Source organism: Vigna umbellata, chromosome 11 (genome assembly GCF_029865625.1).
Source record: "Vigna umbellata cultivar VRB3 chromosome 11, Vumbellata_1.0, whole genome shotgun sequence".
Taxonomy (NCBI): Eukaryota; Viridiplantae; Streptophyta; class Magnoliopsida; order Fabales; family Fabaceae; genus Vigna; species Vigna umbellata.
The window spans coordinates 4,321,789-4,393,877 of record NC_142175.1 but is presented as its reverse complement, the minus strand read 5'-3'; the positions used below and the strand labels follow the sequence as shown (position 1 = coordinate 4,393,877).

The window sequence follows — 72,089 nt, the reverse complement described above, 5'->3', positions numbered from 1 at the left end:
TTGGAATGAATTGTTGTCCATCAATATTCAGAAACTTCATTGCGGCTAAGGAGTGACAACATGGGATTCCCGTGATGCTCCATCTCCTGCAGGAGCATGACAAGTCGTCTATGTTCACAACATATTTGTCTCCAATGTGGGAGACGTGTCTAACTTCAAACAATTTATTTCCTGACCAGCTGTGAACAAATTTTAACAATAATGAACAATGTTTACATACAACTTAAAAAAGTACAATACAATTCAGAAATAGAGAAGATAGTTTACCTAGGACCCATGTGCATAATCATATATCCTCTTATATTGTTCTTTAAAGGACCCATCAATGTGCTCAAAAGCAATAGCTTTGGCTCTATAAGCCATACCCCTAGATATACCTATGTTCCACTTCCTTTGAACTTTTTCCCGAATATCTCCACCCTTCATTTTTGGATTTTCCCTTATTGTTTTCTCCAACTTTGAGCTCAACCACTTCACATCAAGCAACTTGAGATTGAACTCCCTGCTACATGTGTGAATGTCATTTATAGTTCTCAGTTGCCATGATTTCTCAGCCTCCATATAAGCACAATATATGGTCCAGGGACATTCTCCTTTTGCACCAAAGCACTTCATCCTCAACCTATTTTTGTCATTTTTGACAAACTTTATATTCCTACCATTTTCCAACGCATACCCTTTTAAAGCATCTACAATATCTTGCTTTTTTGTAAAAAAAGTCCCTACTTCCCATGTAAAGTCCACCATACTTTTTGGCATACAAAAAGTACTAAACCTCCCATAACCTTCAATGTCATTAACCTCATCATCACTATCTGTTGCAGTAAGTAATTCCTCAGATTTCCACTCTTCATCCGACAAACCTCTCTCATCATGGTCATCACTTTCAACACTCACATCATCATTGTCTTCAAGACTTTCTACTTCTACTTCCACTTCCACATTACCATCTATATCACCATCTACATCACATTGAACACTGACATCCACAAGTCCCTCTAAGCACTCATTATTTTCACGTTCATCACGTTCATCACGTTCATTAGTAGATATACTCCAACTAGAAACCTGACCTTGGTCCTCCACAACTCCTTCAACACAATTAACATCTTCTTCAACCTCATGGAAATGTTCTACGTCACCATGACCTTCAACTTGTACTTCAACAGCATCACCATGTTCTTCACCCTGTTCCACCTCTTCAAAGTCACTCTCAACTTCACCATCAACTTCACCATCACCATGTTCTTCACCCTGTTCCACCTCTTGTAAGTCACCCTCAACTTCACCCTCAACTTCACCCTCAACTTCACCGTCTTCTTGTACTTCACCATCATCATGAACTTGTCCTTCATCATTAGTAACATATTCAACTATATTTATCACTTCAGGCTCCGAAACAACATGTATAACGTATAAATGAACCTCGCCATTAAGCCTACCTAAGTTAGCCATATGCATGGCACTAGTGTCATCCCTCAATTCTTCCAACCTATTTTCCAAAACTGAACCCCCTCCTACACAGTACCATAATTCTTTAAAGTTATCATATCCAAAACTTTTCACTACACTAACAACCACAAAATAACTCCACACATCAGGGTCAAAGGACAAAGTTGTTGTCTCTCCTTCATACTTCAAGGTACCATCGGTAATGAACTTCCCCCCATGGTGGAAAACACAGTAAAAAACGTCGCCCATTATACGCACAACACAGTATCAATATATCTACACGCACAACACAGTATGACGAAAAAAAATAATATATTAAAACGCACTCACAAAGACTCATATAACTTTAAACATACATGGGGGACCCCCAAAACGCAATGAAGAACGCAGACCAAACCATAGGGGACCACAATCGAATATTATACTTTCCCAACTATAAAAAGCAAGACAATAAACCACAAAAACTTACCTTGCTTCAGATTAACCTCCACTCCAGTCAACACCTGCTTCAGCGTCGCGCTTCCAAGGACACAAGGACCCACACTTCACCTCATGCTTCAACCTTTTCCACACGCACATGCACCGGTAATTCACCCACCAACACTCGCGCATCCACTCGAACAATAACGTCTTTCTGATTCCTATCCCACTCGCGCATCCACTCGAACATCATCCACTCTTTCCCAACTCTGACACAACACGAGCCCTAGAATAGAAAAATCTCCAAGTTCATTTTGATTTTTCCAAATTTGCCCTCTGTTTAATTAATTTCAGCATGGATTATACTATATTTACTTCATTCAAAATATCTGAGTATTAAAAAATTGCATTCACACACGCCACGTCACGCACTCCTTAACGCCGTTTTCTGAAATTGACGGAAAAGATTTATTTGCATCTAATTAACAAAAATAAGGATCTAATTAAAACTTCAAATATAACAAGGACCTATTTCAAATTTGGAACAAAAATAGGGACCTTGAGACATTAAACCTTAACCATTATAAACAAAATTAAGAGATTTAAAATTATTGTATTAATGTAGATTTGTTCTTATTATCTTAAAAGTAAAATATATACTAAATAATCGAATATTTATTCAATAAAAGATTTTAACAGTTGTGACTTTTGAAATATTTTTCTAACTCCAACACTAAAATAATTTTCTCACTGAAAATATTTTGAAGAATTATTTTTACAATTTCACTTTTTGGATTTTTTTTTCCTCGGCGAAAATAATTATAGAATATTTTAATCTCTTATTTCTTCCATTTATTATTTCCAATATATTTAGATTTTAATTTTGAAAAAAAATGAATAATCCATGTACTCATTGACAAAAATGTGAAAAGGTGACCTAGAAAATACGGTGAACACAGAAGACAAGACACTTTCCTTGTTTATTATCGTTCATTCTTACCGTTCTCTCCCACTCTTTCTCTCTCATATTCGAAGACATAATAGGGTAATATGGATGAGACTCCAATGGACCCTATAAAAACTGGAGAGAGAGAAGAGCAGCATCGAAATTTCTATGCAGAAGAATAAATGTTTATTTATTTTCTTATCCTTGTGCTATCTCATTAGCGACTAGTGTTTTTGTGTCGTGAAAATGTCGTATTGTATCTGTTCTGTGGAGATAACGCTGTAGCAGGTCTTATTCGTTGTGTTTGGAGGTACCTAAGCTCCAAGATTCGACTCCTTTTCATGTCATATATCTCCTTTCACAACACTCACCACCGATTCCCCAATACAAACTCATTTTTTCTTTTTCCTTTCTGCAATGCCAGAAAATTAAAAGCCTGTGTTGTTTTGTTGTAGTGAGTAAATTGTGTGGGTAAGCTTCTATTGTTCTTTTCGGTCAAATGGGGTTTTGTTTCTCCCATGAAAGTTTAATTTTGCTGTAATAAACTGTGCTTGTCTCTTGCATTTGAAGTAACCCTTTTCATTTCCTCTGTTTCTGGTAGATTAGGTTCTTATTTGTTTATTAGTTTTGTGAGTTCGCGTATTGTTGGTGACTGGGGAGTAGTTTCTTATTGTTTTGACTTTAGGGTAGTGAATGTTTCGGGTTGGGTTTGGTTTAGGAGGAAGAATATTTGTGTGGTGAGTTAAGGTTTAGAAAGAAGTGGATTTTTGGGTTTTTTTTGTTTGTTATTGGTAGAAGAGTTGAAGGTTATATCTCTAATTCATGGAAGGTTCTTCCCTATGCTGTCTGGTGCTAATTATTGAAAGAAAAGTGGTGACTTGTGCTGTGGAGTTTGGGTAGTGGCAGGAAGGATAGAATGGATTTATGGGTTGTTGCAGCTGCTGCTGGAGCTGGCTATTTGGCTAAATATTGGAACAGGGTTGCAAAACATGGTGATAGATCCGTGTCTTCCGAGGATTCATATTTTGAGAACCCTGTCACCTCAAGCGGCCCCTCTCCCTTTGCTAAACAAGCCCGAAGAGATGATTTGGCCGAGGATGTCTGTTCTGATGGAAGGATTTCAGATCTGTACACTCAGGATGGTATTGTGACAAGAGAAGTGGCTTCTGACAGAGGGTTTAACAGTGAAAAAATGCATCAGTTTTGGAATTATAGCAAGCATGATGTTCTGTCTTTAGCAAACTTAGCAATGCCCTTATCACCATATGATGATAACTTCAAGGCTGTTGATGATTCAAATGGCCAAAGCTCTGGCATTGGCGGTGATCATGGATTCCTTATTCCAGATTCTTCTGCTGAAGTGGTTCCTGTCAACAACTCTTCTGGACACAAAACCCTTCTCAGGATGAAGCTTTTGTCTGGGCGTGAGACTAGACCTTTAAGTTCCCTAGAAAGTTGCTTTATGGCTCAGCTATACAAGGAGCATGCTGAAACCGAAGAATATGTTTTTGGTTCTCTTGCATCGCAGTCCACAGCCACGAGATCATTTCTTGTTAGCAATGGAAGCCAAATAATCAACAGAGAAAAGAATAGTACTTCCTTTGAAAGCAAGGAATATAAGCTACAAAAAGCAGGTGGTAGAATAAAGGATGAAAACGTCTTTGGGGTTCCTCCTTCCTTACCAAAAGTCAGATCTGTAAATGAGGCTAAGGAGAAATTTTATGCAGTCATTGGGAGAAGTCGAAGATTGAGCTCTTCTGACAGTGTGTGCAGTGAAAGTCTTGTCCATACTCAGCAATATGGTATGATATTTCTTGTTTTAAACAATACCTCCTTACCCTGTGCTGTGTTACAAATGCTTGATTTATCTTTTTGTTGTTCATGGTTATGCTTAGAACTTTTTTCTTTTGTTGTAGGAATCACACTTGTTAGTTACTCTTCTTGAGGATGATAATATGTATATTTTTTTAAATTCTTGGTGTTATGCTTAGTAACAGTCTCCTACTGTGTTATGAGGATAAAAGTTGTAAAGGAATCTCATTGATATTGAAACACAATAGAAAATATCATTGTTATTTTGCAAATGGATATTTTTTGAGGGCTAAAGGTTGGGTGAAATTGCTTCATATCCTAAAGCAACTTTCCCAGCATTAATTATCAAAGGGTTTTATTATCTGATCTTAATTGTTTTGATCAAGCCTAGCCTTGTAAATTATAACCAAAAATATCATCTGCATAAGGTGCTGCAAATATAGATCTTTGAAATTAATTAGGTTGCTATTTATTCATGAGTGGACAACGTGTATTAGGTACTTGATTTGGATAATGTAAAATGTAAAATGTTATACTTTGATTACTAAATTCGTTAACATGTCTACATGCATCAGATAAAACACTTCTCTTCAGTCTTGGGATTTCTTTTGGGATGATGACTTCCATTATGGCAAATAAAAGAGAAATAGGCAAGTTAAGAGAGTTGTTGAAGCAGACTGAAAACCTGGTTCAAGATCTACAAGAGGAACTTGAAATGAAAGATTCAATGACTGTGAAGGAGTTACAGAATGAAAATTATGGTTCGCAGGATACTTGTGATCATTCCTCTTATGATAAGGAGCTAAATGAATTTTCCCCTGAAAAGCATGTAGATAACTCACCTAGAAATGACTCCAAAGAATCATGTCATCAAAAGGTAGAACAAAGTTCAGAAACCATGAGCAAAATTGAAGCTGAGCTTGAAGCTGAACTTGAGAGATTGGGGTTGGACATGAATGCATCAAGCCTAGAAAGAAAATTATCTGAGCTTGTTGAGGTAAGAATGCATTTTTATCTTCACATTTCCTAGTAATTACATGATCCTCTAGCACAAAACCTCGTCTTGAAATGCATTTAGTAGTTCTTCCATTTATTCACCTCCTAATTGAGCCTGTGGTATTATTGTTGGTCTTAAGCCCATGTAAAGGAGAAGGGTTGTATTATGCCTTTGGCAGCTAGTGTAGAACGTGTTGAAATACCAAATATCTATCATTCATGCTAGATTTTGTGTGCCGACTGCCATGTATTCACCTCCTAGTTTAGTGGCTCTCATCCTTGGCTATGGTGAAAGTAACAAAAAAATGGAATGGAAATGAACCCTTCTTATTTTTCACCTTCATGGAGAGTACAAAGTATAACCTTGGTCTGTAGCATACTTCCTCTTGTTTTGATCATTATTAGGGTTCTAATTCACATGACTAATTTATCATAATCTATGATACACCCAAAACTTTAGTTTGGGTCATGTTATTAGGGTTCTAATTCACATGACTAATTTATCACAATCTATGATACACACCCAAAACTTTAGTTTGGGTCATGTGTCTGACATGTATCCGTATCTGATACTCTAGGATACTTTACTGATACTTATCAATGTCTAATCTATAAAGCAATAGTATTTTTATGATGGCAGTAATTTATAATTTTTTATTTTGACAACTTTTAATAAATATGATTTTAATTTAGATTCATACCATAACAATCTTATATTTATAGTGTTTTTAAGAATTTTTATATATGTAAGGTATCGTATCTTATTATTTTCAAAATAAATGTATTGGTGTATAAGGTATGTATCTTATCCGTGTATCATAGATCATAATAGTAGAAATCAGAATACTGCAAAATAAATAGCTCAGCTCCCCGACACATCCAACCTTTCATCAGCATGCTAATCAACTGAACAAGAAATCTTCGCACTGCTATATATATTGGTTTTAGCCCCCTGTGCCAATTTTATGCGCCTTATTTTTCTTGGAAGTTCCAATGCTTTGTTTTGCAAAATACACAATTTGCTTTCTGAAGTGAAAGCTTACATACTATACTTTCTTCCATTGCTTGTGGTTCTTATGGGTTAATGGTAAACAATTTCTTGCAGATTGATTCAGAGTTTGTAGCAGATTTTTCCCAGGGTGAGCTACGAGCTGACATGGTCAGTGGTAAAGATTCTGTCCCTCCAAAATCGACCGAGGATGCCGGAGATCCAACACCTCTCCCTGCTAACTATGCAGTCTTGCCTCATGAACTGAGTTTGCGTTTGCATGAAGTTCTACAATCTCAGCTTGAGCAACGAGTGCAGGAGCTTGAGATTGCCCTTGAAAATAGTGAGAGGAAAGTGCAGCATTTGGAATCAAAGCAAGAGGGTTATTTTCAAAAGGCATCTTCCTTTAGTAGAGAAAATGATGACTGTGACCTTATATCCCAGCCCTTAATCCTTAACTTATCAGGTGAAGCTCTAGATGCATACACTGAGGCTTATGAAGAACTGATAAAGATAAATGACTCCGAACAAAATTCACCACATGATTGTGCTGACCACAAGGAAGGTTTGCATTTACATGACTTGCATGTATTAGGGGTTCAACATGGTGGAGAAAATGGTTCTAGAATTTATGAATTAGCTGGTACTGAAGTTGAAAGTAACGGTTTTGATGATGACGAGGTGGAACAGCAATTGATAAGGCAAATTGTTGAAAGGACCAAGAAAGGTTCTCCTGTTTTTAAAAATGCACAAAAGATATTGTGTTGTGTGGATGAAGATGAACAATGATATCAAACAGTTTTAGACATCTAGGAATAGAAAAGAGTTAATATTTACTAATACCCAAAAAGCTTCCCTTATTTTCACCTTTTTTTCTCCATCATATTCCCTTATATTTGTGCAGCACCTTTACTTTTAAATTCTTTTAAATGAAAAAGCAAAAGGTCTAAGGCTTTTTAGATAAGATTCATTGGCCTATTTAATTCATTGAAATATCAGAATTAACATACTGCAGCTAATTGGATTAGATTGTGTGCATGTTATACTGATAAATCATATTTGCAGTATTAGTATATTTTGTGTATGAAACATTGTCTGGGGTGTCAGGTGAATTTATCTGGGAGATGGGCTATTGTGTTGGCATTTACTACAGTACACAAACAATGAAATGAAATGGATGCAACAAATAAAATCATGACTTATGTAGAATAAAGTGTACGACTTTGAGAAATAAAAAAGAGATAAAGAGCATGGTGAAAACTAATGAGATGTAATTAAAGAGGTGATAACAGGAAACAATTGTGTAAATTATTGCATGAATTATTGTCCTAATAACATTTCCTTACATATTTGATTGTTAGTATTAGAATAGTTTTAATGATAGAATAACATTAAAGAACAAGAGCAAGATATCATGAATAACATAAATAAACAAGATCAAGAATACATTAATATTAGAAGAATCACAAAAATCATCATAACATAAGATGTTCTTGCTCAACATAGAATGTTTTTATTTTCGGTGAAATATATTTTTAGGTCCTAAAGTTGGATGTGAAATTAGAATTCTTTTTTTTCCATTTTGATACATCTTGATACCTAAATTTTAAAAATGAATATCTCTTGCGAAGCCACCGGCATTCCCAAAACTTGGTCCATTTCCAGCGTTACCACTAGCAGCGCCATAATTATTGCCAGAGCTTCTTCTCCCAAAACTACTACCTGATCTTCCACCATGTCCATTACTGCCATAACTGATAGGATATAATGTTACTAAAGAGTTCTATCAATAACCCACAGTTTTTGCTGGTGTTGCTGTCCCTGGGACTGCGGACTGATCCACCACCGTATCCACTGCTGCCCTAACCTCCAGCAGCATTGCTACTATCACCACCATCTCTACCACTGCCAGAACCTCCACTAGCATTGCCACCATAGGCACCTGCATTACCATAGTTCTTGCAAGAGCTGCTGCCCCCAAAACTGCCACCTAATTCTCCACCGTACCCATCACTTCCATAACTTCCCGCAGCATTGCTACCATAGGGACCAGTGTCACCACCTGATCCTCGACTGCTGTAACCTCCAGCAGCATTGCCACCATAGGCACCAGTATCAGCATAGTTATTGCCAACCTTGCTGCCCCCAAAATTGCCACCTGTTCTGTAGCCACCTCCACCATATTCACCACTTCCATAACCTTCAGTAGCATTGCCACCAACAGCATTAGCATACACACCACCACCACCATAGTTATTGCCAGAGCTGCTTCTCCCCAAATTACCACCCGATCCTTCACCATAACCGCTCCCGTAACCTCCAGCAGCATTGTCATAGTTCTTGCCAGAGTTGCTGTCCCAACGACTGCTGACTGATCCAGCACCATATCCACTACTGCCATAACCACCCCCAGCATTGCTACTGCCACCATATCCACCACTGCCATAACCTTCATTAGCATTGCCACCATCGGCACTAATATAGCCTTTTTAGTCGCATAAGACTCTAGTCAAAACCAATTTTCCCCTAAAATGCAATCTGGATCAACCTTGGGAAGTAATCTGTGGAAATGACAATATGAAGATGTAAATGCTTGTAAACTACTTTGTTAGGGAAATTAAACTATCTAAACATAAACTCCGAAAACTACTAAAACATAAACTACTATGACCATGACTCGAAACTTAAAATATACAAAATGTAGCTTAAAATGCTTATACAATGAATGGAATGATGGAATTGATGCTTAAAATGTACTAGTGGACACTAATCTACAAAAGCTAACACTTACTATCAGCTATCAAACACTGGAAACAGAGATACGCAAACTGTTTGATGAAATGCTCATTAAACCCTAGCTTTCACAAGTGTTCTATGAAATGCATGAATGAAAATAAGATGCTCTATTTACAATGCAAGTGTATGGAACATAACCTAAACACTTATAACAACTAAAACATAGATTTAGAATTGAATAGAAACCAAAGAAATCGAAAACCACAATTAAACCAGAAAAATAAAGCAATTATGCAGTAAAAGTGAACATATACATATGAGAGTGCAGGGCATGATTCGAATTCTGATATGAAATGGATGAATTAGTGATGTAAAACAGTGTGTAGTTACATCAACTGAATATAGAAACTGAAACGAAGTTAAATGATCAGGTAAAAATGAAATTGAAAATCTGAAACCTAGCTTTTAACCAAAAAAAAGGGAAATAACATAACTACCAAAGTGTGATTTTGTCTTTTCTGTGTTTAATTCGAGAATGAAGAGGGTAAACAAGCTTATAAACCTAATCAAAGCAATTAAAATTCACAGAAATCAGAAATCGAATCTAAATTGCCAAATCACAGTGTAAATGAAATTTCTCAGTTCAAGAGCACTTAAGCTTGTTCGTCTCTTGATTTTGCTTCTAATGGCCAAGTTTAACTCAGAAACTTTGGTGTATATCGGTCTTTGAACACACTAAGTCATTGACATTGAATCCATAACCAAAAGTTACTAAGATATGGAAGCAAAACCAATCAATTCACAAGTTTAAGAAGAACTTGAACCAAAAGTAAAGAACACAACATCAACTCAACCTGAGCATGGGGAAAAAACGAAAATCAGTGAGATAAATCGAAATTAAACGGTGGAAATTGAAAGAAACAAGAATTGAAACTGAATACTGAATGTAGATTACAAATTCTTGAAGTTCTTGAGCCTATTTCACTTAGGTCCTTGAGCTCCAAGCCAAAAGTGAGAGAATGGGAAAAAGTGTCGTTTCCTCTCTATTCTAAGCTTTATATACATTGCTTTCTCTCCCTAAGCTCCACTAACTAGCTGTAGTTAACTAGTCTAACTTCTAAAAACCGAAAAACTCAAAATTCGAACTAAAACTAGACTAGACTATCTCTTAGACTAAGCTTAGTTAACTCTATTTTTGCCTTCAACACGTCACATGATATGTCTCTTAAAGTCTCCAACAGCCTGGACATGGATTTGACCTTCAATTGTGAAAATCAAATCTAAAGTCAAAATTCAACATATGAATAGGCTCCAATTCAATTTCAGATTCTGCAGTTGCTGTAGTTTGTGGTTGATCGTCCTTTAATCAGCACTAAACCACTGGATTAAATAACCTGTACCGAAGTCACAAAACTCAAATTAGCATATTAGTTCTCTAGGAAAATACCAAACTAGACTAAGCTAGCTAGACTAATTAACTAAACAAGTGTAAAATGAAATGTTTGATTGAGTCAGCTTCTAGCTTTCTTTCCAAGGTTCTCCAACTCCCAGCAAGTGTATGTTGATGCCCATTTGAGTCCCCCATAGCTGGTACAAGCTTAAGGATTGAATAGCAAAATGTCAACTTGTGGTCAATGTAACAGCTTTTTGGCCAATTTAGTGCAGAGTTGCTTGTTGCTGCTGGTTTTGCTCTCCTTGGCTCTTGATCAAGCTTCCAGCACGTGCAAACAAGTGATGTTTAGGGTCTCCAACATCCAGAACTTGATTTGGAGCTTTTACTTGAAAAGTCAATCCTTGGGTCAACTATGCCTCCTTAAATCCTTTTCAACACTGGGTCAGATCTGCACCGTTGCATGTTTTTCTTCTTAATCAGCCTCCAATCACCTTTAATTCAATGAATAAGAACTGCTTCCCCCAAAACTGCCACCTTCACCATATCCACCACTACGATAACCTTCAGTCGCATTACCAAACCCATCACAACTTGCAGCAATACCAAGTGGAGAGATGCCATAACTACCTCTATATCCAGTTCCAGCACCATAAAGACTGCCATAAGATCCATGAAAGCCACCACCACCAAATCCACCACGGGGTCTTTCATCAGCAAAACTTACCTTAACTAGGCGACCTTGCAGATCCTGACAAAAGCCTTACACTCAAAATAAGCAAAAAAAAGAATGGTAAGGTAGTATGAAACAAAGACCCCAAAGTGGGCTTTATAATTCTAAATTGTCTTTTTAGCACAAATAAGCGTTCCTCATCGTTAATATGTTTGCTAGTGATAATGATGAATGCATGAAAGATGCACTTGCTACTGCTTATATCTAAGAATTCTTAATTGGTTGGTTTAAATAGTTCTGGACTGTCAAACAAATGATTATCCCGAACGTTCACCGGAGTATTGACGGCGATTATCAAATATCACATAACAAAATGGAATATGATGAGATAGAATACAATAGAAACAAAGACAAAAGAAAAAAGTTATCTACTCTTGGAGAGTAGTTGAAACTCATGCCTAATCAATGTAATGTTTGTTGCTTGATCTTGTGTTGCTTAGTTCCATTGCACATTTAAATCTGAATTTTGTTTTTGCCTATATTTTTTAGCTTGTTCCTTCACTTTTGATGTATCTGCTGATTTGATTTTAGGTTCATTGTAGTTTAGAATGTGGTTTCTTTGTTTCCATCTCTTTTACGTGATATACCATTCCTAGCATTGACATTTAAAATTTCCAGAACATTAGAAATACGATTCTTAGATTCATTTGCATTTATATCCGGGTTTAATGTTGGTTTTTGTTGCATAGTTAGATCATGGCATTTGTAGATTTAGGTTGTAGTTGTTGTTATTGATTCGTGTGAATAGTATAATGTCATTAGTCTAGGTTTTTCAATTGCATTATTTCATCATTCTAGTCTAGGTTTCATATTGAAATTCCATTTTTTTAGCTTAAAACATATTAATTTTTTTACATTCTTTACCTTCTTTTATAGTTTACATGCATTCATTTAGAATTAGTTGAAGTGATAATCATATATTTGCATTAACGTTTAATTTTTTTTCCTCTTTAATTTTGTTTTTCATATTTTTTTTTGTTTAGTTAGTAAAAATTAGAATTTACTTAACATTCGAAACTTAATAAGAATTGAGTCCTTAGATTGATCTAAGTTGTTTCTTATACTACATTAGTGGAGAAAATCTAATTTTGTTGGTATTTAGTGCGACATAAACATAATTCATTTCAACAAAGATTGAAGAAGAGAAGTAGTGGATAGACATTATGAAGGAAGAACGTAAAAATAGACTCTCTTTTTTCAATAACTTTAAGATGATTTCCTTTAGTCATGCTTCTTGTTATCCTTTTATTCTCTTCATCCTTTGTCCTATCTATGAACACATCATCAAGAAATTAATCATTGTAGAACTATTTTTTATCGTAGCTTTAACTCTTTTAAATACCTTTTCCTTCCTCAGAAAAAATTGATAGTAATGGATGTATCTAGTTCATTCCTTGTAGTAATAAATGTTTCTTTCTTCTTTGTGTAACATCCCAATTATTTGATGTCCTTATCTCCTTCTTGGGCAATGAGCATTTCCATGATTCATCTTAAATTGCAATCCGTATGAAGTAGATAATTCTTTCAGAAATAACAAGAAAAACAATTTTAGCAAAGAGATCTTTCTAGTGTTACTAGTTGTTTCAGATATAAGGTTGACGTCCTATACTCAAAACACTCAAGGTTGTATTGATGGCCGGACGGACCTTGAAGATCGGGTGAACCTTGCAGACCGGACGAATGAAGCATTACTGAAGATTGAACAGGCGGGGCTCAGGGCGGACGGACGCTGCTCCATGCACTAGGTTGATGACCGATCGGACGTTTCTCCATGCAGCCCAAGTGGTCGTCCTTCTCCTTCTCCAAGTCGGGCGGGCGGGCACCTGTCAAAGGCACTCCGACGCTCAAGTCAGTAAAATGACCGAACGATTATAATAAGAGATGCAAGTAATGCATAATATGTAGCGTGTGCAATGTGGTCTGAAGTCATACCTGAGACCTCTATTTATACTAGTTGTGATGGACTTATGAGCTTTTACCTTTCACTGGTCTAATGACGGCCCAATGACACCTTAACCTGCATTAGGGTCTTAACAAGTTATCACTATTTATAATCTAACCGTGCGGTCGGCCTGGTGGTCGACCGGCCGGTATGGTAGGTCGGCCTAGATAGAGCCGTTTGGCTGGTATGGGTGGTCGGCCGAGATAGAGTCGTTCAGTTCACGGGGTCGGGAGGACCATACAGTATAGGCCCCCCCAAGCCCGAGCATGATTTAGTTATGTGAAGGGGTTTTATGCACGACCTTCCTGATACGTATGAGATCTCTTGTTTTGCTTTTGTCTTTAAGTCCTCTCTGCTTGTTGAGTGGATGGAAGACAAAATCGAGTTGTGCCTTCGTCGGCCGAGCTGGATAATCTATTGATCCTTACTTTAGGTAACAGGTCGCGAAGATCCACGGTCGCCCACTGTCGGAGAGACCGGCCGGGATATCTTTGTTCAAGATCCACAATCGTGAGGCCGAATGACCGAATGATTGATGTCAAATTTGGCAAAGTACTTAAGGCCACGGATTACCAAGCCATAGGGGCTGAAAAGCTGAGGTCAAGTTATGACCGGACAACTGAGGACAGGTGACCGTGATCGAATGGTCAGGCCAGAACGTTGATTGCCAAATTTGGCTAAATAAATGTGAGGCCATGGACGACCGAGAGGAGGAGGAGTTGAGGCCTTTAGAGGCCAAGTTGAGGCCAAGAAATGGCTGAACGGTTGAGGCCTTTGGAGGCTGAGTTGAGGTCGAGTAGTGACCGAGAAGGTGAGGCCTTTGGAGGCCGAACGATTGAAGCCGAGGAGACCGAACAGTTGAGGCCAAGAAATGACCCAACGGTTGAGGCCTTTGGAGACAAAGTTGAGGCCGAGGAGGCTAAACGGTTGAGGCTTGGGTGGCCAAGTTGAGGCCAAGAAATGGCCGAACGGTTGAGGCCGAAGAGGCCGAACGATTGAGGTCGAGGAGGCCGAACGATTGAGGCCTTTGAAGGCTGAACGGTTGAGGCCTTTGGAGGCCGAGAAGTTGAGGCCGAGGAGCTCGAACGGTTGCAACCTTTGGAGGCCGAGAGGTTCAGGCTGAGTAGGCCAAACGATTGAGGGCGATGAGGCCGAACGGTTGCGGCCTTTGGAGGCCGAGAGGTTGAGGCCGAGGAGGCCGAACGGTTGTGGCCTTTGGAGGCCGAGAGGTTGAGGCCGAGTAGGCTGAACGAGTGAGACCGAGGAGGCAGAACGGTTGAGGCCTTTAAAGGTCGAGGAGGCCGAACCATTGAGGCCGAGGAGGACGAATGGTTGCGGCCTTTGGAGGCCGAGGAGGCCGAACGGTTGCGGCCTTTGGAGGCCAAGAGGTTGAGGCTGAGGAGGCCGAACAGTTGAGGTCGAGGAGGCTGAACGGTTGAGGCCTTTGGAGGCCGAGAAGTTGAGGCCTTTGGAGGCCGAGAAGTTGAGGCCAAGGAGGCCGAACGGTTGAAGCCTTTGGAGGCCGAGAGGTTGAGGCCTAGGAGGCCGAACGGTTGCAGCCTTTGGAGGTCAAGAGATTGAGGCCAAGTAGGTCGAACGATTGAGACCGAGGAGGCCGAACGGTTGCGGCCTTTGGAGGCCGAGAGGTTGAGGTCGAGGAGGCCGAACGGTTGCGGCCTTTGGAGGCCAAGAGGTTGAGGCCGAGTAGGCCGAATGACTTAGGTCGAGGAGGCCGAACGGTTGAGGCCTTTGGAGGCCGAGAAGTTGAGGCCGAGGAGGCCGAACCATTGAGGCCTTTGGAGGCCGAACGGTTGCGGCCTTTAGAGGCCGAGGAGGCCGAACGGTTGCGGCCTTTGGAGGCTGAGAGGTTGAGGCCGAGTAGGGCGAACGAGTGAGGCCGAGTACGGCGAACGAGTGAGGCCGAGTACGGCGAACGAGTGAGGCCGAGTAGGCCGAACAAGTGAGGTTGAGGAGGCCAAACGATTGAGGCCTTTGGAGGGTGAGAAGTTGAGGCTGAGGAGGCTGAACCATTGAGGCCGAGGATGACGAACGGTTGCGGCCTTTGAAGGCCGAACGAGTGAGGCCGAGGATGCCGAACAATTGAGGCCTTTAGAGGCCGAAGGTTGAGGCCTTTGGAGGCCGGGAAGTTGAGGCCTTTGGAGGCCGAGAAGTTGAGGCCGAGGAGGCCGAACAATTGAGGCCTGTGCAAGCCCGAACGGTTGGGACCTTGGAGGCCAAGGGGTTAGGCCTTGGAGGCCGAGTAATTGACCTTTGAAACGTCTCGGGCGGCAGGGTATCTCGTTCACCGCTTAGCCAAGTTGACAGGGTGTCCCGTTCATCAACGTTGACTTTGAAACGTCTCGAGCGATTGGGTGTCCCGTTCACCGTTCGACCAATTTGACAGGGTGTCCTAGTCATTAACTTGGATTTTGAAAACAACTCGGGCGGCAGGGTGTCCCGTTCACCGCTCGGCCAAGTTGTCAGGGTGTCCTGTTCATCAACTTAGTTGTGGCCTTTGGAGGCCGAGTTTGGGCCAAATGGTTGAATGAGTATTTGTGAGGCCATGGACGGCCGAGCAGTTAAGGCCGAAGGGCCTAGTATTTGATGCCAAATTTTGGTTAAGTACTTATGAGGCCGTGGACGGCCGAGCAGTTGAGGCCGAAGGGCCGAGTATTTGAGGCCTAATGGCCGAGAGCTTGAGGCCCAATGGCCGAGAGCTTGAGGCCCAATGGCCGAGAGCTTGAGGCCCAATGGCCGAGAGCTTGAGGCCAAATGGCAGAGAGGTTGAGGCCAAATGGCAGAGAGGTTGAGGCCTAATTGCCGAGATCTTGAGACCAAATGGCCGAGAACTGGAGGCCTAATGGCCGAGAGGTTGAGGCCTAATGGCCGAGAGGTTGAGGCCAAATGGTCGAGATCTTGAGGCCTAATGTCCGAGAGCTTGAGGCATAATGGCCGAGAGGTTGAGGCCAAATGGCCGAGAGCTTGAGGCCAAATGGCCGAGAGCTTGAGGCCTAATGGCCGAGAGCTTGAGGCCTAATGGCCGAGAGCTTGAGGCCTAATGGCCGAGAGCTTGAGGCCTAATGGTCGAGAGCTTGAGGCCTAATGGCCGAGAGCTTGAGGCCTAATGACCGAGAGGTTGTCGCCGGATACTAGGTGCCGATTTTGGATAAGGGGTTGAGGTCGGACGACCAAGGTTGAGCAAACGAGGACGAAAAGCCTAGTTGAGGAGGCCGAGCGGACGAATATGAAAGGTTGAGTAAACGTCCTTTTGAGGCATCGCTCACTGGTTCCTTGTGACTACAATGGGATACTCGCTCGGCCCCACGGTGGGCGCCAAATGTTTTGGATATAGGGTTGACGTCCTATACTCAAAACACTCAAGGTTGTTTTGATGGCCGGACGGACCTTGAAGACTGGGTGAACCTTTTAGACTAGACAAATCAAGCATTATTGAAGATTGAACAGGCGGGGCTCAGGGCGGACGGACGCTGCTCCAGGCACTAAGTTGATGGCCGATCGGACGTTTCTCCATGCAGCCCAGGTGGTCGTCCTTCTCCTTCTCCAAGCCGGGGGGAGGGCACCTGTCAAAGGCACTTCGACGCTTAAGTCAGTAAAATGACCGAACGGTTATAATAAGAGATGCAAGTAATGCATAATATGCAGCGTGTGCAATCTGGTCTGAAATCATACCTGAGACCTTTCTTTATACTAATTGTGATGGGCTTATGGACTTTTACCTTTCATTGGTCCAATGATACCTTAACCTGCATTAGAGTATTAATGAGTTATCACTATTTATAATCTAACCGTGCGGTCAGCCTGGTGGTTGACCGACTGGTATGAATGATCGGCCGAGATAGAGCCGTTCGGGTCACGGATAGGGAATACCATACGGTACACTAGTCAATTTTTTAACAAGTTTCTTTTGTCATATGGAATTGGCAAACATCACCAACAATAAAATAAACCTTTATGTATTTTCCTTTTGGTACGAGATTAACTTACTTCTATGTTCATATCGCCTAAAAGCATTTGTGCTTTGTGAGATGTAAAATAAAGCAACATAGTATTGTATCGTCTTTCTGACAAAACACTTGCATCTTTTATGATCTGTTATGCATTAACCCCTTGTCTTTTATACCAAGCATGATGTTTTTATACTAACTATTTAGGACTTGGTCAAAATTATAAAGTGTTGGACTTTTCTCTAACACAAAATACATTAAGTGTAATCCATTTATGCATTAAATGCACTTCTCTTCAAGCAACATCCTAATGACTAGTTAAACTTCATTAAACTTATTTTGTCTTGATCCGAAAAATTTATAAAAAAAACAAATGTAAAAAACCCAAATCTTTTTCAAAATCGATAAAGCAAACTGGTGAAATAAAACAACTTTAATATGTATTTCAAGAAATCATTGATTTATTGGAAACTTCAAATAAATTCTCTTGAGAAATAAAAAATGAACATTTCTTATAACATAGAATATATATATATATATATATATATATATATATTATAAACTATGTCCATTTATATAAAATTATATAAATATATATAATCATAACATTATTACTTTTTTCGATTAATTTTTATAATGTTATAATTATATAACAGAAGTAATTCTAATTTGTTATAATTACATTAATATAATATATGTATATATTTTTGTAAACCATTTTAATTTTTATCAATTATTCCAATTAAACAATAAATATACTTTTAACTTTAAGCACTACATATTTCAAAGACTGACAGAAAGAAAAGTTAGGTAAAAAAGAAAATACATAAGATGACAAATTATTTACACCATAAAAAAACAATTGCCAAATCCAATTTTGATATGGTTATAGATTATAGATTAAAGGCTTAATAACACTGATGATCCCAATTTTTGTCAGGTTTATTTGAAATGGTATTAATTTTTTTAAACTGTTCAATATAGTTCTAAAGATTACAATTTGTGTTCAATTTAGTCCCTTTTACAAACGTCATTTAAATTGTTAACGGCCAACTGTCCACCTATGCAATCAGTGAATGAGATGTGATTTATTAGCTGACGTGGACACTTTAAGACAGAGTGAGGTGAATTTATGGTATTTGAAAATGTATTTTTTATATTTAATGAAACTCATCACTCTCCCTCTCTGCCCTATACTCACCAAACCCCAATCCTCCGATCTCTTCCATTCTCTCAAACTTGCCGCTTCAGCTTCTCTAACTCGGGCCCTCTACCCTAAACCTCTCTCTTCGTTCTCGACACAGGAAGTAGCCTCGTCTGGATCTTGTTACCAATGAGGAGCATTAGTGTCTTGAAGATAATGATTTTGAAGATGTTACAAAGTAAAGAATATGAAGACCCTTGTTGCATTAAGTTTAAAAGCATTTCTGCATAACAGAAGATACCAGGACCGAGCAATTAGGACCGAGCGGTCAAGACCGAGCAGTCATAGGCAATGACCGAGACCAAGTGAGGTATGACCAAGACCGAGTAGTGGAAGGCATGACCGAGACCAAGCGAGACATAAATATGACCAAGCGGTTGGACGGTGAAGCAATGGTAGGAAGGATTGAGTCTTGGCTACTGAGCAGAGGCATGATTGAGGCCGAACGGTGGAAAGCTGTAAGGAGTCGAGGCCGAACAGTGAAAGCTGTAAGGGCTAAAGCCGAATTGTGAAAAGCGTTAGGGAATCAAGCCGAACGCAGAAGACGGTGAGGGCTCGAACCGAACGGTGGAAGGAGGTGAAGAACTGGAACCGACTGTTTGAAGAGTTAATTCCCTAACCGTTCCAAGTCTCGCAGATAATCGATTATCACTTACAATAATCGATTATCACTGACACTTGTAATATGGATTTTCAGTTTCTAACACCGCACGAACCTGGGCTTATAAATAGAGGTATTCACAGCTCTTAGAGTTTAACTTTTCATTTTGAGAGTATTAAAGCTGTGTGCCTAAGGGAAGCTCTCTGAGAGTGAAAAGGAATCTATGTCATTTGAGAATACAGTGTGTCTGAGGAAGTTCTCAAGTGATAGTTCTTGCTCTTATGAAGTCTTGTGAATAGGAGAAGCACGCGCTTTGTGTGTCAAAGGTCGGAGTTGTTCTCTTCAAGTTGGCTGAGTGTTCCTACTTCCAGTTCGTTTGTCGAAGGAAGCTACTTCCGGTTCGTTTGTCGAAGGAAGATTGTTCCGTTCGTTTATCGAACGAAAGGTGTTCTCGTTTCTTAATCTTCATTCACTATCTTATAATCCGTACAAACTGTGAAACTGTTTTTAGTGAAAAAGATTAATCACTATTCATAGTGATCATTTGTATGATTTTTGTACTTCCTATACTCTTTATATTTTTCGCACATAAACTCTTTGATAAAATGTTTATAAGAAAATTAAAGGAACCATTTTTTAAATTGATCGAACACGTTTTACGTTATTTTATACCGCTGCACGACTCGACGATACAAGTTGTTTTAACCAACGGAATCCCTCCACCCTCCTCCCCGCTGCATCTGCTCCCACCATCTCTTCCCAAACATTGACCCCACCAAATCCACACTTTCATTCCCAAAAATCTGCTCCCACCGTCTCCGTTAAATTCATCACTGTCTATCCTAGTTTATTTTCATAATATTGCGTGGTTTGGTTTCATCAACAAGCAAAATTTTCACAATTTTGCAGGTATCAAGTGACGGATATTTTAGGTTTGTTTGTTTGTTTTAACGTTTAAAAAAGTATAAAAATTAATTAAAAATACTTAAATTTATTTTAATTTAAAATTTAATTAAATAAAGAATTAATTATGTTATATATATATATATATAAAATGTTGTTTAGCATTTTCTTAATTAAAAGAAAAAGAACCTTAACTTTTATGTTGTTTAGCGTCAGCTTAAAAGAAAAAGAATTTTGGAAAGGGAAACCAAAAGACTATGTCAACATACATTAGCGCCATTTTCGTCAGGTTAAAATATTTTGATACCAGCAAAATTCTTACTGCTAAATTTTCACAGTAAAAAAATATTGGTGACATTATTTTGAGAAATAAATAGTTAAATTGAGGGTTGGTTCAGATGTTAATTTGATGTGTGAACTTCAGGTTGGTAAGCATGCGGTTTTGTCAATCCTTCTTGCTACATTTGCCGGGCTTGGTGTTGTGATGAGTGGAAGTTGAATTGTTTTGGAAACTATTAGTGCTATTAAGCCTAGATTAAATAAACAACCTACCCATAAAAAATAAATTCACCTTAATAATTTTGAAATTAATAGTTGAGTTGTTTGTCTTGAAAGTAATAATTTTTTATTGATTTTATAAAAAAAACTCATGGTCTTTATATTGCATATTGCGTTCGGCATGATTTAAAAGAAAGACATTGAGGCACCCAAATTGGTTCTGTAATCAAAATCCAGATTGAAAGAGAAGCTAGAAGAATGGGCGATTACCATTTCGTGTACAAGGACGTAGAAGGAGCCTCTACTCAATGGGACGATATCCAGAGAAAGCTTGGAAATTTGCCCGAAAAGCCACCCGCTTTCAAGCCCCCACCTTTCACCCCTTCCTCTGATGACCAACCCAAAGACAAAACCTGGATCGATTCCAAAACCTCCGAAGAACTCGAAGACCTCGAAGACGACCTCGACGATGATCGATTCCTCCAAGAATATAGGTTCTCCTTCACCTTTTTGGTTTTTTCAAGGTTTTTCTTTCGTGGGTTGGTTTTGTTTTTCTCCAAGGTGGTCGAGATTGAACAAAATTTGAAGCTTATAAGGATTTTGTTGATGGGACTCTTTGTATTGTTTGCTTGAGAACAAATGTATGAGACTTGTATTTGTGTGTTTATTTTATTTGTTGATGAGTACAACTTGGTTGGGAATTGTTGTGGATTTGATATTTTAGAGCAAATTAATGCTTAGGAGTCTGTTTAATTACCCTTTTGTTCCATATTTTGTATGTTATCAATACGATTTTGTTAGGTATTGTTTTCTGGATTAACATTTTATGGTGAATTAAAGCTTAAGAGCCTATTTTCGCTCTTGTTTATGGCTTTTTTGCGCTGAACTTACTTGAAAAGTAGGAATAAATGAGATTATGAGAAAGCAAAATTTGGTTTACTTGCGTGTGTGTGTGTTTATTCTACTTGTTCTTAATTGAATCATTTTGCTGTGATAGGAAGAAGAGGTTGGTTGAGATTCAAGAGACAGCTAAAGTACTTAGGTTTGGATCTGTGATTCCTATTTCAGGATCTGATTTTGTTCGAGAGGTGTCACAGGCTCCATCTGATGTTTGGGTGGTTGTCATCCTTTACAAGGATGGGTATGATTTGATTTTGGAATTTCTTTGATTCTATAATCTATAGCTTTTCAGGGTCATGTTTCTTATGGTGACTGTTTATGTGTTTTTGACAGGATTCCTGAATGTGGCTTGTTGATGCAAAGCATTGAAGAATTGGCAAGAAAATATCCTGCAACAAAATTTGTTAAGATAATATCTACAGATTGTATCCCAAACTATCCAGATCGAAATGTTCCGACTTTATTGGTTTATAACAATGGGGCAGTTAAAGGAAATTACGTGGGTCTGCATAGTTTCGGGCGAAGATGTACTCCTGAAGGTATTTATGTCTAAAATTGCCAGCCTCGTAGTTTTATGTTCTTTTATTTTGATGGAATTAAAGGCCAAGCTTTCAGAGGAGTTTCTAACAATAAGTGATGCAATTTTTATGACATACTAGAACTAGTTTAAAGGTTTTTGCTTCCAGTGTGAATGTAATCCTCATCAATTTTGTTAAATAATTGTTATAGTGCTGCCATAAGACTATAAGGAGGTGTTCTTCAACCCCTCTGCCACAGGAAATTTGTGAAGGGAGGCCAACTATCAGCACCATGGACCACAATGGTCTTTTTTTATGGTGAAATGTTGGCCTTCATCTGCCACTGATGACCGATGACCTTGATCCTGATAACTATCTGCCTAAATAGTCAAATTTTGTTTTGGTCTACATCATTTTGATAACATTATTACATTTAGGTAGTGTTTGGTTAGCTGCTCTGTGGCTTTTCTTCTCCTTAAAAGGAGGAGGAGCTGACACTCTTTTCATAAAAGCTCTTCAAAATTGAAGTAGCTTATTGTTTTAAAGGAGCTTAAGATCTGCTTTTGCGGATCTTTTTTGGCAAGATTACAATTCGAATCCAATCTTCATCTCTTTTCGGTTTTCTTTTCTCGAAACAAGTTGGAAACCTAAACTTCTTGACCACTTGACTCTCGCTGCACAGCAAATTTCCTCCCAGTTATTGCAGTTCTCTTGCGTTACACTGTTATTGTTGTGGTGTTTAGACCTAAGGTACTGAGATTTTCATGTTGTTTGTTGGTTTAATTTACTGACATTGGATTCCTTGTTCTTGGTTTTGTACTCTGTTCTCTGTTTTGTGTCATTGTTGTACTCTTTGATGGCAATGTAGGAAGTTAATAATGAGAAAGCCACGTGGCAGCCACTTGGAGCAAATGAGTTTAATTCTGTTATGATTTTCTTTATTGCATTGTTAGTTGGTGCAATGCACATCTATAAATAAGCAACCTCTAAAGAGAGCTGAGGCATTCTGAATTTTCAATCAAACACTTTTTGTAATCTTTCCTCAAATCAATATATTTCTTTGGATTCTATTCATTCATTGGAATCCCTAAAGTTCTGTAGTTCTTCAAATAGTTCCTATTCCTAGTTCTACCTTCACCAAATGGTATTTCTCTTTAATTTTTGAATTGTGACTCTTTTTCTCTTAGTCTCTACCCTTTAGTTTTGGTAGTCATGCCAATGTCATTGGCCCTCCATTGTCTCACACTCCACACCTCATTCTTTGTAGACAAATTTTGTGTCAATCCACTTGATTGACTAAGTAGGTTATTTTTTTCTACCGAATCGCTTTTACCTTAAATGAAATTTTAGGTTTGTAAAAGTGTTAAGATTTAATTACAAGGTATGACTTAAGAATTCCACACTAAATTAAGGGATTCTACAATGCATGTTCTAAAGCTTTGGGCTCTCCAACTAAAAGAGCTAGCTTTTGTGGTATTGTTCCTCTAAGGTTCTTTAATAAAAGAATATATAAAGCAAAGTAGCAAACAAAGAACTATTTATTTATTTTTTTGAAGTTGTTATTTTTCCTTTTAATTTAAAGGAGCTGCTATATTTAAAAAGAAGAAAAGATAGAGCAAACATCAATGTTGTATTTTGTTTTCTTTCTTGCTCATCTATATATAGTCTCCTTGCCACTTGAGATGTAAATTAGTAAACATGTAACCATGTCATTACTACCCTACTAATTTGTAAGATTAGCAGTGCAGACATTGTTGTTTTTACCTTATTTAGTACCCCATCATTAGATTTGTTGCTTTTACCTTTGTTAGTGCCCCATGATTAGATTTGTTGTTGTTTTTACCTTATTTAATGTTCCTTCTAGGTATGACAAATAAACCTACAACCCGTGGGTATTGACTGAATACAAGTATGAGTATAGTAATATCTTCTTCAATTGGGTATGAGAATGCGGATGGATATTCGTGCGTCCCGTTTATATATAACACATACACACACACATATATATATATATATATATATAAAAGATTTTCTATTTACATATGTATGTATGTATATATACATATGTATACTTCTTTTCACAACTTTTGTACAATTATGTTCATATTTTTATGTCTCATTTGAATATTTATAATTTTTTAATATTTTTATTTAATGTGTATTTTTTGACATGAAAATATTTAACTCTCAATATAAAAAAATTATCTTTATTATTTTATTATTAATTTTTATTTTATTTGAATAACTTTTTTTGCTAAAATTAATTATCGCTATCTCTCAACAATTTAAATAGGTTAATATTTGAAAAGTTTTATTAGATCTTTAAGGTATTTTTAATTTTATCATACTCTTAATTATAAATACGTATTTGTTGTGTAATTTCTAACTCATTATTATAAGTGTAATTTTATCATTATAATTGTATAAATAAATTATAATATAATAATTTAATGTAACTATTATGAATATTTTTTATCATTGAATATATATTGAAGTTTAAAAAATTAAAAATATGTTAAATTTCAATTATTATTAGTTTAATTATTGTTTTTTTTGTATGATTTTGATGTGTTGTATTATAATTTTTATTAGCGTATAAAAGAAAAATTTCATTAGAATTCAACAAATTGAAATAAAGAGACATTTAAAATAACTTTTAATTCAAAAATTTGTTTTCCTTTCATATTTTTTAAATATTTTTAAATTATATAAACTAATTAACGTTTTCAAAATTAATAAATGTTTTGGTTTTCGTAAATATGTTACTTGGTGAGGAGGAGATGATACAAAATTTAATTTGGATAAATTTTTTCTTTGGAGATAGATATTGGATAATGAAATCTGGCCTTGCTTGATTTGTCCCTAAATCCTTCTCTTACCTTGCTTACATTCTTTAAAAGTTGTGTAGTGATAACACATTGAATTATTTGCATTGTGGAATATCAGGTGTTGCATTAGTGTTGTGCCAATCGAATCCTGTTCTTAATGATGGTCATAGTAGAAATGAAGCAGTCATTGAAGGAGTCCGCAAACAGTTTATAGAAAAAATTGTTGCTGATCATGAAGAAGAAGGTGATGATTACTCAAGTGATTAACATTTCTTTTCTCTTTCTTGTGTTCTTTTCTTTGGAGGTGGCTGTGTTTCCAACTTTCTTTTGCTCTCACTTTTAAAATTTTTCCTAAAAAAACACTAGTGCTAATGTTTAAGCATGTGTTGTATAGTAATGAGATGATTTTGTCAGCTACTATGTGTATCAAAGTGTTTTACTTTTTGTAAACTTATGAAGTCATGCACGATTCAATGAATGAAACACCTTTCAATTAAACATGAAATCCTCGATATTGGTTTGGCTTTCAACAATGATATCTAAAACAAATTAATGTGCAATAAGATTAAATAATTTTAGAATTAAGTATGTTTTTTATCTTTAAATTATTTTAAAATATTGTATTTTTTCTAAACCAAATTATATATTTATTTTATTCTTTTGTTTTCTGAAAATGATGTAAATATCGTTTTTAATTGGTGATAAATTTTTTATCTTGGATTATAAAATAACTTTTACATGTTTATTACAGAGAATTTGTATTAGATTTATAATTCGGGTGAAATATAATTTTTAAAAATAATTTGTAATAAAAAATATATTTGACCAATAAATTTAAATTATTTGGTAGTGAAATACTTGAGAGTTTTTGGTTGATAAAACAAATTTGGCAGAAAACCATATTTGTTAATGTGGGGCTAGTGTCGGACATTGAATTTTTGTTTTTTTTGCTTTTTCGAGATTGTAAAACGATAATTTGTAAGATGATGCTAAATGAAATAGTAAGTATTACTTGATTGAATATATTTATTTATCTTCAGAAAGAATATTAGAAATTAAAAATAGAGATTAAATATTTTAGGGAAATTAAAATGAAAAGAAAAACATTTTACTAACTAAAATCAAAATTCATGTTTTTTAAGAACTATAAGAAGAATGATTTCAAATTTCTTTAAGGATTAAAAATAAAAGTGTATGGGAACCAAAATAGTAAGCTGTTAATTTATAGGACCTGAAAATATATTTAAGTTTATATATATAATTGTAAAAGGTAAAGAATTTGTGTATGATATCTGTTAAAATAATTATGTTTAAATAGTAAATGAGAAGTAATTTCCATTCAATATTGGAGTGGCCACTTGTGGGGTGACCATTTAAACACACTACCACTTAAAGAGTTAAAAGTATTGTTGTCAAAATAGGTTAGTTGGTGGCATATGGTGGGTTAACCATTTAGTGAGTCAATCCAATTCGACTCATTTATTAACGAAATAAAACAATTGAATTTGATTCGGACCATGATAGGTTGGTGGGTTAAACAAGTTGATTCACTAACTCACTTAATTACATGGGAGAAAAGAAATAAGGAATCAGACACTTCTACAAAGAAAAGAGGTTTCTGGAAACAAGCGTGGTCTACAGAGCATCACATCCTAGAAACAAGCACGATCTGCGTTGGAGAGCTCGATCTATGTTGGGGAGCTCGGTCTATGATACACTCATTCCATGGCTGACTTAAGAGGATTCCATGGACCATGAAGTAGAACCGTGGTGATGATGGAATGAAATAATAGAAACAAAGGAGAATGACAATTATTTGATGTAGACTACAAGAAAAACGTCATTATCTATGGACAAAATCCGCATGTAAGGTCTAAAATCCGTATATAATGCAGTGTTACATATGAATTACATACAAACAAAAATCCATATGTAAAACTATCGTAGATAACATTACATACAGATTTTTTCGTATGTAATTACATACGGAAAAATCCATATATACAAAAAAATCCGTATGTAATATTTGTATGTAATTATATACGAAACAATCTACATGTAATTACATATAAAAAAATCTGTATATAATTATATATAGAAAAACCCGTATGTAACGTTGTTGTTAGTTTTAAAGAGTTGTTTCATTTAGCACTACATAAACCTGTAATATGCACACAACCATACACCACAATAACTTTAATTCAACATCATACCAAGCATTTCACAATATATATTACATCATTGTTATATTAAAAGAAAAGTATAAAAGCTAGAACTATTAATGAAACTTCTTAATCTAAGACACTTACTCACTGAGATATAAAAGAGTTTTTCTATGTGATGGCAACCTCCTTGGCTAGGTTGGGCCAAAGTTAGGAAATGTGCATGTAGGAGCGTTTCCTTGGATGAATGGTAAGGGATGGAGGATGAACTTCTTTTCCTTGTGGTGGAGGGTGATCTCATTGGTAAGACCATTATGCATGGTTTTCTTGTCAAATTGCTAAGGCCTACCTAATAGGATGTGGCAAGCTTCCATAGGAATAACATCACAAGTTATTTTATCTTCATAATTTCCTATGGAAAGTTTGACCTCCACTTGTTGGTCTACTCTCAAATCCCCTCCTTCATTGAGCCATTGATGCTTATAAGGCCTTGGATGGGTTTAGTAGTAAGCTCCAACTTTTCTATCAACCTTGTGCTACAACAATTGCAACATGACCCACTATCCACAATGAGAGAACATGTTTGATTTGAAATTTTACATCTTGTGTGAAAGATGTTCTCTCTTTGGGTTAGGGTTTGCAGATGAGGGTGGTTTTTGAGGACTCTTCTTATCATGAGAAGATCTCCCTCACAAGGAAAGGAATCTTCTCCTTCACCTCTTCCTCAATTTCATCTGTACACTCTTCTTGCTCACTTTCACTACTATATGTGTCAATACCCCTTAAGATGATGATTCTTTTTGTGGGGCATTGAGATGCAATATGTCCCCTCCCTAGACACTTAAAACACTTCATATCACCAGTGCGCTTGGAGGATGTTGATCCATCTTTGGGTTTCTCAAACTTCCTAGGAGGCTCCTCTCTTTTGATTTATTTTCCCTTCTCTTAAAGTCTCTTTTGACATTGGAGCTAGAGTGGATAGTTTTCAAACCTTTTCTCAGTAGTTGTTGCTCTACCTTAATGAAAATTTGTACCAAGTCATTTAAGTCTTAATAGGGCAACAATTCCGCTTTATCTCTAATCTCAAGATTGAGACCACTCAGAAACCTAGAGATGATGATATCTTCTTCCTCTCTAATTCTCGCCCTCATCATGTAGAGCTCCATCTTTTGCCTATAGCTTTCTATGGTCATGTCTCTTTGTTGGAGCCTTCGGAGTTTGTCCATTAGCTCCCTATGATAATATGAGGGAATATGCCTTCTTCTCATGGCACTCTTTAAGTCATTCCAATAGGTGACTTAGGGAAAATTAGAAAGCCTTCTTTCTCTCACAAGGGAAGTCCACCAATACATGGCATTCCCTTGGAAACTCAAAGTGACCAATGTGACCTTTCTCTCTTCACTCACTTCATGACACTCAAAGAGTTGTTCAACTTTCAATTCCCAATCTAAGTATGCCTTAACATCTTCTTTCCCGTGGAAATGGGGGATGTCTACTCTAACCTCTCTTGGAGGGTGCTCTCTTTGAATTCTAAGTAGGGGAGGTTGATAGTATTGATGAGCAAACCTACTATCTACCTCATAGTGTGTGTGTTGAGTTGGAGTCTTAGAACTCCTTCTCGTGTGACTCCTACTCCTACTCTTAGTTTTTCTCTTGGTTTTTCTTATCTCTTCTTGAGTTTTCTCTTGTTTTTCATTGAGAATTCTAAGTTCCTCATCCAATTTAGCAAGATATTCTTCTCTTTCCATCTTTTCTTTTTCTTTCAAAATAGCTTCTTGCTTTTGTCAAATTTTTAGTGACTTTAGTTCTTTGGCCAAGTTTTTCAAAGTAGGCTTGACCTCTTCACTAGAGTCACTACCAATTTCAAAGGATGTGGTCTAAGACATTCTCAAAGTTTTCAAAAATATGCAATGTAACAAATAAATTACTTAGAATTTCAAGAGAAGTTCCCTAGGAGACTTAAGGAAGTAAAAGATGCCCAAGTTCACTTCCAGGAAAGGGAGGTGAATCACAAAGGATTGCTTAAGAACCAAGTCTTTCCTAGCCAAAGCTTATCTTAGGTACTCTTACACTAAACTACCACAATTAAGGAAAACAATAAATCTAAACTATGTAGCCTAATGATGAATTAGAAGGAACTTTTGTTCCCTCTTACCCACCAACTACAAATTTCACATAAATAATAAATGTCCAATGTTCTTTTGTTAGGACAAACTCCTAACAAGTCAAAAATACAAGTTCAAAAAGGAAAACAACTATAATTTTACAATTCAAAGAAAATACACATAAATCTCTCTTTTGCACCAAGTGTATACTCTTTTTTTTTTGTGTTTTAGACCAAGACTTTAAGTTTCCCTTCAAGGCCTCCTTCACCTTTAGATGTTGCTCACTTTTTTTGGCTGTTATCCCCATGATCCTCACGTTTTATTACCATCCAAAGACCTACACCACAAGTTAACACCACTAAAGCCAAAAGGAGTCCAAGGAAAAAGCAAGAAAAGGTCTAAAATGAACAAAGGCTCTTCAAAAGGAGTTTTATTTTGACAAAACCATGAATGTTTAGAAGACAATCAAGCAATTAAATGGTAAGAAAGAAAGGTTATCACAACAAAAGGAGTTACCTAAAGAAAGGAACTAGAATGGATCACAAAAAACCAAAACTACTAGAAAAACACAAGGTGCTTTTTTTCTTTTGCAAGCTAGACCAAATGGTGCACTAAGGAAACCTTTTCAGGTCATCATGGTTGCTGGAACAGCAGCTAGGGACATGAGTCTCAGCTCCCAAATCAACATCAAAGTGCTCACATAAAAGTTGGTTACATATGGTACATGCATGTGCTTTTACTTTTACTTTTTGCTTTTGTTTTTTGTACTTTTGTCTACTTTTCTTTTGTACCTTTTGTCTCTTCTTTTTTTTTTTTTGAAATTTTTAGCACAAACACACACCAAATCAATCTCAAATCTGGAATGTTACAAGGAGTTTCAAGTTCATACAAGCTTATAGCACCAAAATGAAGAAAACTTACTGCAATCAAATATAGCATGAAACACAAAAAGCGACGTAATGAAAACCTAACTATATGAACTTGTTCATGATCTAACAACAATTATATAAAATAAAAGCACTCAAAGGCACAAATACAAATCAGTTTTTGGACATGACCTCAACATATATTTTTGATGTTTTTTAAAGTTTCAACTAGGAAATAGATACATCAAAAGGACTAAACATGACTCTAGACAACATGAATTAATTTGAAACTTAAAATGACTCAAGCAAACATATATTGGCCAAACAAAATAGTAAGGAATGACTAAAAAAAAAGAGAAAAGACACAAAAAAGTAGCCAAAACTACCAAAAACGAACTTGGAAAACGCTAATGATAACATTCTGGCAACTTTGACCTTTGCTGAGTGTTTTACTCATAACTTTCTCCACAGAACTCTAAATGGAATGATTTTTTTTGTTGGAAACTAGACTGATAGGGCTTTCATTTGACTATTTTTACGCATTTTCTGGATAACTAATCTAGATGCAGTTTAAGTTTGAAAGTCGTCACAGTTTGTTGCCAAAACAAATGATAAATGAAAAACAAAACACAACAAGACAAGTAGGAAAATAACATCAACAACATGGACGAATAAAGGATAGATAAGGACCAAAAGACTTAGCTCTTGAAGAACCAATGCTCTGATACCAAATGATGGCAACCTCCTTGGCTAGGTTGGGCCAAAGTTAGGAGATGTGCATGTAGGAGTGTTTCCTTGGATGAAATACAAGGGTGGAGACACCTCTATTTATAGGCCAAGGGTATCTCTTTCTAATCCTAAAAGCATGATCTCCCACATTTTCTCTCATTGGCCAAAAATGAGGCCTTCTAACCTCTCCAATGATGGGAGGACATGTGGCCACTCACAAAACACAATCCTCTCCATTCCTAGAGTGCCATGTGACCACTACTAAAAGTAAATCCTCTTCACTCCTAGGGTGCCATGTGGCTACCTTTTAAAAAGCAAATCCTCTCTAATGGAAGCATGACATATGGCACATACTTTCCACTTGGTTTGAATCTAACTTAGGGAAAATCCTATACTACTTAGGCCTTAATCAAACCTATACTACATGGCCAAATACAAGGCCTAAACCTATACTAATTATTCTTCTTCCATGATGGCCCAAGTGAAACTCACCTTTGTTTCACCTTCTATGGATGGTTCCTCTTGGAGGAGCTTGGACATACTTCTAGTGATTGGACCCTTGGCTATGAGTTTGGCATCACTAAGAGAGTTGAAACATTAATATAAAATCACTTTCCAGAACAAAGATAACAATACTTTTAATTGTGGTTATTCTTTGAGTTGAAAAGGAAATTAACAATATTTTACGCAAATTCTTATTTGTTCTCTGTTATTGACTTTTCACTTTCTTCCCATGCTTTGATCAGTAACAACCTTTTCTCCATTGAAACTCTGGAAAGGATAAATTCTATATGTTTAGAGTCTCATGTTTCACCAAACTTTTGAGTGTTGCAAATGTGAATACATATTCCATCTTTTTATAGAGCTTCACAGATAACTTTGTAAGATTGATGAATGACACTGCACAAAAAAATAATTTTTCTACTAGAGGTCAACTGCAAATCTTTAACAATTCGAGTGTTTCAGTGTATGGTTGTACCCACGGGTGCTCTAAACCCACCCATTCTAACTTTTTTAGTTCCATCAAGACTAATTTTTTAAATCTCACAAGTACTTTGTTGTGAACTTGAACCTTTTGAGAGGGAAATATCTCCTTTATACCAAGACATTTATCTATATAAAGTTCTTCTAAATTGGGTACCCTGTGAAAGAAATCAAAAGGAAAAATACCTTTCTGAGTGTTATCATCTCAAAGTAGAAATAAAGAATATTTAATTTACAAAGAAGGTCTTGTGGCAAACGTGCATCACTCATAAGCTTCATGATTTCTTTATTGAATGTTAATCCCGTTAGATTAGGACAAAACTAGCAATTGAAGTCAAACAAATTCAAAAGACAATTTGTTTACAAGAGGAAACTATATCAATGAAAAGAAAAGGAAACACAGAAGGATAAATTCTAATGCTTCATTACCTTTTCAATCGAGAACAAAGGTTGTTGTAATAAATTAATTGGAGCCTCTAAAACTTCTTTTTTATTATCATCATCAAAGCTTGATCTGAATAGCTTTAGCTTAGGACAACATTGCACATATAACAAATCTAACAAGGGACATTCTAGATGATGTTTTCCAGGGTAAAAGCAACTCAATAGTGGCATCTTTTCAAGAACTAGATATGACAAACAAGGGAATTCAAACATTATTGTCGTTCCATGTTCCATTTCATCTTCCCTTCCAACGATTTCTACCATTTTCTCACACTCCTCTATATCAAGTGTCTTCCACTTCCCAAGATTTTTGGCAAGTGATGAAGGTGACAATGTTACTAGGCTTCCACAACTCTCAACATCCACTATTTGCAAATTTCAAAAGCTAACAATTCCTTTGATATTTTCCTTCCATACACATTTTAAATTTGACAAGCATTTTAAAGTAAGCCTTTTCAAACCAAAGATTATTCCCTTTGTCTCAACCTCAATCTCATCAGTGTCAAATATTACTTCCACTTCATCGGAGCTATGCATATTCAATTCTTCTAGGTTCTTCAAGTAAGCAAGTACATGAGATGGAATTACGAAGGATCTATTGCACGTTATATCGAATTCCAACTTTGTAAAGCTGCCAAAAAAGTTTTCTGATATAGTAGATTTTGTGTGTCAAACTCCCATCACCTCAAGATAATCAAGAAGAATCATAAGCTTTAAGTAGTTGAAAAAAATCCTTACAAGACAAGAAACTCAATTTCAGGATAAATCGACAAGTTGCATATGCTTTATATTTGATTAACATCACTTTGGATAAATCGACAAGTTATCATATGCTTTAAAAAAAAACAAAACCCATATTAGGGTTCACGTGTTTGACCCTTTTTAGATTTTATAAATTACTAGCATTAGAGATTACTATGAAAATAAAGGAAGAGAAGATTACTTACCAGATGAAGGTCTCAACGTCACCCTAACGAAGACTGGCACCGAACTATGGAGGCCGAACGATAATGTTTGGTGAATGAGATTGTTTCGTCAAGGAGGCACAACGAGATTAAGGGAAAAAGCTTCGAACACGGATGAGGGTTGCAGAGAAGAGAGTTTGAGTGAGGATTTGAGAGAGGAGAGTTGGAGTTAGGGTTCGAGAGAACATTGGTTGAGTGATGGTCCGAGAAAAAGGCTTGGAATTAATGAAACCTAATTTCACCTTTTTTTATGAATTTCAGATTCGTATGTAACATCAGTAAGTAATACGTGCTTCTAGTTACGTACGAATTATAGCACTTACATATGAATTCTATCCTTAGAAACTTTCTCGCCACCATGCACGTAAATTACATATGGATTTTACATACGGATATTCGATAGGTAAAAATCCGTATGTAATACCTTGTTACATACGAATTAAAATCCGTATGTAAATATCGCTAAGTAATCTAGATTTTTTTTTTTGTAGTGAGAGGTGTTCTCAATGAAGGGAAAAATGGTGTAAGATTGATGCAAACACAAGATCTGGTGGGTAACCTATCTAGGGAAGGTGGCTAGAGGAGGTTAGGGACTATCTCTAGTCGTGACTTTGCATAGTAAAGGTCTGGAGTGATCTCAAGAGAGGTTCTTTACTAAAATTCACAAAATGATTGCCAATGAGTGAAGCTTTCTTCATGTTTTTTGAATATTACTTGAGACTCTTAAGGCTTTACCAAATACATTATCTCGACACTTTAATATCCTTATTTGTTAAAGAGTTTAACTAATTATCGTTTGTTACAGTATCGGGATGATAAAAAAATCCGCGGACCAGGGTATCCGTAGGTAGAATCTATGGCGGATAGTTACTATCCTCGGATATTTTCTATTCGTTCGTAATGGGTAGTAGATATTTTACTACCCGCTTCTAAACGGTAGGGTACAGACAGTATACTACCTGACCCGTGGGTACCTGTTACTCGCAAAAAATAATAAAAAATTAATTTATATATTTTAAAATTAAATTTAATGAAAAAAAATTAAATTATATTTTATTAGGTTAAATTTAATTAAAATTAAATTTTAATTAAAGTCGGACAAACACCGTTAGATTGGCACATACATGGCATGCTGACGGTAGTATTTTAAATGACGTGGCAAAGGTTAAGTTAGTCTAACATGAATTTTTGTTTTTTTTAAATTAAAGAAATTGAGAGAAGTTAATTAAAATGAATTGTTTATGAAAATTAGGGATTAGAGAAATTTGAGCGCTTCCTCTCAAATTAGGATTCTTTGGAATCTAAGTTCGTCCATATACCTATCTCCCCACGAGTTGATCACTACCGTCGTCGCGTCTTCGCTCTACCAATCCTCCCTTCCTCTGCCGCCTCCTCCATCAATTTTCCCCTTCGACGACTGTTGAATCGGAATCACTATCGAGATCTGCCTTATGAGCAGTTCCCTCGATGAAGCTTCTTTTGCCACCACTCCAAATCTCATTTAGAACTCTCACAGTTTCGTCATCGCTGAAAGTGTAGGTGGCTCTTGTGTTGACACTGTCACTGGGCTGAAACCTTGACGAAAAACATGCAATCTCATACCACCGCCCCATGTACCGCTTCAAGTCCAGACCTTTCACCACCTCCATCACTTTCGTTGCCATCCAACACAATGTCAATGATGCTATTGGGTTACGCTTCACAAGAACAACAAAGTTAAAACAAAACCCCACCAAAGACGGTTGTTTCAATTTTGGTGTACAAGGTTTCAAGATTAGCTTCGCTTCAACGTTCGATTTTGATCTTGCAAGTGTGATAAAGTTGTGACCGTGGATAAATTTTGATGGCTTTGGAAGAAAAGTTTGATATTTCTATTGGAATTATATATAGGTTTATCCAATTGTATGATATCTTTCGAGGTAAAGTCTCGAGATTTTTCTACTCCAGAAGGCAGCACCACTGTGTGAGAAGAGGCAACACCGCCACTAAGTCCGTAGCCAGCACTGCCACCACCGCCCGCTGCCAGCGCCGTTGTTAACAGACCGCCAATCGCGAGTTCCTCTTTCACCATTAATGAACTTTCACCATTAATGAACGTTTGATGAACCCTAAAACTTTCTAACAAAATCCCTAATCCCTATAGAAACAATTCAGTTTAATTAATTTTTCTCAATTTCTTTAATTTAAAAAAAACAAAAATCCATGTTAGACTAACTTAACCCTTACCACGCCATTTAAAACTCTACGTCAGCATGCCATGTATGTGCCAATCTAACGACGTTTGTCCAATTTGACGACAAACCTCTATTTGTTTCAATTTTTCAAAACTAAGGACCCAATTGAGACATCGAATAAGTACGAGACCTATTTGAAATTCTGGAAAAAAAAAAGGACCTACTGAAACATTAAACCTATTATATATATATATATATATATTGTAATTTTATTTAAATTTAAATTTAAAAATGTATAAAATATGTTTTATTTTTATTTTTTGTGGGTATCCACGGGTACCGCGGGTTTTAAAATATCTGGGGATATTTTCTAAATGGGTATCTGTCGGGTAGCGGATACAGTTTTATCCGGCGGGTCGGGTTGTGGGTAGGCACTATCCGTGCCTGACTCGACCCGTTGCCATCCTTGATCATAGCGTCACGTTTAGACCTAAGTGTTTTTCTAAGGCTTTCTTCTGTTATTAGATTATTAGGGATTTTGAGCCTAACACTTATGTTTATGCTATCTTTATATTATAGTTGTAGCATATTCAACTTTTCATTTCATTTAATGTTATTTTATTAAACTTCAAAACATATTAGAGCGTTTAGACGTATAAGTTTTCAGGACGATTTTTTCTTAATAGGGTTATCCCATGATAATATGTATTGATGCTAAGGGGGTACAGAGGTATGATATTTAAGGGTTTTACCATACAAATATATGTTATAAAGAGATGTATGATGATCATCTGCAGTATGTTGGGTTTGTTTGAGTTGTAATATGCACAATGATAGATTTTGGATGATTCAAGTGATGAATGTATGTATTAGAGTATGTTTCCTCGTGATCTAGGGTTGATGTGTGTGTTTTTGAACACTTGAATTCATTCTAAGATGTGGTTTGATTTGGCAATAATCCATTATCATTAGTTATAATCGATTATTTGCGCATTGCTTTTGATTTTTGTTTAGGGAATAATCGATTATCTGCGGATATGTGCTTCCTAGTAAATCCTTAGTTTATCTGCGGATATCTGCTTCCTTTTGCCTTGTGTGCGAAGGAATGGTTGTTTGGGTATTGAACCTTCCTTGTGTAGGGGTAATGGTGTTTTCCGTGTCTTTGTGTGGCATGAATACATGTTCCTTAACTGGATTGCGGGACTACTCAAACATATCTATAGGGGAGGCTACAGATGGTTTGAAGAAGCGGCTGAAGGCGACTGAGGTAAGGTACATGAGTGAGACTGATTCTTTCCACTATGTTGCTTATGGTATTTTGGGTGCTTATAGTGGTGTTACACATGTTGATGATTGGAAGGACGATGATGCTTTAGAGGATACTTTATGATAATGGTGTTATTATAATGGTTATAGTAAATTAGTTAGCATTGGCACTAATGCATAGATAAACCAAGGGTCTATGTGTGAGATGTTAGTGATGATGATATCAAGGGTCAAGGAATCAATGATCAAGTGATGGAATACCCCCTAACCATGGTCAAGCATCTATAGGGTGGAAGTCATCCTTGAAGATGATATCAACTCTACCTTGTGGACCACCTTTGGAGCCATCATGGAGCATAACTTGAAGAATAGTGTAGGTTTATTTAGGCCATGTATTCAGCCAAGTAGTGTAGATTTGTTTAAGGCTTGCATTAAGGCCTAGTTAATGTAGAGTTTTTCCTTAGTTGGACATCCAAACCATGTGGAAAGTATGTGTCATGTGTCATACTTCCATTAAAGAGGATTTGCTTTTAGTAGTGGTCACTTGACACTCTAGGAATGGAGGCAATTGTGTTTTGTGAGTGGCCACATGTCTTCATGATAATGATTGAATATACCGTTATCTGTGATGCAATTTTGATACTAAATCAACCCCTTTTGACTTAGAAGCTTGCTTGAACTCATGTTTTTAATTTAGTTTTGTGAATAAGTGAATAGAGGATATACTTAATGATTTTATCACTAAATTCCCTTGATTTTGTAGGAAATTGGAATGATTTGAAATAGGAGAATCAAGATCGAACGGTTCAAGAAGATAGACCGAACGGTGTGATAGAGGAGAATGTAGACCGATCGGTGTAAGGAGATAGACCGAACAATGTGATAGAGGAGAATGCAGACCGAACAGTGTGAGAAAGAAGACAATTGTCGAACGGTTTAAGAGAAAGGTTGACAAACCGAACAGGTTTTAGAAAGGAGAAGTCGAATGGTGTGGTAGAAGATACACCGAACGATCAACAGTGTGAGGCCGAACGGTTAACAAAGTAAAACCGAATGGTCCATGGCACTTGCTGAATGTCATTCTACACCGCATCACTGCCTAGGCGCCCCTCAGGGGCGCTGAGCGTCAGTCTTCGCGCAAATTCGACTGGTTGAGCCTTCCAGGGCGCTGAGCGCTAGTCTTCATGTGCCGCAACAAGCCTAGGCGCCCCACTTAGGGCGCTGAGCGCCAGCGTGTTGGGCTTGGAACCGTTTTCTGTTATTTTCTTGATCTATTTAAGGACTTGGATGTCCTAGAGATGATATCTCTTGATGACTTGAGCACATAAACACACTTTTGACCCCTTGGAGGTAGATTTGTGGATGTGGGAGCTCTCCTATTCAGTTTTTAGGGTTTTTCTATCTCTTACATTCCATTGTTCATCTAGTTTCTCCATGATAATGGAGAACTAAACCTTATTTGTTGTTGGGGAAGATGTAACCTCTAAACTCATGTATTAGAATTGATTCCAATTTATATATGCTTCTTTCATTAATTGATAGGGTTATTCTTCTTTGCTCTATGCTTGTTATGTTTAACTCATTCATGACATGATTATTGGTTTTCGTGATAAGGACACATACGGGGAAATCTAGATCTAGGGAATTTATCCCAAAAGCAGTATTGCTCAAGGATGGGGATATGAGTTTTGGTCATCTTAAGCTTCTAATCGTAATGCAAAATTAATTATTAGGGATGTAAGGGATTGTGGTCTAGTAATTAAGGATAGGCTTTCTTCGCTGAGTGATCGAGTTTTAAGTAATATAGAAAGTGATGTTAACAATTGAATGAAGAAGATGAATTCTTATATGAATGAGAGTAAAGACGGTGAAATCTAAAACCCAACAACATACTCATCTCATATTATCAACATCATCCCTTCATTCTTGTGTTTATCCTTAATTGATCAAATTGCATTCATGTTTATTTTTATTGCATTTGCCTTCAAAAACCCCAAAAATTGTTCTTAAGTCTTAATTAGTTAAGTGATTACATAATTGTTTTGTGTCGTGAGTCTTCTGGGATACGATACTTGGTCTTACCATTTTATATTACTTGATACGATTCGGTACACTTGCCGATATCTTAACACTTCCCCTTATTGGAGAGGATTTATGGACAATTATCCACTCCTTAGAAGGTCTCATTTTTTGCCAATGAGTGCAAAGGTAGGAGACCATGCTTTTAGGATTTGTTTAGAGACACCCTTATCCTATAAATAGAATTGTCTCCTATCATGTATTCATCTTTGATGTTGAGTAAAGTTATGCTACCAATTTTTGGCCATACTACTCATTTTAAGATCAAGAGTAGAGCAACCTATGAGGCCCCTCTAGTCACCTTCCTCTTTGAGTTGGCCTAACTTCTCTTAGAGTCTTCAAATATAACACCACCACCCTTTAACACCATATGGCCATGAGTTTCTAGTCTCACAAACACCATAAACTCTGCATTTCTAACCCCTATCCATGATGATCCACCACATTTTCGCACCATATATCTTCAAGGGACCATTTCCATTGTATCCTTCTATCTTTGGCCTAACCTAACCAAGGAGGTTGCTATCAAGAGTCAAGGAATAAAGGATCAAGGATTGAGGATCGTGGATTGAGAATCAAGTAACTCATTATGATTGAATTGCTATGTTAAAGGATTAGGAATCCTATTGTTAAAAGTGTATGGGGTGGTTGTTTATGGTGGATATAATCAGTGTGCTTATATCTTGTTATTATGATTGTTTTATTGGTAGCTTACCCCATACTTGTTTGTGTTTGTGAATGAAATTATCGATGATGATTGTAAAATGTGTTATAGTGAGCATGATAGACATGAGGCATGATAGACACGAGGCATGAAATTATCAGATGTTGCTGAGCCATGATAGATTTGAGAGATGATGGGGAATCGACTTTAGATTTTTATTTAAAGTTATTTTGTTTAAATTTTAAGACAATGTAATTGGATTTATTTTATTTCCTTTGTTACTTTCATTATTTTGAATAATGTAATTAGACAATCTTTTGGAAATCATATGCTTGAATAAATTATGCATGCTTAAATGTTGAGGTGGTTGAAAAATACGTTTTCGCGTTATTTTATAGAGTTGAAATTACTGGTTTTTGTAATAAACCGTGACACTCTGAAATTTGGCGTATGTTCTGACAAGTTGATTTTAACCAATGACTGCTACATAAGAAAAGACTAGGAAGACTCAAATATCAAAGCAAAACTCTGTATAACAAATGTCTTTTTTAGAAGTCATTAAATAGAAGATTGTTCAAAAGAGAATCAAGAGAATAACACATAGAAGAAAAAGCCTCAAGCTAATAACGTCGAGGGAAAGCTCAAAAGCATACGAGAAACACTTTCAAGCTTCATTGTCATATAAGCTTACTTTTGTAAGAAGAAAGAGCAGAGAAAATATTCAGTGAGTCCATTAGATTGAATTGTATTGAACGCATATCCTCTCTATGAAAGTTATTGTCTAAGAACTTATAACCAATCCTTTGATTGTAAATTTTGAAGAGAATTAGAACACTTTACGTTTAACTTTGAGGAGTGGATGAAACATGTGTGTCTAGTGGAAACTAGGAGTGGGTGAAACTCAGTGACATTTAACTTGGTGGAGTTAAATGGTAGCTAGATGAGTTTGTTTAGTGGAAACCAAGAGTGGGTTAAACTCAACTAGACAACATATCAAGAAGATATCTAGATTGTTTAGGGATATTAGGAATGGTGAAGAATACTATGCAACCAGGAATAGGTGAAACTCGATTCTAGTTAGAGTAATGGTGGTTACTTGGAGTGACTAGGGATACTAGGAGTGGTGAGAATACTCATTTGTAATCTTGTTGAAGATTATAGTTGAACCTTCTAAGGTGTTAGAGAAGATTGGACGTAGCTCGATGGAGTGAACCAGTATACAAACGATTGTGTGTTTATTGCTCTAGTCTCCTTAAACGTTTCTCTTACAAATCCTACAGTTGCACGTTATTTTAATTGATGTAAAAGCTCCTGTTAAGAAACAACTTCTTATTAAAGAGCTAGTTTTATCAAACGCTGCAGGAAACATTTTAAAATCCATCCCCCGTCCCCTTTTAGAGTATTTCCAAGTACTTCAGTTGGTATCAAAGATAACCTCGCGAGGTTAGTTCTTGACAAGACTCGAGGAAACAATCTTGAGACATGGAAAATGAAGGTTATGTTGTCAACCGCCCTCGTCTATTCAAAGGAGAGAAGTTCGATTAATGGAAACAAGGAATGATTGCATTCTTTGAATCATGCCACATTGACATGTTGGATGTCGTTGAAAAGATCAACTATATACCCCCGGCATTGAGGCAGATCTCGAGTGTGAGTTGGTCGTTTCTACCCCGGTATTGGGGCAAATATCGACTAGTTCTGTTTGGGTTGGCTACCCAATTGAGGTAGCGGGTATATTCTATTAGCAAGCAATATCAGTGATTTGGTGTTTATTATATTAGCTCACCCATCCAATTTCTTTGGTTTTTCTCCTTACGATGATTATATAACTCGTGTTGTTGTACGAGAGCATATGATATTGTAGACAATCATGTGGATTGTTAAAGAAGATTTGTGAATTTTATTTCCTAAGGATATTTTGAACACGATTGACTTTTATTTAATTGTTGTTTTATTACGGAAGTAAACAGTTGTTTTGAGTTTTTATTTAAGGAAGTTTAACTAATTTTCATTATTGTGTGTGATTTTTTTTAATTTATTTGTTAATTCTACATTTAAAATGATTCGGTTGGAACGTCTTGAATTGAGATGTTACAAGTAGAGCTGTCAAAACGGGTAACCCGACTCGACCCGGCTCAGCCCACCACGTGTTGGTCACTTAGTGAGCCAACCTAACCCAGCTCACTTATGAGCGAGCTCAAAAAAATTCGAACCTGGCCCGACCCACCACGAGTTGGTGGGTTAAACGGGTTGACTCACTTAATTATAAGTTTTTTTAAATAAAAAAAATTATAATTTTTTTAATTCAAATCTAAATAAATTTCACTCTAAAATGATGTTAAACTCCAAATATAATTCAAAATAAAAAAAATATCATACAATCCAAGCGTAATCCAAAATCAAGCACAAAAGGCAAACAAATAAGTTTTTAATATTGATAATTTTTATATCATTTGTCCATTTATAATATTAGAGTGTTGAATAGATAAATCTATAATATTTTTTTCTCTTGAAACATTTTTTTTATCCCCATCTACAATATAATAAAAAAATGGTAACTAATAATATTGAAACACAAAATAATAAATAATTAAATTAAATTAGGTGGGTTGGTCCGGGTTGAAAACTAACCCGCATAAAAAAATTACATTTTTTTTCAAACCCAATGCGGCTCAAACCCATGATGGGCTGGATTGGCTCGAGGATTACAATCCATTTTGATAGCACTAATTACAACTCCAAATTAATCTATGTTGAGATTTCAATATTTTTATAAATCCAATCCGAATTATGGTAGACTAGATTAACTCGAGGGTTCGAATCCGTTTTAATAATAGTAATTAAAAAAATACTTTTTTTTTGTTTTTATTAGAACGTAGAATACAAAATTAAGTCCATATTAGAGTGAGCTAAGTCTTTTTTATTTAAAAACCTTTAGCCTTTAAATCTAGAAATCTATAACAGATTGGTAAATTTTTTTAACAAATCCACATTAAAAATATTGTCCTATATTATTAGATCTAATTTAATTTATACTCCTCTTATAATTAAATAATTATTCATCATATCTTTTTTGAAATTTTTTAAATTAAATAATTAATAAATCTTTTTATCTCTTATCATAACTTTTATATAAAATAAACTTTTTAAAATAATTAATAAATTATTTTATGGTTAAATATGTTTTTAGTCCCTAAACTATCAAGCGATTTTGTTTTTAGTTCCTCTTTCAAAGTAAGGTACTTTTTGGTTCTTCATCTTTAGGAAACCATAATTTTTCGTCCTCAAAAACCAACGGCGTTAAAAAGAAGCTGAGTTGGCTAACGGTGGAGTGTCACGTCATGCTTTTTTCTGACACTGAGCCAATCTGTCCCTTACTGTACGATAATGCCGAACAGTATTGTTAATGACCGAACGATATTGGTAAGGCCGAATGGTTATGATGACTGAATGACCGAACAATATTGGTGGTGACTGAACGATATTGTTAATGACCGAACGGTATTGGTAATGGCCGAATGGTTATGATGACTGAATGACCGAATGGTATTGGTGGTTATCGAACGGTATTAGTGGTGGCCGAATGGTGATGGTGACTGAATGATGATGGTGACCGAACGGTGAGGGTCAGATTGACTTAGTGTGAGAAAAAAGATGACGTGGCACTTCACCGTTAGCCAGCTCAGCTCCTTTTTAACGCTGTTGGTTTTTGAGAACGAAAAATATGTTTGCCTAAAAGAGAAGGACTAAAAAGTACCTTAGTTTGAGAGAGGGATTAAAAACAAAATCGCTTGATAGTTTAGGGAATAAAAACATATTTAATCCATTATTTTATCTCTTATATTATTTTTTAAAATAATTTTTTAAATTACATAAAGAGTAAACTACTTTGGATATATATTCTTTTAATTGTTTTAATTTTGTAACATGCATTTTTCTAATAATATTTCACAAAATTATATATTTTTTAGATTTTCTCAATATCATTTTTTTTCAGTACCGTTTTTCTCAATATATTTTTTAAATACAGATATGTTTTACTCTGTAAGTAATTAATTTATTTTAAGAAGAAGTGACTCAAAATACGCTTAAAAAATCGCTTTTATAAAACTAAAATAAAAAATTGTGTCGAGTTGTTATTTAAGGGAGTTTAAAGAATTTTTATTATTATCAGCGAGTTTATTTTTTTTAATTTATTTGTTAATTATACGTTTAAAATTATTCGGTTGGAACATCCTGAAATGATGGATGTTACCAGGCTCAAAATTAATCTATGTTAAAATTTTAATGTTTTTTAATTCCAATCCAAACTTGTGATAAATTAGTGAATTCGAACTATTTTGACAACCCCAATTAATAAAACACTTTTTTATTTTTATTAGAATCTAGAATGCAAAACTAAGTCCATATTACAGTGAGCGAAGTCTTTTTTATTTAAAAACCTTTATCCTTTAAATATAGAAGTCTATAACAGATGGGTAAATTTTTTTAAAAAATCCACATTAAAAATATTCTCCTATATTAGGATCTAATTTAATTTATACTCCTATAATAATTAAATAATTATTCATCATATTTTATTTCTTATAAAAATTTTAAAATTAAATAATTAATAAATAATTTTATCTCTTATCATAATCTTTTACATAAAATAAACTTTTTAAAATAATTAATAAATCATTTCATCTCTTATATTATTATTTTTAAATAATTTTTTTAATTAAATAATTAATAAACTACTTTGGATATATATTCTTTTAATTGTTATAATTTTGTAACATGCATTTTTCTAATATTATTTTACAAAATTATATATATTTTTAAAATTTTCTCAATATCATTGTTTTTTTCAGTACCGTATATCTCAATATATTTTTTAAATACAGATATGTTTTACACTGTCAGTAATTAATTTATTTTAAGAAGAAGTGACTCAAAATACGCTTAAAAAATTGCTTTTATAAAACTAAAATAAAAAATAATACACAAAAATAAATAAATTAAAATATAAAAAAGTGATAATAAAAAAATTAAATGAACTGTGAATTACCAACTAGTTGAAGTAACTTAATTGAGTTATTTCTAAATTTAAATACTTACTAAATATTTAAATCATTTGTCTGAAGGCTTAGACCAAAGAATTACCAACTGTGAATTACCAACTGTTAAGGACTTCTAACTTTTAAATCATATGTCTCAAGGCTTAGACCAAAGAAGGTATAATTAAAAGCTTATATCAAAGAATTTGAAAACTTTATTGATTATGATAAACTTTCATGATAAATTTTCAAATAAACTATTATCAGTAGCTTGTGTTCCTATTGGAAAATTGAGAAAAATTGCAGGTTCACATCAAATAACAAAAAAATGTAAAATTGAAACCTGCCTCTAAACACTAGTTCTAAGCTGGATATCAACAAATTCTTCATTCTTCATTTCTATATCTCTTGACATTTTGGTGAACTATCAGTCTTTTAAGGAGTTTAAAAAATCTATGCTGAACTCGTCCTCCGATCTTATGCTTGAAAAATCAATGTGTGCACAATCGTCAAATTCGTCAAATTCGTCCAACGCTCTCGTACTTGTCTTGTCCATGTCCTTCATACTTATTTTGTTTGTATCTGTCTTGTGTGTTTCATCATTATCCGTCACAACAGGAGAAAATTCACTATTGCCTTCTTTACAGAAGGTTTGCTTTACATGATCAACCATATCTCTCTTGGTTGTAACCACATCAATGACTTTCTCATTACATTTTGCAACAGGAGAAATCTCAGGTACGAACACACTAGGAAATGAATGAATTATGGGATGTGTTGTCGAAACTGAATCAGTTGAAATTTGCGATTCCTTAAGTGTAGGGTTTGCTGCCAACGATTGAGTTAATGTAGAAGAGAATCCAAAATCTGTTTTGTTATTAGAAGGTAGCAACATGTTTGTACCTAAAAATGAGGACAAAGTAAACATATAATTTCTCACATATGAAAACATACTAGTATACATTATACAAACGCAAACAATCATACATTGGACTTGTTTCTTCTTGCCAGGTTGTCTTCCTCGACGCTTCTTAGCAACTACAGACCCATCTACTGTCGAAATATCTTTTCTCTTCTTGTCAAACTCTCTAATCATAGGTGATGAAAAGTTTACATTGGCCATGGGTTTAGCTGGCAAAGACAGTGTGTTTTGCACAGGAAAAACTGTAGTAGTAGAAGCAACTAGCAAAAAGATGAAAAAAAGTTGAATAGGTCAAAACATGAAAAGAACTCAAAGATTAAAAACCATATTTTAATTCATTAACAACAGAAGATCTGTGCATCTACCTGGAGGAGTTTTGATAGAATTTTCCATCGGAGGAACAATTACAGAATTTGTGATCATGGCTGTGACATTGGACATGGCTGATCTTGCATTGAAACTATCCAAAGCATTCTGAAGGTCTTGCAACAATTTTTGGATTCTAATTTTCTCTCGCATCACCATGACGTTTTCTTCCTCCAACCGTTTATTTTGTCTCTTCATGAATATATATTGGTTTAACATTTCCTCCAAACTCAACAAATTCTAGAACATCAAGAAAACAAAATTGATCAAGAAAACAAAAGTGACGAGAAAGTGATAATAAATATATGTGCCTTATACACCTTTTACATAAAGATTCAAATTTTTTTATTAATTATTATGAATTTTTCACAAACGCAACAACATTTTCTGTGAGTCTTGGAGAATCTTTATAGCGTTTTTTTTTTACAAATTGGTTTATTCCTATTTAAAAAAATTTGAATTTATTAAATTTATTTGAAAAATGTTTTCTTGAAAAAAATGTTGCCGATAAATATGAAAAATAAATTTGTGAAATGTGGAAAGAGAAAAGGAAAAAATAAAGAAAAAGTAAAATGAAAAACCGTGTTTGGTGGCAGATTGAGAAAGAGAGGCGAAACTTGGTTACGAAAGATGGCTCTGGTTTGATAGAATTGGTTGCGGCACAAATATTGATCGACAATGAAGGCAACAAGCGCCGGAGAAACGTTATCCGTTTGCGATGCCATTGAGAATCACACCTTTGCACGCTTTAACAATATCAAATATTATACTTTTGGAGGAGAAAGAAAGAAAATTATGAGGTAGACTGAGAGAGACTACTTTTTATACTTTAAGGAAGAAGCCAAATATTAAACTTTTAACATTATTATCTCTTAATTAATTTTTATTTCTTTATTATCTTTTCTCTTTATTATTTCCAATAAAAACTTTTCCAAGCTCTCCTTAGTATTTCGCCTCAAGGCCCGGAACAGACTAACCTCGTGAGTGTGGTAGGGTGGGGAACCCAAGTTTCATAAGTCACCACGAGTGCAAGACCCGCTATAGCTCGACTATCATTCTAAGTCCGGACGAGTCAGGTTTAAAGTGTAACAAGTTGTGTTAAGTGACCCAATATATGTGAATTAAACTTGCATGTTGTGTGATTGTTATAACATGATTTTTGTATATCTAGCTCACCCTTCTGCTTGTGTTTGTCTTTGTTTGTGTTGTGTCTTCTGTTGCAATGATCATCCATTTGGATGTGAGCAGAGGTAGATGAGGTGCTTCTAGAGCAGGCCTTGGAGGGAGATGACACCGCTGCTTAGCCTAGTTAGGATTCCCAGCTGTTCCTGCCTATTTTGACATACTCTATTGTGTTAAAGTTTTGAATTACAACCACATCTGAGATGATTGTAACCTTAAGAATTTATCTCCAAGTCTTCTTCTAACTGTTCTATTATATTAAAATGTGGACTACTAGATTATATAGTTCTATAAAATATGGGATGTTACATTTAACATAAAAGAGATAGTTATAAATATATATGATATTTACACATTTATCTACCATAATAACTATAATAATAACTATAGTAACATGATATATATACATATTAAGTATAGAGTATCTAAGTTTTTGTAAAAGAAAATAAGTATGGGCTTACAATGTGTAACATTCCATCTCTTTGGATGTCACGAGTATATTATAAACTTTATTGTGCATGAAAATTTACTAAAAATAATATTTCGAAAAAACTCATGTAATAAAAACCTTAATTTATTCAAATACCAAATAAATAAAACTCATTCCAATCTTGTAAACTTCTAAATGATTATCCAAACCACTTACATCAAATTAACTCAAAATGTTTAAAAACATAAACAATAAGAATTTTTTTTCCAAGCTCTCCTTAGTATTTCGCCTCTGCTAAGCAAATGAAGCATTTCTAATAACATTTTCTCCCTTACAATAATACGAGTTATACGATCATCATAACAAACACAAACAATAAGGATGAAATACCAGAAAAATCATTCAACAAAATGATATAATAACAATCAACAAAAGGATATAATTAGTCAAAATAAGAGTTCTATTTTCTCTCAGCTACTCCATTAGATTCAGGTGAATATGGTCGGATTACTTCACAGATGATACATTCTTTAACACAAAAGTCATTAAACAATACATATTTACCATCTCTATTTGATCTAATCCTCTTAATTATCTTATTTAATTGATTTTCTACTTCTGCTTTATAAGTTAGAAACACATCAAAAACTTCATCTTTATGTTTGATTAAATACACTTTAGTGTATCTAGAATATTTATCTATAAAAGTTACAAAATAATTTTTACTTCTTTTAAACATGATTTGCTTTAAATCAACTAGATCAGTATGAATTAGTCATAACAGTTTGACGATCTATATGTTTTCTTATTTTAATTCTACATATATCACATTTACATGTGGGTGCAAAGGACTCACCCATGAGTCGTGTTTCATGAAAACGGCTACAAATGAAGTGTGTCGAGGTACGCCCACGACACGTACAAGGTGATGAACAGATATGTTTGTTGATTTTAGAACAGGGAGATTTTGGAGTCAGATATGATGACTCCACAGAAAAGGAAGAAGAGGGCCGAGGAGGAGGAAGAGCTTCTTGTCATATCTGATACCACAAATAAGCACTTTTGTTAGTGTGATCAATGGTGAGTCACTTATAGCAAACTAACCGAATAATAGACTAAGAGATAAACTTATGATTTACTGCAACTGCGGTCTTGGATTTCAGTATAGACACATGCAAGTTGATCTCTCAGAAACTTCGGAAGGAGTTAAGACAGCAAATTCCAGATTTTATCTTTCTGAGCCTTGCGGCATCAATGCCAGAATGAATGGTGGTTAGCGGTAAGACAATGATCGTCATCTGCTTGTGAAAGGCTTAATATACCAAAATCATGTTACGGAATTTAATAAAATCATATTACGGCAATATCAGTTTAAATTTAACTTCGTTATCCCAGTTTAACTATAAAGATTTAATTGTAATGAGTCTTCATATTTAAATATTCAATTGACGAAATTTCTTGTCAATAAATATAAATTTTTAATACAGAGAAAATAAATACTCATATATGTGATTCTTTTTATATATACTGGTATTCATACTATATTCTTACACATAAAACACAAAAAATGTTAATTAAATTTGTACAATTATTGTTTTCATTATTCAAATTAAATTCAATAAAGTAAAGTTGATTTTATATAGATATGTTAATTATCAAATCATATAAAATATAATTTCTTAGTATTATATTTAGAAAATTGATTTGTCTAAAATAAACTCGTAAAGAACAAACTACAGTTTACTTTATTTTGAAAATGTAAAATTTAATAAAAATATTTTGACTGAAAGTAAGATATAAAATAACTTTGTCAGCAGTCTATTTTTTTCAAACATTAAATACTTTTTATATTATATTTCTTTAATATCTTAATATTGATATAATTCGTTACTAAACAATATCACAATATAATATCGTAGTGTTCGTATAAATGTTTAACATCTATTATGTTTCCTTCATGTATAAAAAGAAAGATAAAATAAAGAGACAATACAAAACATTTAGAAAACAAATCAAATTAATTTGCAAACCATCGGTAACATACAAATCCAAAAATTATATAACATATTTTATTTGTGATAATTATATTACATATGAACACATCTATTGTGGTTGAGTTACAAAGGCTTACTAGCTATCCACCTGCTGAACATGGCGTAACCTTCATCAGGCTTGTACTCAGGAGCTGTGTGTCCTGAGCCCTATAAGCAGAATAAATATTAATATATTTTATTTTTAATATAACAAAGAAACACAATCTTGATAATAAAAAAATAGTTCTATTAATTTTATTTAAATTTCATCGAGTAATATTGTAATATAAGGAAAGAACAGTTAAAATATCTAAATGGGATGCTGATATCATACCTTCAGAGTCGCAAATGTCATTTGATTAGAGTATCTTCTTGTGTATCTGCGTAGAATCCAAATTATGCACAAATATAAGACAGATCATTGTAAAGATCGATCTGCTATTTAGTTTTGCATATAAAATCGGTAAACATTTATCATATATTAATTAAAGCTAATTTCAAACTTGATTTCAAACACTTCTCGGAAAATTACACTTGAAGTAACAAACTAACTTTTTCATTAAGTAGAATATTGTTACAAGCACAAACCACAAACTCATTACAACCAGATTCTCATTCATTAGGTAACAAAGAAACATTACAATTTAACTAACTTTTTCATCACAAAATGTGACTGATACACCACTTCAACAAAATTAAAACATAAGACATACAAAGCTGATATTAATCAATCCCATCAAACATATCATCCAGATTAAGACCTTCTCCCTTTTCTGACAAACCAAAAGTGATTTTTCCAAATTAATAATCTTTCTCCTTTGTCATCCAATTGTAGTATCCCTTTCATCTACATTATCTTCACTGCATCATTTGAAGAAAATACATCCTCACACTTCTTCATTTCGACTCCGCTGTACAAAACATCCAACCAAAAACATCCAACCAAAAACATCTCATAAAAAACCCAATAAATGTATCCCAAAATAAAAACACAACGAAGGAAACAAACCTTGTAATTAGGGCAGCCCCAAAAAGGCTTTCCCTCGTTCTTAGAAGTTTTTGCGACTCTCAATACGGCAAGCTCTCGACAATAGCATATTTGGCTGCCAACCATTCGTCTTGATGAAGCACCACGAGAGCTCCCCCATGAGCAAGATGAGCAGTGATTCATTGACATTGCCTCATTGTGACACAATAATGCTTCGTTAACACCAACAAAACAACCCCAATCCCCAAAAACAAACCACAAACAGAGAAGACAACAACAATACTTCCTCAAGTTAGGACATCCACCTCACACGAAGGAAACAGCGAAGGACACCCCACCTCAACTCACCTCCTTCACCTCAAAAGACAACAACAATAGTTCCTCAACTTAGGGCACCCACCTCACACAAAGGAAATAGCGAAGGGCACCCCACCTCAGCTCACCTCCTTCACCTCAACTCCTTCACCTAAGGTCCTTCGAGATCAATGTCTTAGGGCAAGCACATATGTATTTATTTATTGTAATGAAATGATATTTTCATACTTGTCTTTCGTATAAAATTACCTTTTGCCATATCAGATAAGTTATTTGTCACATCATTTAACATTTAACGACGTTCCTACCAACTTAACGAATATGACTGAATTAATACAAATTTGAAAACATAGGGATCAAATGTCTACATTTTTAAAACCGGGTACTAAACTGAAAATTACCTCCTAACATGGTGACGAAGTAAGCATTTAAGCCATTAATTAATTAACTAAAAATTAAAAAAAAACATTGAAGGTCATCAATAAAAATGATAAATTTGTCACGACCTTCCACGAATATTGAAATTCGTTGATGGATTTTGAAATTTGTTGAAGGTCGCGACGAATTTTCCATTTCCATTAAAGACCTTCAATGTTTTCTTTTACAAAATTATCACAATACGGATGCAAAGGCTCTTTTTGTAAGGAAAATAACATGGGAAGGTGCATAGAGAAATTGGTATAGAGTAGGTAGAAACTCTTTAATATTTGTTAGAGATATATCATAAGGAAAGATTAGTTAGTTGCTTCACATGTATGTTAAAGTAATAAGGCTTCACATTTCAAAAACTAGGCATCACTTATGTTTTCCATAAAATATTTCTGAAACGTCCATTATATTACGATTTTCATTTCTTCAATTCATAGAACAAAGTAGAATCTGAGAAAAATTTACTCGTAAAACAAAATAGAAAGAAATAAGAGTGAGTACATAGGAAAGAGTATACAAAATTGAGTGAATAACGTGAGAATGCGTTATATTTAAAAAAAGAGTTGGATAAAAATTGTAAATGTAATAATTAATTAACAAATAAAGTTAATTGATAGTATTCGTGTAGGAAGCAATTATTAGGGTGCAAAAAGAAAGAACCGAAACTGAAATCATAAAATGTTGGATTTCATTTATCTTTAAGTTTTTGCTCATGTACCCGCATTTGCTATTTAAACCCAATTAATTTTGAATTACCCATTTTAGCACTTTGTTTCAAAGTTCTTCTCCTCGGCCATGGTGTTATTTCGCTTATGTTTTCCTCCTCGATTGGCTAATTCTTTTGCCCTATCAAATTTGTTTCACCATTCGGGCTTCTCCTGTATCTCTAAACTTTCTCTTACATCATACTTTCTCTTAATATTTAAATTATTCTTTCAATAAGAGTAAAAGCTTTTTTTTTCTCGTTATCCAACTTTCTTAGTCCCCGTATCTCATGATTTCGAAATTCAATTTAGAAAATTACCGAATTTTAAAATCCACTTAAGGAGGTTATCAGATTTTGGAACTCACAAATTTTAAAATCTAGTTAACAAACTCATTTAATTTTGAAATCTAAATTAAAATATCATCAAATTTTTAAATTCGATTAAAAAGGTCCAAATTTTAACCAATCAAATTTTAAAATCTAATTAAAAAATTCAACAAATTTTAAAATTTGATTGAAAAAATCACCAAATTTTTTAAATTTGCTTAAAGAAATGAAGAATTTCAAAATCTGATTAAATAAGTCACTAAATTTTAAAATTTAATTTAAGAACTAATTGAGTTTTTACCAAATTTTTAAGAGTGATTCTGCTTGCACCTCATCAGTTTCATCCTGCACCTCCCTATTTTATTATTCCAACTGTGTTCCTGGAACTACAAAGAATCTATTGTAGTAGTTCTTCTTAGCTTGAACGTGCATGTGTTGTTTGTATAGATTGTTTTATGTAATATTTGTATAAGCTGTTTGTATGTACTGGTGGGATTGTATGCCCTAGGATGCATTTCTTACTGGATGGGACGAAGATGGATATGATCTAACTGCAACTGGAAATGCGGTTCACACTGTGCCGTGGTTGAAATGAGACTGTCGTACTTGGTAGTACGGTTTTACTATTGCCGCAAACATTACTTTACCTTTTTTTTTATTTTATTTCCTTTATTATATTTAGTTATTTGAATTTGATTTGTACGGTGAAAGTTTTTCCTTTTTTTTATTTTATTTGTTTTATTATATTTAGTTACCTTTTGAATTTATTAGTTTTTATATTTTTTATTAGTTTATTTAAATATTAAATATTTTACAGGTAATATTTTGTAATTTGTATTTTGTAACATCCAAAAATACAGTAATAAAACCATATAATAGAATAATTACGATTAATAATAACACAGCTCAGTTTTAACCATTAAAAGAGAGAGTACGGCTATGGCCGAACGGCCTTACATAACTTTCCAACTAAAACTGTACAACATAAGAGAAATTTTGACCGAACGGTTTACAAAACCAACACTGAACGGTCATTCAAAACTTAAAGAAAAAGGTGAACGAACGACCACCTAACCACACTGACCAACTACAAGCCGAACGTCCTATTGTTCGGTTTTCACCTCGATTTCGACTAAGTTTTCTTCCTCCAAATATTGCTCTTCCAACGCCTCTTCCAGCAGTGCATTTCCTTCTGCTCACATCCACACGGATGATCATTGCGAAGACAAGGACGAACGTACAAACGAGACAACACAAGGAAAAACACAGGGTAAGCTTATGTAATTTAATTCAAGTAATAACATACATTTTCATATGCCAGCACATTCAAATACATTTCAATAAACAAATTCAATCAAAACCCTGATACTAGACCGACTGTCCGGACTGTATGAATTTTGTGTAGCTACGACGTTCGTGCACCCGGGTGATGTAGTAACTAGAATTCTCATCAGCTGCCACCCGAGGTTAGTCCGTTCCGTCCAAAGTACCCCTAAGGACTAGGACCTCCTGCCGTTCCCATGCATGGCGTACCCCCTCTACGTGAGGACGAGTACTCACGGAACATCAGGATGAATCGTCAGCCAAGCATTTCCACATTCATACTTTACCAATTTCAATATCATCCAAGAGTCGTTCCTCCCCGGAACGCTCATTCAAATTCATAATCTCATATTCATCTCATAAACTCTTCATCCTTTAAAACCTTTCACTTTAGTGTCATTTTCATAATCATTTCTGAGAACATAAAAATAGCGAACGTTCAGCCCTCTTCATAACGAGGACGAACGACAGGAACGAGGCAAGGAACTCCCTCGTCCTAGAACAGGATACTACCGAAAGGGGTTTACTGAAATCTTTAGAAAGGAATTAGGTACCCTATATAATATGTGACGAACGTCTTCTACAACCCGAATCAGTTAAATGAACTGACTCTCGTGAACTCCAATCGAAACTCAAAGAATACATAGAACTGGGAACTCTTGATCCGAGACAATAAAGTGGACATATTAGGACGTCAAAGGACCAAACTTAGAATAATTCACATACAGAAATCTCATGTCAGTAAATGACCGAACGAGGAAAGGAAGGTTCTTCTGAAATTGGACGAACGCTATTTTATCAGGGTAGATCTACTGTAAAAATACGAGCGCTCGGAGTAAGACCGAGCACCACTAAAATTTCGAGATGCTTGGTGTGAAACCGAGCATTACTTAAAATTCAGAATAAAAGATTTATAAATAAGATATCATAGGAATGGTGTTTAGAAACAACTACCTATACAATCATATATATAGATACCGAATTTAGGTTTACTACTGGGTACTCAGAGACAACTACGCTTGACCGATTGTTCAAGCACAACATTACGATAGGGAGGCGCTCGTCCTCAACTAGAATTCTTTCCAAATGAAAGAATCTCATTTCAACTATGTTCAACAGGAGAACCGAACGGTCAATGACCGTCCAGTAACGAACGTATTTTATCATAGTATAATCTCATATACAAAATCATTTATTTCAAATCAGTTTTATCAACCTATACCTTCATAACTTCAGAACTTTATGAACTTTCTATCAAAATCAACCTTCATATCTCATACCTCACATATCATACAGGTTTCATATATTTCGTACATCATACCCTAACTCAGTAATATTTCATTTCATCTCATCAAGTAAACTAACATTCAATTCATCCAACCATATCAACCATCATGCATCAAAATCATCCAATCAACTAAACAAACGTCAAACAGTTCAACAGCATACAATTCAAATTAAATTAAATAAGCTTCCCTTACTTGGATACGTGATTGAACGGTCTAAAAGTGGGTTTTTGGTTCGTCCAACTACAACTTCTACCCTTAACGATCAACAATTCTCAAAACTAAACCGAACAACATAAAGAACCAAAAATAACTTAGTCTATATCCCTGTATGCAACCAGAACTTGGTTTGCATGTAACAAAGGAACGAACAACTAAGGGGAGAAAACTTACCAGTTCAGACTTGAAACTTTGTTCGGTTCAAGATGAAGCTTGGGTCGCCGGGAACACTTCTACGGTTTCGGAATGATGATCGGAGAAGAGGAAAGGTTAGTTTTCTTAGAGAGAAGATAGGATTTCTAGTGAGAAGGAGGAGAAAATGAAAGATCAGATTTTTGGAAGACTAAGGGTGCATGCAGAGAGAGTGGGGAGAAGGTTTCATAAAAATTATTTTTCTTCCCACGTAAAACGAGCGCCCGCTCTCCTGCTGACACCTGCATTCCACTATCTGATTTCAGATCCTCGTTTCTTGACACCTGGCGTCAGCGCAGAGGGGTTTGGGTGTGTTTTAAATGACTGACAAGGGGTTTCAGTTTGCGTTTCCGAGGTCTGACACAAGGGATTTTGGGTGCATATTTACGAGGTCTTACATATTTTATTTTTATATATATTTAAATTTTATTTTTAATGTAATTAATTTTTCTTAATTTTGAAATTTAAATTTATTTGTTAATTTTTTAATCTATAACTATTTATTGATATTTTATTTTTCTATATGAATTATTATTTGGTTATTTGTTGTATATTTTTTGAGTTTTTGATTTGTTTATTAATTTAAATTTAATTTGTTGTTGTTTTGTGATTTTTTAGAACTTTTTTATTGATTTTTTAACTTTTTAATTTTTAATTTTTATTATATTTGATATTTATTTAAATATTATTTATAATCTAATTAATTTAAAATTTATATTTGTTTGTTAAGGATGATTGGGATTGAAAACTCATTAAACCATCATTACATTTTTTCATATTATATTAAATGAAAGGTATAACGGTCAATGGAGAGATACAGGATGAGACTGGTGAAATGCAGGGAGAATCACTCAATTTTTAAATGTATCGTATAGTTTTTTTGGATTTTGAAATCCGATTAATTTTTTTTTTCAAATTTCAAAATCAAATTCTCATTTTATTAAGCTGTTTGAAATCCATTAGTTATTTTTAAATCCATCACTGCCTTTGTTTTTATTTTTTTGAATTTTTTTGGTTTGAAATTCTTTTTAATGTGTTTTACTTTTTTAGTTTAAAAAATTATAATTCAAAATATTAAAATATTATTATATTAAATTATATTAAAGTATTAAATTAAACTAAGTATTTTTTAAAATTTTAACTTAAAATATAAAATTTAGAAAAACATGTTAGCCGAAAATCCGGTTAATATATCTTAACTTTTGCATATGTTAACATATATTAAATATTATTTATTATTATTATTATTTCTATTATTATTATTATTATTATTATTATTATTATTATTATTGATAATAATAATAATATTAAGAATAATAATAATAGTAATAATAATAATAAACAATAATAATAAATAATAATAATAATAATAATAATAAAAGTAATAATAATAACATATGAAAAAAATTAATATATTTTGACGAGCTCGTTAACATGTTTTCTAAAATTTTGTTTTTCAAGGAAAAATATAAAAAGTATTTAGTTTAATCTAATGTTTCAATATAATTTAATATTATATTTTTTTATTGTTATCATATTAATATTAATATTATTACTATAATTAATTTTATTTTTATTATTTAATATATGTTAATTTATATAAATAAAGAAAAATTAGAAAAATGGGAACCAGATTTCACTATAGAATGAAGGTTTAATCATTCAGGATAAATGTGTTGTCAGAAGCGAGAACAGCTAAGAACAGAGACAAACAATTTTGGGCTGTCCTAAGTTCAAGGTAAGGTATTTTCGATGTTGTTTTTTTGAGTTGGAGGGTGCCCTAATTGGTGTATTTTTGTCACAGAATGGTAGTGAAGATGGTGGTTGCAATTACTTCAGATGGTGTGTTCATGATGTGGTTGTGGAAAGGGAAAGGAGTGTAAAGTGTGAAGGCAAGACTGAGTCCTTCTTGAACAGAGAAGCAATGGAAGGTGGATGGAAGATTATGAGTGATTTGGACAAATCAGTGAAGAAATTGGAAAATAGGCTTAACGTGTTCTTTGGGGTTGTTTGTGTTCTTTGTATGGTGAACATTATTGTAATTATGTTAGTGTTGTTTCGTCCATAGGAGTGTTTTCATTGTAATTATGATGGAATGTACTTAGGATACAATGAAACGCTTTAGGTTTTCTAGTTGAAAAGTTTGAATTTATGTAACTTTTGGTAATGAACAAAGTAATTCAGAGTATTGTTTCTAACTTTTGGCCAAAAGAACTGTGAAACAACATAGCACCATAAAAAAACCATCATCATATGACATGAGTTCATAGTGAACTGATAAACACAAATAACAATTGGATGACAATCAGTAAAAAGAAACATTTCGTCCATAAATTTGATAGAGCAGTTAATGTTAAACTGCTTTTGGTCACACAAAAACAGAACAAAATTGGTCCCCACTAATAGGGCTGACCAAGATATCAATCCGTAAACTCAATAAAATTAATTTTAGAAAATGGAAAGTTAGATCTTGAATTATTTACTAATTATTACTACTAACTAGGGATGACAACAGGTCGGGTCGGGTACGCGTAGTGCCTACCCGCAACCCAACCCGCCGGATAAAATTGTACCCGCTACCCAACCCGCTACCCAACCCGCTACCCGCCGGGTATCCGTTTAAAAAATACCCGCAGGTATTTTAAAACCCGCTGATACCCGTGGATACCTGCAAAAAATAAAAAAAAATATTTAATATATTTTTAAAATAAAATGTAAATAAAATTACAAAAAAATATATATAATATAATATAAATTAAATTAAATATAAATTAAAATTTAATTTTAATTAAATTTAACCTAATAAAATATAAATTTTTTTATTTTAATTAAATTTAATTAAAATATATATAAATTATTCTTTTTTAATTTTTTGCGGGTAACGGGTACCCGCGGGGCGGGTAGGATACTACACGTACCCGACCCGTTTAGAAGCGGGTATTGAAATACCCGTTACCCGTTACCCGCGGGTAGTAAATATCCGCGGATAGTTACAACCCGCCGCAGATTTTACGCCGCGAAGAATGAAATTTTTTAAAAAGAAAAGAAAACCTGATCTACAAATTGTTTAAAAGAAAGAAAGAAATATAAAATGAAATGAAATAAAAGACAAGAAATAACATTCTAAGCTACCTAACTAAAATAGAAAAAGAAGTTAAACTAATACGAGAATTAAGGCAACTGAGTTTATCTAAAACTAAGGTTGTAATAGGCAACTATACAAAATAAACAAGAAACAAAATTGAATTTAGAAATCCAAAGCTAAAACAAATCCTAAATGTTGAATGAATGTGAACAGGAATGTATGAAACAGAAAAATGGATTAATGGACATAATCTGGAAATGTAATTATCAATGCAGAGAAAATAAAAGTTCACAATGCATGAAACACATAATGAGAACTGCTAAAATCTAAAAAATGGAAATCAAATTTCAATATCAGAATGTAAGAACCAAATATTAACCCTAAACTTGAAATCACAGATCAAAACCTAAAATTGCAATCTACATTCAACTATCAAATGCAATAAAATGAAATTACAACGAAAGTAAACTCTAGAATCAATTAAACATTAAGAAAAATCAAATGGAAGTAGAGAACATCATCGCAAGAAGAAAATCAAGCAGAAATGGAAATTTTATTAAACGTAAAATGAAAACTACAAGAAATTGCTACCATAAAAGCAACGCCGAGATGCTCACGGGCTGTCACCACCATGAGTCTCGATCGGAAAGCAAGTAAAACCCTATAGCTAATGAATTGATCGAACACTAGAATCTGTTCATGGTGTCTGTCACCCACCGTTACTCAACATTAGTGCTCTCTCACAATCGCCTCTCATGGGTGGAGTCTGTCACCCTCCACCATACACTCTCGCACTAGAGCGGAGTTTGTCACCTTCCACTCGATCACCCTTAACTCTCTTTACAAGTCTATTTTTATAGAGAAATCAAAAGGGAGGAAAATGGGAAAGGAAAAGAAGAACCCTTGACGCTTCAGACTTCCTCAGATTAGACGACCTCTGTTCATCATCACCTCCGAGCCCTCCGATCGTCTTCAACCTTATTACCGCTTCAGCCTCCGCACATGCGCTTTGGGTCTCTGCTTATTCACAATCATGAGCTATGGAGCTCCTTTGCCTCTTTCACACAAACCCTAGCTTTGAGAGAATGCTTTTCCTCATTTGGACCTTTGCTCGATAGAGTGTTTCGCTCAAATGAATTACTGGATCAAGAGACCCCTACGACATCAGCTTCACACACCAAAACGGCGTTGTCCTACTAACTAGAGCCCAAGGTCCAGCCAGCCCAATCCATATCTGCAACAACACTTGCATTTCAGCCCAAAGCTTTTCAATTCATTCCTGTCAGCAATAGTGGCCCAATTTCAATCCAATAAGCTCCAATTCAAAACAGCCCAAGTTTAATCCATTCAGCCCAAGATTTTTGCAACAAAGAAAAATGAGTACAAAAATTAAAGAAACTAAAGGAAATTTAACAAGTAAAAAGAGAGAATTTTTATCAAAAGATTTTCTAAAAAAATATTAATATCCTAATTATTTACAAACACTAAAAATTACTCCTAAAAATCTAATTTTAACTACAATTTTACAAAATTACAAATATAAAGAAAAATCCTAAAACTAGCCTAATTCTACCCAATAAAAAACTAAAATGAACTAACATGGACTCCTAAGCACATAAAAAGTTGCAAAACTGGGGAGTTATCAGTTAACAATATTGTAAATATCATCCCTGTAGCATGAAGAACAATGGTTGGGAAAATATATCAAACACGCCAAATTAACTATGAAACCAGAATTTCGATGACAAAAGCAGAATATTCCATGTTTTTTCCTACACCATTCGATTAGATGACAAAAGCAGAATCTTCCATAAATTGAGATTCTCCCTAAAAAAGAAAAGTATTGCATAATTTTTTGTATCCTTAAAATATTACACAAGTGCATTCCTACAGTGTACTAGGATAGAGGTTGAGTCTGATGTGTTATTTCAGATTGTTGAGTAGATGGAGTTTGTTCCTCGCAATGCACAGGTTCTGCTTGGGTTGCTGATGGGCAACAACTTCTGTTATGGCCATGTTCCCTACACATGCCACATCTTTTCCGCAACCCAGATTTGGTCATTCGTTAATCATCCTTCTTCATTTCCCATTGCTCTAGTCTTTGTTTCCTCTTTGGTCTTCCAGGCAATACTCTTTTGTGTGGAGGGGATACATCAGGATGTGGAGTAATGTCCCACATGTTGGCTCCATTTATGGGATATATTATTGATGAATATGTCTCCTCATATGTCGACTTCATGTAACAAGAGTGAATAAATTGTTCTCCATCAATGTTGAGGAACTTCATTGTAGCCAATGAATGACAACAGGGAATTCCAGTGATCATCCAAGTTCTGCATGTGCATGAGGAATCATCTATGTTGACTACGAACTTATCTCCACTGTTAGACATGTGACGAACTTCAAAAAGTTTGTTGGTTGATCAACTGTGGAGAAGAACACAACAATAATTATGAACCATAATACTAAATTAACATAATTGAGAAGTCATTAATAGAATTTACCAAGGAATCCAATTTTTAGTTAACTAAGATTCCTTTCTAAATCTGGATTGGATCTTGGAAATAATGGATCCAATAAATGATGATATGCTTGACCTGTTCTTGGCCCATCTTTGCATGATGTAAAGTCGTATTTCCTCCAACAAGGTAATTATGGGTTTACTTCTGGTTGTTACGAGGACACTATTGAAGGCCTCACTCATATTGTTAACTAAGGTGTCACATTTAGCTATTGAAGTGAACCTTGATCTTGACCAATACCTACAAGAAATAATAAAATAATTATTAACACATGTTCCCCATCGTTCGGCCTCTCTTTCCCACCGTTTGACCTCTCTTCCTCCACTGTCCGGCCTCTCTTCCCCGCCCTTCGGCCTGTCATTCACACCGTTTGACATCTCTTCCCCATCCTTCGCCCTCTCTTCCCCGCCCTTCGCCCTCTCTTTCCCACCGTTCGACAGCTCTTCCCCATCCTTCGCCCTCTCATCCCCCATCATTCGGCCTCTCTTCCTTCATCGTTTGGCCTGTCTTCCTCCACCCACTCACCATATCTCCCCCCTGTCTTCCTTATCCTCTCATACACACGTAGTATCCTACCAATATCATTAACAAATTGTGTTGTAGTTATGAAGACTAACCTCTGAGGAATGACAATCAAATGCTTAAAAGCATCTTCATTCAGTGCTCTGATGTTCCTCATCTCCATCTCCCAGGTTTGTGGGTGTGTGACCATAGTTGCCCTCCACATTAAACGCTTGAGGTTTTTGCCAGGGAATTTCTTCCTGAAGTTGGCATACATATGCCTTACACAAAATCTTTGCTCAACTCCAGGAAGCAATTCTTGTATTGCTGGAAGTAGATTCTACAATACAGATATACAATTAATTAATAAAGCCAACCAATACTTCAGGCCCTCAAGTTAAAATATACAAGTACAAATTAATGATGAGTATTACCTTTTGTTGGTCTGATATAAAGGTAAATGAAGAACATAGTTCAGCCCCTCCAAGGTCGTCTACCAATAGATCCAAAAACCACCTCCACAATGCCTTGTTCTCAACTTTGACAACAGCGTACGCAATAGGCAACATCTGCTCATTTCCATCTGGGCCCACAATTGTTAACAACTCACCAACGTACTTACCCTTAAAAAATGCTCCATCTAAACCGATAATTGGCCTGCATGATAGAAAACTGTCTTTACAGGCCTTTAGACATACATAAAATCTCTTGAAAAGGACTTCACCCCCCCCCACATTCTCAACATTTACTTTCACTGTTGATACTGGATTTTTGGCCAATAACTCATGGGCATAATCATATAACCTTTTATATTGTTCCTTGAAAGAGCCATCAATATGCTCTATTGCTATGTTTTTTCCCTAATATCCACACTTTTAACAGTTGGAATTTCTCTAACTGTTTTCTGTAACTTCTTGCTCAACCACTTCGCATCAATTAATTTAAGGTTGAACTCCCTACTACAGGTATGGTTGTCCAACATGGTTCTCAATTGCCATGTATTAACTGCCTCCATATAACCACAGTATAACCTCCATGAGCATTTACCTTTTGCACCCACACACTTGAACATCAATCTTTTCTTATCATTCTTAACAAACTTAATATTTCTTCCATTATCCAACGCATAACACTTCATTGCATCCAAAATGTCTTGCTTTTCACCAAAATATGTCCCAACTTCCTACTTGAAGTCAACCATACTTTTTGGCATAACAAAGGTTGCAAATGTCTCATAACTCTCTACATCGTTAACATCTTCATCACTATCTGCTTCACTAAGTAACTGTTCAGATTCTCACTCTTCATCCAACAAACCTCTCTCATTCCCACCCTCTACATTAACATCAAACATGCTGTCAGAACTCCCACTGGAACATGGTCCTCCAAGGTCATTTGACACACTTTGAACTTCAACTTCCACATTTCCCTCCCAATCTGCATGCATATCATCATCTATATCGCAACCAACATTGACATCAATAAGCCCCTCCAACCAATCGCCATTTCCATCACCACTACCATTGTCAAAAGAGGAATTCCAACTTCGAATTTCCACATCTTCTTCAACTCCATTCACTTGTTCACCTTCCTCTTCACCATTTCCACCAACTTCTTCAACTCCATGCACCTTTTCCTCCATAACAGCCTCAACTTTCACTTGTCCATGGACATCACCCATCTCTTCTAACACACCACCAACTTCTTCAACTACATGGACATCTTCCTCCATACCACCCTCAACTTGCTATTCACCATCAACATCAACCCTCTCTTCAACTTTTCCTTCATCATTACCAACATATTCCAGCATATGTATGACTTTGGGTTCAGAAACAGGGTGTATCACAAACACATGCACCTCACCATTCAGCCTAGCTAAATTAACCATATGCATGGCAGCAATGTCATCACACAAAGACTCTAACTTATCATCTAGCACTGAAGCCCCTCCTACATAGTACCACAGATCTTTAAACCCATTGTATCCCAAACCTTTCACTACACTAACAACCACGAAATAACTCCAAACATCTGGGTCAAACAAAAACCTAGATGTCTCCCCCATCATTAACTAATTTCCTCGTCCATGAGGCAAAACACTATATATATATATATATATATATATATATATATATATATATATATATGTGTGTGTGTGTGTGTGTGTGTGTGTGTGTGTGTGTGTGTGTGTGTGTGTGTATTTATACACCTATAATGTAATCACATGACGACAAAACATGTATTAAAACAATAAACAAAACACACTCACACACACACGAACATAAAAACAACTTTAAACATGGGGGACCACAACATCGCAATCAAAAAAGGAACACAATACAAGGACGGGGACCACCACCCAACATCGCAATGAAAAGAAGACAACATTTGACCCCTATAATCAATAATCAATACAAAACCAAACTTTTACTGACCTGACCACTCGAGATTTCCAGCGGAAAGAAGGTCCCACAACTCTGACGACCACGACAACTGCACGCTCTCTGTCAACGTCAACTACGATTAAACCCTAAATCCCGAAATTCATACCCCAATTTGTGAAAGTGATTGAACTTTCCACGAACCCCACAATGGCAGAACAAACTTCTCACAATCTCAATCCCTAATTCAAAAAATTTTATCCCAATATTTAATTCCTACTTTTCGTTTGTTTGTTTTTAAAAAAATATAAATATACACGTCAGACAGAGGTGCCCCTACTAATGTAGCCACGTCAATTAAAAACTTAGTCCAACATGCCACGTCAACCAGAGACTAACGCCATTAGGCTCAATTTAACGGCAAGGGTCGAATTGTTGCAATTTTCACAAAAATATGACCAATTGAGATGCCGAGAAAGAAAAGGACCAAATTAAGATTCTATCCAAAAATAGGGACTTCCTGAATGATTAAACCTAGAATAAACAAAAGATAACGGGATTCGGAGAACAAAGAGAAGTGTAAGCCAGATTTAGAAATTTGGAAAATTAAATATTAAATTTTGAAATTTGGAAAAATTGTATATTGAAATTTAAAAGAAGTGTACCTTAAAAATTGAGACGTTGTTTAATTAAATATCGAAATGTGATGAATTGTTTAGTTGAATTTAAAAATTTGGTGATTTTTTAAATTAGATTTCAACTTTCTTGATTTCGATTTTGAAATTTGGTTAATTTCGAAATTAAGTTATTTTTGAAATTAAATTTTAAAATTTGACTTTGAATTTTAATAATTTTTAAATTAAATTTTAAAATTTGATAACTTTCTTAATTGAATTTCAAAATCTGATTAGTTTTAAAATTTGATAATTTTTTTAATTGAGTTTTTTGAATTTCGAATTTTGAAATTTGATAACTTTCTAAATCAGATTTTTAAATTTTGTCACTATATTAAACATACAAGTGAATTGAAGAAGATGATGAAGTTAAATCGAATAAAGTATTGCTGTCAAAATGGATTGTAATTCGCAAGCCAACCTGGTTTACCACAGGTTTGAGCCGAGTTGAGTTTAAAAAAAATGTAATTTTTTTATGTGGGTTAGTTTTCAACCTGGCTCACTTAGAACCCATCTCACCCGGATTGAACCCGTAGTGGGCTGGGTTGGCTCACCGATCAACCTAATTTAATTTAATTATTTATTATTTTGTGTTTCAATATTATTAGTTAGTATTTTTTTTATTATATTGTAGATGGGGATAAAAAAGGGATGTTTTAAGAAAGAAAAATATTATAGATTTATTTATTCAAGACTGTAATATTAAAAATGGACAAGTAATACAAAAATTATCAATATTAAAAATTTAGGGTTAAATATGTTTTTAGTCCCTAAACTATTGGCCGTTTCTGGTTTTCGTCCCTCTTCCAAAGTAAGGTACAATTTGGTCCTCATTCTTTAGAAAAACGTTCATTTTAGTCCTCAAAATTTTGTTTTTAGTCATCGTTTTAGTCCTCAAAACGTTCGTTTTTTCGACTAAAACGAACGTTTTTTAAAGATTGAGGACTAAATTGTACCTTACTTTGGAAGAGGGACGAAAACCAGAAACGATCAATAGTTTAGGGACTAAAAACATATTTAACCCAAAAATTTATTTGTTCTTCTTTTGTGTTTCTTTTTTTATTGAGCTTGAATTGTATGATATTTTTTTTTATTTTGAATTGTCTTTTTGGAGTTTAGCATCATTTTAGAGTGAAATTTATTTAGATTTGAATTAAAAAAATTATAATTTAGTTTTATTTTAAAAAAACTTATAATTAAGTGAGCCAACGAGCAACCCGTTTAACCCACCAACCCATGGTGGGTCGAGTCGGGTTCAATTTTTTTTCAGTTCGCTAATAAGTGAGCCGGGTTTGGTTGGCTCACTAAGTGACCAACCCATGGTGGGTCAGGCCGGGTCGAGCCGGGTTACCCGTTTTGACAGCTCTAGAATAAAGCGATGAAGAGGTCTAGAAATTTCTTCTTTTCTATTTTTTGTTTCAATACTGAGTTTTCTTATTTGAAATATCGTCTCTAATCTACCTATCATATAACGTACAATCATCATAATAATAGTTAAGAAACAACACAACAACATTAAAAGTAAGCTATTAAAATAGGTATCGATAAACAATAATTAGCAACGAATTGGTTGGTAATAACTTATTTTTGTTAGTATTTTAAGGTTGTGAAAGGAATAGTTGATGAGATAGAGAAAATGTAGAGATAGTTGAATGTAGAGAAAATGTGGAGATAGTGGAACATGGAAGTAGTAGTTGGAAGAAGTATTGTAGTATTCTTTAGTTGTAGTAGATGTTGGCTTCTTTTTTCAAATGATAGTACACATGGGTATTTATAAACCCCATCTCTCTTTCATGATTATTCTAGAAAATTCTAGCTAGAACTTATGTAGAAAGTTCTAGGCTTTCTACCTATGTAGAATTTTCTTGATTTTTTCTTCCTATCTTAGGATTTTCTACAACATTCTAGAATTTATATTACATTTCAATTCTTCTATCTTAGGAGCTTCTACATTCTTCTAGAATTTGCACTACACTTTAATACTCCTCCTTAATGCAAATTCGGTAACTCCAAGCATTGTTTGCAATAGTTCAAATCTTGGTCGTGGTAATGCCTTCGTAAAAATATCTTCAATTTGGTCTTCTGTTGGGCAGTACTCGAGTAAAAAAATTTTAGTTGTCTCTTCATCTCGAATGAAGTGATATTTAATGGCTATATGTTTTGTTCTTTGATGATGGACTGGATTTTTTGTTATTACTATTGTCAATTTGTTGTCGCAATAAATAATAGTTGGTCCATCTTGTGGTTCACCCATTTCTTTAAGTATTCTTCGTAGCCATATTGCTTGACTTGTGGTTTCAGCAACTGCTACATATTCTTCTTTTGTTGTTGATTGTGCCACGATTGCTTACTTCTTTGATGCCCAAGATAAAATACCTGATCCTAGTGAGAAAGCATATCTTGATGTACTCTTCATGTCGTCCATTGATCCTGCCCAATAGTTATCTGTGTAGCCAATCATCCTTGAGTTAGTCATGGTTTTGTACCATATACCAAACTCCTTTGTGCCTTATAGATATCTTAAAATTCTTTTTCCTACTCCATAATGAATCTGACTTGGCTTTTGCATGAATCTTGATAGAAGACTTGTAGCATACATAATGTCTGGTCGTGTGGCTGTGAGATACAGGATACTTTCAAATAAACTCATGTAGTGTGATGCATCTACCTCTTGTGCTCCATCATCTTTTTGTAGCTTCTCGTTTACCACCAAAGGAGTAATGACAGGTTTACAATCATTCATCTTGAACTTCTTTAGTAGAGCTTCAATATATTTCTTATGAGAGATAAATATACCTTCTTTTTGTTGTTTCACCTCTATACCAAGGAAATAGTTCATCAAGCCAAGGTCAGTCATTTCAAATGTCTTCTTTAAATTCTTTCATCATCTCCATATTATTTTCTGTATAGATAAAATCATCGACATATAAAGAGACAATGAGATAGTACTGACCTTGTGCCTTAATATATAGTGTTGGCACACTTTTGCTCCTCCTAAATCCTTGATCGATGAAGTATTTATCAATCTTGCTATACTAAGCTCGGGGAGCTTGCTTCAAGCCATATAATGCTTTTTTAAGTCTTAGTACTTTGCCTTTGTTGCCTTTGTTGAAGAAGCTATGTGGTTGTTACACATAAATCTCTTCTTCAAGCACCGCATTTAGAAAGGCTGATTTGACATCCAATTGATATATGTTCCATCCTTTTTGTGTTGCAAGAGCTATTAATACTCTAATTGTATCTAAGCGAGCAACTGAAGCAAATGTCTCATTATAGTTTATTCCTAGTTGCTGTGAGTAGCCTTTGGCGACTAATCTTGCCTTGTGTTTTGTATAGTTCCATCAGGATTAAGCTTTGTTTTATATATCCATTTCACTCCTATGATGTCTTTTCCATGAGGGCAATTTACAAGTTCCCAAGTGTTATTCTTCTCAATCATTTTAATCTCTTCTTCCATAGCCTTGACCCATACTTCTTGCTTTGATGTTTCTTCATAACAGTTAGGTTCAATCATGGCTATATTGCAAGTTTCATATAGATCTACCAAAGATCTTACTCTTCTTGGACTAGATTCAGGTGAAGAATCTTGTTGTTGTGGAGGTGGAAAAAGCGTACCTTAATTTTCTGCCTCTTCCTGAGTTTCTTTTTGATATTATTTCTATTCAATCTAATAGATATCGGTCAACAATAATTACAATGAATTGGACAATAATAACTTATTTTAGAATATATAAATTATACTTTAAATATATCGTTGTTAACCAAATTAAATATATTTAAATGATCAAACACACATTTAAAATGAAAATTAGTTTAGAGATACGTTTAAAATTTCTTGGACACTTGAATAACCAAATGATTTACCCTTTTGAAGAAACTACCTCGTAGCATTTTTTGTTTCAAATATACAAATCAATAAAATAGTGATACTGAGTCTATTATTAAAAAGTCTATTATTAAAAAGTTGTTAGGAAAAGTTGGTAATGCATCATTGTCCGAGATGAAAAATGTTTTTTTACTAAAGAGATTTGTAGCCAAGGGCAAAGGAGTTTATTGTTCACACCTCCATTCAATGCTCCAAAATGCAACATAAAACTGATACATTTCCATTAAAATGCATGATTGCTCTATTTCTGAACTTATTAAAAACAACTGGAAGAAAAGAAAAGATCATGCTTTTGCTTGTTTCTTTGGCTTCAAGAGATAGAACAGGCCTTCCGTCAAAGCAGCTTTGGAAGTCAAAGAAGCTCCCAGCAGGTTCAGTGCCTAATCATGCATAGATAATGAAAATCATTGATTATGAGATATTAAAGGAGGAAAAATTGTTAACGTTTACAAAAAGGTTTTTAGACTCGTGATTAGTTACTCGTGATTAATTCATTTCAAATATTTTTTTGAAAATAAAACAGTAATAGTATGATCTATTGTCAAAAAATTATTGCGAAAAATTGTTAACGTTACATGTTCCAAATTAAAAACATTGAACAGAATATGAAAAACTCATTGAAATCACAAAAAGAGAATCAGTGAAAAAATGAAGTGGTAGCTACCTCTGTCTCCTCAATTCTCAGCTCATGCTGCTCCAAGTCATCCAATGGAACATTAAGCTTTTGCAGAAAGGAAATACTTGAAGTTCTCACCAATGGTGTTACTTGAAGATCATTCCACACAACAAACAGTGATGGTCTTCTCACAAAGCCCAAAGCTGACTCTTTTGTGCCATCAGAAGATCTTGGATCAAAGTGTTTCATGGCCCTTGGATGTTGTATTAGGCTATGATCCTTTGATATCACTCCATTCCCAATGGCATAGCATATATGATTTTTTATCACTCCTGTGCCATACCAGTAGCAAGGAGTATGTTCTTCACAAAGTTTTGTTGGCTGCTTCTTCAAACCAAATTGAGGAGCCACCCTCAGGTTCAGTAAAGGAGTGCCTGAAGGATTTCTCAGCCATAATGGATTCAGATTCTTCACACTTTTTTGCAAGTTATTCATACTTCCCAGAGAGAAGTTTTCATCCAATAGGTTTAGAACAGATCCAACTGGTGTTGTGAGGAAGCTGAATAGATAATCCACAAAATCTCCCTCAGCTTCAGCATACAGTATTGTTTTCTTTGATTTTCTCACTGTTACCTTTAGGTTTATACTAGGATTGTGATTTATCCAGCCTTGATTTTCTGGTCTAAGTTTTGGTGAGAAAGTGCACATACCGTTTGATCCTCCGTTATCTAAGAATACATCGCTAAGAGGAGAATTGGAGATCAATGCTTGCTTTAGCAAGTCCAAAATCTTGAAAAGGACAAAAACAAACACAGGTATAAGGATAATATTCATGAAATAAGAAATTTTCATGTGTTCATCAAATAGATAACAACTTTTCATATAAAATGCATGTGAGATGATGTTGAGAGTGATGACCCTTTCAAGAGAGCATAACAGGACATGCTTGTCTAAACCTATGTTAGTTGAGTCGATCACTAAGATGATCCTTCAGTTTTGATACCACTGATAGATCTTTCAACCCAAAAAGACAATAAGTTTATAGGTCGTATTTCTCATGTAGTGGTTAACTTTCTTATCCTACTCAATATAAGACTTAGTAGTGTGTAGAGTAGTAATTTTTGACTGACAAATCAAATGATCTGAGATTGTAACAGTTTTATAATTTGTTGTGCTTAGTTTCCTACTTTATTATATCCTTTATCATTGACAAAATAAGCACCACTCGGCTTATTCATTCTGTTTATTAGCACTGATATTTGCAGATCTTCCCCCAGCACAAGTTTACTAGCTAATTAATGAACTTAAGAAAAGAATCAGATTTAACGTGCAGTCATAAAATAGAGAAATGCAAGTCCTAAAACTGATCTTATGAACTTTTTCTCACAATGTTCATCTTATACCAGTTAGTATGTTATAAATTCTAATTAACTAATACCAGTGGAAAATTCAAAATGTATTAACAAACTTTCATATGGTTGTCTACAACTACAACACAAATGAATTCATCTGCAATGTTACCTCCTTTCTACCAACATTAAGGTACTTCTTTGTCAGCCTGTGGAAGTTTTTGTAGCCAAGTTGGAGAAGTTGATGAACAGTGTTACCAGGAGAGCTTTGTAGCACCTTTAAATCATCAAAGATCAAGTACATGGTTTGCCCCTTAACAAAAACCCCATCTCCATTATCATTTTCTTCATTAGATTCTCCATGCAGCTTCATTTCTTTGTTCATCAATTTCCCACAGTAGCAGGTAGCCTCAGCAAAAGTACTCAAGAACCAATCACCACCCTTTCTACACCTGTTGCTGCACATGAAGTACTTCATAGGCTTTGCATCGTCCAAGTTCAGCTTAAGCTTCTGGCAAAGTGCCTCGCAAGGGTTGCGTGGAAAAAGCAACATTTTCTTGCAAATGTGGTTCCAGAAAACATCATCAGCAGAATTTTCCAAGCTCTGGTACAAGTTGTTTATGCAACCAATCTCTTCTACTTCATCGTACTCTTGCTTCTTTGACACAAGCCTTGTGATAGTTCCCAGTGGAAGGGTGAGAAAACTGAACAAAATGTCTATGAAGTCTCCACTTGCTTCAGCAGCAACCACACAGTTTCTTTCTTTGTCCAGCAAAAGAGTCAAAGGGAGCTTTGGTTCTTGCTTGGAAGCCATGGAAAGTAACATGAAAATCAAAGGAAGCTGTGCAGAGAGTGTGGTGATCCACTGCTATGTGATGCCTACTTAGTTATTGATGGTGTTGGGTTTCAAATTGCAATGATGAGAAGAAGGTAGCTAGGGAGAAGTTTCCTTTGTTAGCCAGCATTAAAAGGACAATTCATGTTTTTGTTGTTTTGTGATAAGATAAAAACGAAAGGACTCACTTTCTTGCATGAAAATTGAAATGGTGAGTTACACATAACTTTCTTATTTTTGTTTCGATCAACAAGTTAAATTAATGAAGTAACTGAAGTCTTGTGAATTACATTAATTTGATTAGCATTTTCAGGCATAAAAAGAAACTATGATATATTAAGGACTTTTTTTTCTAACAAATTTTTAATAATAGTCTATCATTATTTTATTGGTTTGTTTGAATTTAATTTTAAAAAAATATTTAAAACATAGACGTTATATAAAGTTGTAAAAAAATATTGTTAAAAAGACATCTATGGAAGCGAAGTAACTCTGATCCCAGAATATGTATAAAAATTAACGTGCGTACGCCTGTTTTTTAGTTGGTACATTTTAGCAATGTGTACCGGGTTTTAGTAGACAAAAATATCCTTATATATCATGAATTCTAAGTTTTAAGGTTAAGAGTATTTTAATAATTTTCATTCTCAAAATTAAAAAAACAAAGAAATCCCCCAAATCCTTACTCACCTCTCTCATTCCTCTCAACTCTTTCTCTTTCCTCTTTCTCACTCCAATCTTTTCTCTGTCATCCCTACTGTAGCCCCAATTGAAAAAATCAGAAACACTTGCTGTTAAACAATCTTACAAAAAAATGATTTTATAATGAGTTTTCATCTTATAATTTTTGTCTTATCTAATTTTATCCAATTTTCACAAGCATAAAGGAATTTGTTATTGACCTAGAAAAACATCAGAAATACTCGTTGTTAAACAATTTCTTACAAAAAAAATGATTTTATAATGAGTTTTTATTTTATAATTCACAAGCATAATGACATCAAAGGAATTGGTAATTGGCCTGGAAAAAATCAGAAACACTCGTTGTTAAACAATTTCTTACAAAAAAATTACTTTATAATGAGTTTTCATTTTATAATTTTTTCGTATATAGTTTTATCTAATTTTCACAAGCATAATGACATCCGAAAGAATTGGTAATTGGCCTGAAGGGTTTTTTTTAGAGATGATGATTCAACATATGCAGATG

The 72,089-nt window shown here is 34.8% G+C and overlaps 4 protein-coding genes and 1 pseudogene across 6 annotated transcripts; 2 read left to right on the top strand and 3 right to left on the bottom strand.

The window, feature by feature from the left end:
- Nucleotides 1-2,869: 2,869 nt before the first annotated feature.
- LOC124831971 (uncharacterized) lies at nucleotides 2,870-7,480 on the top strand. Its single transcript, XM_088102197.1, has 3 exons — nucleotides 2,870-4,620; nucleotides 5,206-5,627; nucleotides 6,732-7,480. The coding sequence occupies exons 1-3, from the start codon at nucleotides 3,735-3,737 to the stop codon at nucleotides 7,401-7,403; spliced, it is 1,980 nt and encodes a 659-aa protein (XP_087958323.1). The 5' UTR covers nucleotides 2,870-3,734; the 3' UTR covers nucleotides 7,404-7,480.
- A 13,277-nt stretch (nucleotides 7,481-20,757) lies between these two features.
- On the top strand, nucleotides 20,758-25,282 carry LOC124831972 (uncharacterized). The gene is made up of 4 exons (XM_088101424.1): nucleotides 20,758-21,080; nucleotides 21,584-21,727; nucleotides 21,820-22,025; nucleotides 24,951-25,282. Exons 1-4 carry the CDS (start codon nucleotides 20,845-20,847, stop codon nucleotides 25,097-25,099), a joined length of 735 nt encoding a protein of 244 aa, XP_087957550.1. The 5' UTR covers nucleotides 20,758-20,844; the 3' UTR covers nucleotides 25,100-25,282.
- Nucleotides 25,283-27,442: 2,160 nt separating this feature from the next.
- Nucleotides 27,443-28,742, bottom strand: LOC148190813 (uncharacterized; annotated as a pseudogene).
- A 15,786-nt stretch (nucleotides 28,743-44,528) lies between these two features.
- Nucleotides 44,529-49,410, bottom strand: LOC148190812 (uncharacterized). Of its 3 annotated transcripts, XM_088102606.1 has the most exons (4): nucleotides 46,179-46,335; nucleotides 45,597-45,837; nucleotides 45,297-45,491; nucleotides 44,529-45,212 (listed from the first exon to the last, which is right to left on the bottom strand). In XM_088102606.1, the coding sequence occupies exons 1-4, from the start codon at nucleotides 46,320-46,322 to the stop codon at nucleotides 44,737-44,739; spliced, it is 1,056 nt and encodes a 351-aa protein (XP_087958732.1). In that variant the 5' UTR covers nucleotides 46,323-46,335; the 3' UTR covers nucleotides 44,529-44,736. The 3 variants fall into 3 exon arrangements, with proteins under 3 accessions (XP_087958732.1, XP_087958733.1, XP_087958731.1); XM_088102607.1 differs by lacking the exon at nucleotides 46,179-46,335 and adding an exon at nucleotides 49,341-49,410 and having other exon boundaries at nucleotides 44,529-45,491; XM_088102605.1 differs by having other exon boundaries at nucleotides 44,529-45,491; nucleotides 46,179-46,341.
- An 18,784-nt stretch (nucleotides 49,411-68,194) lies between these two features.
- LOC124844471 (uncharacterized) lies at nucleotides 68,195-70,934 on the bottom strand. Its single transcript, XM_047321414.2, has 3 exons — nucleotides 70,217-70,934; nucleotides 68,744-69,484; nucleotides 68,195-68,459 (listed from the first exon to the last, which is right to left on the bottom strand). The coding sequence occupies exons 1-3, from the start codon at nucleotides 70,868-70,870 to the stop codon at nucleotides 68,364-68,366; spliced, it is 1,491 nt and encodes a 496-aa protein (XP_047177370.1). The 5' UTR covers nucleotides 70,871-70,934; the 3' UTR covers nucleotides 68,195-68,363.
- Between the last annotated feature and the right edge of the window lie 1,155 nt (nucleotides 70,935-72,089).

Excerpts from the sequence above, each read along its gene's own strand:
- LOC124831972 (XM_088101424.1), top strand. The coding sequence starts at position 20,845 with ATGGGCGATTACCATTTCGTGTACAAGGACGTAGAAGGAGCCTCTACT. Across the intron at positions 21,728-21,819 it reads GTCATCCTTTACAAGGATGG|GATTCCTGAATGTGGCTTGT; the intron begins GTATGATTTGAT and ends TGTTTTTGACAG. Across the intron at positions 22,026-24,950 it reads GCGAAGATGTACTCCTGAAG|GTGTTGCATTAGTGTTGTGC; the intron begins GTATTTATGTCT and ends GTGGAATATCAG.
- LOC124844471 (XM_047321414.2), bottom strand. The coding sequence starts at position 70,870 with ATGTTACTTTCCATGGCTTCCAAGCAAGAACCAAAGCTCCCTTTGACT. Across the intron at positions 69,485-70,216 it reads TTAATGTTGGTAGAAAGGAG|ATTTTGGACTTGCTAAAGCA; the intron begins GTAACATTGCAG and ends GTCCTTTTCAAG. Across the intron at positions 68,460-68,743 it reads TGAGAATTGAGGAGACAGAG|GCACTGAACCTGCTGGGAGC; the intron begins GTAGCTACCACT and ends ATGCATGATTAG.
- LOC124831971 (XM_088102197.1), top strand. The coding sequence starts at position 3,735 with ATGGATTTATGGGTTGTTGCAGCTGCTGCTGGAGCTGGCTATTTGGCT. Across the intron at positions 4,621-5,205 it reads TGTCCATACTCAGCAATATG|ATAAAACACTTCTCTTCAGT; the intron begins GTATGATATTTC and ends TACATGCATCAG. Across the intron at positions 5,628-6,731 it reads AATTATCTGAGCTTGTTGAG|ATTGATTCAGAGTTTGTAGC; the intron begins GTAAGAATGCAT and ends AATTTCTTGCAG.
- LOC148190812 (XM_088102605.1), bottom strand. The coding sequence starts at position 46,322 with ATGGCATCGCAAACGGATAACGTTTCTCCGGCGCTTGTTGCCTTCATT. Across the intron at positions 45,838-46,178 it reads TCAATCTGCCACCAAACACG|AATTTGTTGAGTTTGGAGGA; the intron begins GTTTTTCATTTT and ends TTGATGTTCTAG. Across the intron at positions 45,492-45,596 it reads TTCTATCAAAACTCCTCCAG|TTGCTTCTACTACTACAGTT; the intron begins GTAGATGCACAG and ends TCTTTTTGCTAG.